At 34.8% G+C, this 72089-nt stretch overlaps 1 protein-coding gene and 1 pseudogene across 1 annotated transcript; one reads left to right on the forward strand and one right to left on the reverse strand.

The window, feature by feature from the left end:
* Positions 1-14490: 14490 nt before the first annotated feature.
* On the reverse strand, positions 14491-27476 carry LOC110730432 (annotated as a pseudogene).
* Positions 27477-43672: 16196 nt separating this feature from the next.
* Positions 43673-45005, forward strand: LOC110730433. Its single transcript, XM_021910236.1, has 3 exons — positions 43673-44146; positions 44231-44462; positions 44551-45005. Exons 1-3 carry the CDS (start codon positions 43673-43675, stop codon positions 45003-45005), a joined length of 1161 nt encoding a protein of 386 aa, XP_021765928.1.
* Positions 45006-72089: the final 27084 nt, after the last annotated feature.

Below are 72089 nucleotides of genomic sequence, written 5' to 3' on the forward strand. Positions count from 1 at the left end.
GTTTATTTGATTTTTTTTGGTTAGTTATTTTTTTTAATTTTTTTTATGTTTATATATATTTTAAATTTTTTAATGGAGTTAGGTTTCGCATTTTCAACCTGGTGCAGGGAAGAGTATGGAAGTTATTAGAAGTAGAAAATACACGATGGAGAGCTCCGGGCCCAGGCACGTTAGATCCCGTGGTATTTCGGCCTCGGCTCGCAGGAAACGGGTTCACCATCCTGAGGAGGATGAAGATGATGATGGTGAGGGGGAGGAGGATGTGGACGATCATAGTGGACCATAAGATGATTACGGTCCATTCAGTAAGAGGCTTGATGATATGTATGAGACGCATAGGGTAGATGTGCGTAAGGGTAGAGATGGTAGATTTGTTAGTAGATCTGGCACATCATCTGCGTCCACTGTGTCTGTGGTAACCTGAAAATGGTAGAGGACCGTTAATGATTCTTGGGTAGTGAGGGGTGAGGTGGCTGGGGGACCTGTAGATGGGAGTGTGATTCCTAGCTTTCTAGGACACATAGCTACCCGTATTTGAAAGGACCAGGAGAGGGCTTTGGATAAGGGTATTTTGAAATGCCAAAGCTGGGAAAAGACTTGTAACTTTTTGTGTAGATGGCCTGAGGCTTGGCCGGAGGAGAGCGAGATGTTCGGCCGATTGCAGGGCACTAGAGTGAGTCACCTTCCTGCCACCATGCACGATAAGATTGACTCAACGTTGATCAAGGCTTTCGTTGAGCGATGGCAGCGCCGGATACGAACTCTTTCCACCTTCCGTTCGGTGAGATGATGATCATGTTGCATGACGTCAAGGCCATCCTTGGGATTCGTGCAGAGGGAAAACGACTTTCTGTTATGACTAATGCGGATCAAACAGATTTGCTAGCGGAGCTGTTGGCGGTGGACAGGGCTGCGCTGTACACCAGGGCGCTTGGTGTTTGGGATCACGGCGGTGTAATGATAGCATCCGTCTTGCAGCGTTGTTTGCACCCCACTGCACGTAGGACGCATGACGCACAACTGGCTGCATATGTTTTTCTTCTCCTCGGGTGCACCTTGTTTCCGGATAAAAGCGGAAACAAGCTCAGGCCATGCGACATTGTTGATCCGTGTGAGCCCGACAGAGTAGGGCCAGTTTTCTTTGAGGTCGGCTACGTTGGCGTATCTGTATCGCCAACTAAGATTTTTGAGTCGGGCTGATGCGGCAGGTATCACTGGATGTTTGACTTTATTACAGACCTGGATATACGAGTATTTTCCTACATTTCGACCACACCGCAACCCGGTTCCTATTGGGCAAGTTGTCCCTCCTCCACCAGCATGGCCTAGTAAGGCGGTCTGATCTGCGTCGTCGAAGGAGTACGTCGTCCAATGGCCGGAAAGCATGATTGCCACGTGGGAGCAGTTTTCGATGGTTGCCCGCCTATGGACTGTGGAGCTGCAGAGGCCGCCAACTAGGGTGACGGGCCATGTGTGACCAGCACTACATGGAATGGTACAACCAGTATTCGCACCCGAGGTTGATCAGAGACCTCGACCATGACGACGACGCCGATGATCATGATGTGCCACCGCCCACTGCCGTGGATGCGGTATGTCTCATAAAACATTTATTGTTGTGTTTTTTTTAGTATTATATACCGTTATTGAATTTCATGTTTTTTTGTTGTGTGTAGTGGATGGGAAAGATGATGCAGGTGGGACAAGACTCTCTCAGGAGAGGGACAACATGACGACTGCATCAGGTAGAGCTGCTATCGATGATTTGGAGCGGGCCCTTGCGCAGTGGCAGTGGGCGTTAGAGGGATTACTGATCTGTTGGTAGTTTATGTATAAAACATTTTGTACATTATCATAGTAGATTGTAAGATCTGACATTATCGTTTAATTTTGTAACATTTGACATTATCATTTTAAGTTTTTAAAATTTGACATTATCTTTGTAGTTTGTATCGCGCAAATACTAATTAGTATGCATGCAAGATATAAATTTAGTCAAAATTAGAATACAAAAAATAAATGTCTGTATAAAAATAGCATCACAAATACAAGGTTACATAGAAAAGGTATACGCATGAAATACTAAAAGGCAGCTAGGTTGTTCAATTGATGGATCTGGTCATGATACAGCACATCCCAACCCTCTACGCTTGGTGTGCGAACGGTATACTACTGAGGTATGATCGGTGACACTGGAAAATCGGATGACAAGTGCAATCGGATGAAATGTCTGTATGACGACCTTAGAAATGCAATAGCTAACTCTCATACCGGTCTAGTGACGGTCTCATGCGAAGACCAAGGGAGAACCGTGGTACATGGATAATAAGCTCGACTATGCAAACCAAGCCCGAAATGCATGACTACCCACTTGTAGATGTTTGCAACGGCAAAGAGATCAAGTTGTGCGTCGAACCAATGATTTTGACCCCAAGCTCCTCCTCCCCATCGGATATGCCGCAGAGAACTTTCCAAGTCTTAGCCGTACACATGACGATAAACCTCGGTTTGAGGCAATTTATTTATACATCAACTAACGCACTAAAGCGTAGTTGTCTTCACCGCCCTAAAACACATCAGCCACGACCCGGAATCCGCAGTTACCATCTGCAACCACATCATTCCACCCGTCCAAGTATTCCATGATGATGTTAGGAATCCTGTCCTTATATGGAAACTGATCAATATCAACTCTTCTTGTTAAACATATCAATAAACACAATTAACAAGTCAGCAGTAATCTCCACAAACATTTTAAAAAGTAAATTAAAGTAAAGTACTATACCGGTTCCGGGCATGTTCACCGACGAAGAAGATTGGCTACGACTGGATGACGATGAACGACCACGGCCACGACCACGACCACGAATGTACTCAAATGCACTCTTGTTCCGCCGTTGTCGACCTCTAGGTTGCTCGACCCCTTCAGGTTCCTCATGATCCAAGCAAGACGTGTTAAACATGTCATGAAGTACATGGGTAGCATCACGAATGATTGAAGGGTGACTGGAGGACACTTGGTCAAACATCGAACGAAAATGCTCCAACTTCTCCTGCTCACGGTCTACCGTCTGTGGAGCAGCATGATCTCCAATAATGAGCGTCCGCCAGAATGGATGAACCTGATCAACATGTAACGACGCCCTATCTGGGGTAATTACGTTTTGAATGGTGCATGCACAAGGTAATCCATGAATAGCCACTTCATCACCTAAATCCTTCATCCTATTATGCTCGCTCAGAATCAACCTCAAGCAGTAGTGTGACACACGACCATGGAGAATCTTAAATATGAAATGGCAATACATCATACCATGTCGCCATCTAGAGTCCTCAAGAGAGTTCTTGATGTCGTTCTTCTGAGTATCAATATCCTTGTTTATACTCTCGAACAGTATATCCAGAGTAGAGGTGGAAGAATCAGTCCAGTCCTTCAAAGCTCTATGAGCGCTCTCAACTCTACATGTTGTAGTGTTTCCAAAATGAATAACTTGGTTTGTCCAATATTTGACAAAATTTTCCCTGTAAGGTATCCACTGCTGCATTACATAGTTTACCACTGCCGGACAACATTGGTACGCATCCCTAAAGTTATCCCAGGCTCGATCGTACTCTGCCTCTGTGGTAGCTTGCAGGATCTTCCGCCACTTACCATTTACCAATCTCTTTGCTTAATCTAAATTCTTGTTGAAAAGGTTGTAGGCTTTGACTTTCACACAGTTGTTGATGTGCCATGTGCATAGTAAATGCTTCAATTTTGGAAACAGCTCCGCTATAGGGGCAAAGAGACTTCCCTCACAATCACTGACGATGGCTAATGGCTGAACATTAGGGCCGATGTAGTTTCTTAACTTCTCCAACACCCAATAATAACTAGCAGTCGTCTCATCCTTGATGACTGCATAACCAATCTGAAAGTTCTGGTTCGTTGGAGCCATCCCAATCATCTCAACCAGTGGGAACTTGTACTTGTTTGTCTTGTATGTTGAATCGATCAAAATCACAGATGGCCAATACTTGATCATATCAGCATAATCAGGATGCACAAGTAATAAATGAGTCACCTCCGATGTCTCTTCATCAGAATTAAACCAGAACAGGTAACCACGTGCTTGTGCCTGGTGTAGAAGCTGCTGAATAGGGTTCCTTCCCTCTGACCGTTCAAACCTCACTTTCTGTCTGACGTTGTAGATATGTCTTCGGTTTGGCTGGTCTTCAGGAAATTTCTCTAACACAGATGCTAATATTTTAGCACGCTTCATTTGAGCATCAATCATTTCTTTGACAACTAGTTTTGTAGCAGGACTTAGGCCGCTTAACTGTCGATGACCCACTTCATATATTATCATCTCATGGTTGTGATACCCCCATTTAGAGTAACCCTTCACTTCCCAATCGTCACAACTTTGGTGTTGCCGAACCTTTACTTTGAACTCACACCCACAACCTTTCCGATTTGTATCAAACCGAATCGTTGTACTGAACTTTCGTTCCTCCCTTTTGCGATAATGGTCGCATCTCAAAATGTGATCCATTCTACCTTCCCGCTGAGATTTATGAGATGTTACTACTAAACAAAAACCAAATCTAATTGCAACCTGCTTTGCCCAATCAATCGCTTGTTGAGCATCTTCGAAGGGACCATCATGTACAAAAATCTCACTGTAATTAACACCGTCTCCACCAAAATCCTACAACAATTAAATAATTTTAAATACATAGAATTATATAAAGATTAAATTAATACATTTAACACAAAATTAACACATAAGTAATTTCTAAATTTTTTATTTGTAAATTTCATTTCTATATTTAACGCATAATAAATTTAATTTCTAAATTTACACATAATTAACACAAAATTAAAAAATAATTATGTAGAAAAGTATTCATCCTCATACAAAATTAACACATATTTATGTATAAAAGTATTCATACAAATACAAAATTAAAACATAATTTTATTTTTCTATTGAAATTATTAACACATATTTAATATACACATACAAAATTAAAACATAATTTTATTAACACATATTTAAAACATAATTTCAAATTAAAACATATTTTTATGTTTTTTTGAAATCATTAACAAATATTTTAATTTCAAATTTATCAAAGTTAAAAAACAACAAAAAAAAACCAAAAACTTTAAATAAATTTTTTTTTAAAAAAAATTACGAAATGTGGCGGCATCCGGCCAGGCGCCGCCGCCATGGTGGCGGCGTTCCGGCCAGACGCCGAACAGCATTCCGTATCTTCAAACTACAAGGTACCTCGCTTTCCGGCGATGATGACGGCTCTCCGGCGTCCCTCGGCGATCCAGTCCAGCTCCACATTTTTCGAGAGAGAGAACTACGTTTTCGGTAAAAATTAGAAAATGGGCAAAAGTGTCAAAGTAAAAATAATTGTGGGCTTTATGTAGAAATTTGTGGGCGATGTTTAACAAATCCCCAACTTTGACCTATTAAGGTACTTGGTATAAATTATCATTCAAAAAGTATATTTAAAATATTTTGTTAAACTAGTTTTGTGCCCGTGCGATGCCGGGATTATTTATTGAATTTTAAAATAAACTTATAATCTAAAATATATACTTGTATGTTATTTAAATTTTCTACTCATGCATTAATAATCACTTGACAATTATACTTGTTCGTTTATGGGTGTTTTATGGACTGATAATCACTTGAACAATCTAAAAAAATTAAAAGTAATAATGTACAACCAAAAAGAACGGTTTTTTAAAGTTGTGATCTCTTTTCATTTTCTTTGAACATTTAGGGAAAGACTGGTTGCATGTTAAGACTTAAGAAAATGATTACATATAATAACAGGTCTCTTAATTTGATTTTTATTTTTTCCTTTTGTACCTCTCTGGATCATTCATTTGTATAGAAATATTGGTATTTTATTGAAATTAAAATTCTAAACCAAAAGTTTAATTGAAAACAAATCTCTAGAATAATTTTTTTATTCTACTAAATCTATCCAAATTTTATTGAAAATAAAACTCTAAAATAAATTTTTAATCCTACTGAATCTATACAACTTTTTTATATATCTTACTCTACCAAAATATATTCAAATAAATCCTATGTGTCATATTAATAATTAATTGTCGCCTACGTGGCGCGACACTTGGCAAAAAGTTGGAATGTCATCGCTGTCTCTTTGTTTTTTTTATTTTTTTTCCTTTTGTACTTCTCTACATTTGTCATTTGTATAGAAATGTTGATATTTTATTGAAAATAAAGTTCTAAACCAAAAGTTTTATTAAAAATAAAACTCTAAAATAACTTTTTTATCCTACTAAATCATCCAAATTTTAATGAAAATAAAACAATAAAATAACTTTTTTTATCGAATCTATCCAACTTTTTTTATCGTATTCTACAAAAAAAATAAAAAAAATATATTCAAATAAATCTCACGTGTCATATTAATAATTAATTGTCATCTATGTGGCGCGACACTTAGCAAAAAATTAGAATGACAAGTGTCGCTGTTTCGTAGCCAGGCTAAAAATTTAGCTTTATATTTGTGTCCGTGCGATGCCCGGCCGGGTTGTTTGATGAATTTTAAGATAAACTTTTTTTTTTTATCTATATGCCATATAATTTATTTTAAAATAAAACATTGATAAGTTGTGATAATTGAAAGTTATAATTTATTTTATACATATGAAATATTGGAAGTTCTTAATTGTAATGGGTGACACTTTGTGAAAAGTTAATGAATTTGTAAACTTATGAATAGGGCAAAGTCAAACTATTGAGATTATTACGAAATGGAATGAGTATAATTTATTTTGTACATAAAGTATTAAATTAAATTAAAATAAATCGTAATTATTAGTACCATTGCAACGTATGTAGGTGCCCTTAACTCACAAATTATACCTAGATTTGCAAAAAAAAAAAAAAAAAAAAAAAAAAAAAAAAACAACATTTAATTTTTAATTTATAAACTCTCTTTGCATGAAACAACCTTTTGTCCCAAATCTCTCGTAGTCAAGCACTCCAATAAATTTATACTCCCTCTGTATTTTATTACTTACTCTACTTTCTTTTTACGGCCGTATTTTATTACTTACTCCATTTCTTTTTTGGGAAACCTTTCACAATCTTTTATAAATTTTTCTCTCCTAGTAAACCCGAACTATCATACTTTAATATTTTCATATTTTCTCTCCTCCTAACTATCTTACTTTATTCTTTCACCAACCCCACTTCCTTTATATTTTATTATTTTCTACTATTTTTCCTAAAACTTCACGCATGGAGAATTAGAGCAAGTACTAAAATACGAAGGGAGTAGCATATTTAATTTAGCCCCCAACATAGGATGACATTTTAAGAAAATTATATTTGGAAATTATAGCTTAATTGATAACCTACACCTGAAATTTTTTGTTAAAGGCAAATGGCCAATGGTTACAATTAGGCTATTTTATCATAGGAATATGCTTCATTTTAGTAGCTATCAAAAGCCTACATCTCTAATCTCTTGAGCATCATCACTTTCTACGATAAATTTTTTTTATTGCTCTAATGTTTGGTGACATCAAAATAAAAAATAATGTCTTCCAATCCCTTCGATTAATCTCGAAATTGGGCAATTTCTACAATTTACATACACACTATAGGCCTGTTTTATATTAACTAAAATTTTCCCTTTGGTCTACTCAAGGAAAGAGCCTAATCAAACTTTTGTTTTCTTTATTTTAATATTTCGTATGGCTTTATATATTATTAGTTTCCTCGTATGAATAGAATTCTTATATTATTAGTTAGACTAAAATAAATAAAATTTTCTTATATTATGTGGATTAAAATAAATAAAATTATATAGGATGGTGTAACCATAAAATTTTGCCGTGTATAAAAATAATACTGTATTTTCTTAAAACAATTTGAGTACATGAAGTTATATAGGCATATAGCAATCCAAATTTTATTTTTTTTTAAAAAAAAAACAAACTCTAAACTAGTTTTTTTAACCTACAAAATCTATCTAAATATATCCAACTTCTTATCCTAATAAAAACAATCAAAACTTTTTATTCTAAAAAATTTAATAAATTTTTTGTGTCATACTAATATCCTATTGTTGCACATGTGGCGCGACACTTAACGAAAAGTTAACACGCCAAGTGTCGCTGTCTCGTGACCTGGCTAAAAGTTTAGCTTTACATATTAGTTATATGATATTTACGTAAAATGATGTAATTATCATAGAATTATAATTTTCATCGAAATACTTTGTTTATGTTTAGGATCAATTTGTTTTAATAATCCCAAGCAACTTTAGCTCATTCGCTTTTAATTCCAACTTTGGATTATTATTGAATAATCCCAACTTTAGGGGTATTCGCTTTCATTGGTCCCAACCGGTCACACAACCTGTTATAACAAGTTGTTAGACACGTGTCATCACTCGATTAGTCCAAAAAAATTAATAAAAATTAAAAAATAATCAAATAAATAATAAAAAGAAATTTTTATTAAAAAAACAAAAAAAACCCCAATCCCCAACCCCTACCGCAACCACCAAGCGACAACCCCCCTTCTCCGGCACCCCTAACCCCAGCCCCCACCTTCTCCGGCACCCCTTAACCCCCCTAAAACCACGCCCCTGCTCATCCAACCACCCAAAACACACCTCCTCTCCTAGCCCACCAAAGCATACCCCACCATCTCCCCTTCCCTAGCCCTAAAACCCAAACCCCTCCCCATCCCCAGCCCCGAAACCCATCTTCTTCCCTTTCCCAGCTCCAAAACCCTCCAAAAGGGTTGTTTTATGGCTGGGAATGGTGGTTTTGGTGGTGGGGGAAAAAGGGGGGAGGGGTGGTTTTCAGTGGGTTGGGGTAGGGGTGGGAATTTGGTCGATTTGCATGGTGGGTTAGGGATAAGGGGTTTCAGGAGGGTGGAGGTGGGGAGAGGTTGATTTCGTGCAGTTTCTGGTCGGGGTGGGGGTGGAGAGGGTGGGTTAACTGTAGGTAGGGAGGGAAGGAGGTGGTGGCCTATTGTTTTTTTTTTTTTTTTTTTTTTTTTTTCAGTTTTCCCTTTTGTTATTTTTTTCTATTTTATTTTTGGACCATTTACATGCTTACACGTGTCAATTAAAGTAAAAAAAAAATAAAAAAATAAAAACCTATTTAACAGGTTACCAGTTACTTATGACCAATAAAAGCGAATACCCCTTAAAGTTAGGATTATTCAATAATAATCCAAAGTTGGATATTAAAAGCAAATGGCTAAAGTTGGGATTATTAAAACCAATTTTTTCTTAGGACAATTCCACTTTTGCTACCACCAAAACACATGCACCTCACTTTTGCTAGCCCTTAAAAAAAAAAATTATTTTACTACCACCTAAAATCACAGTTTTAACTTTCACTACCAGTTAACGAAATCCGTCAAGTTTATTATAGATAAAAAAATATAAAAAAAATTTAAAATGTTAAAAAAAAATAAAAAAAAAAACCCAGCCACCCTCCCCCCTCCCTTTCCTCCACCTACGCAGCCCACCACCCCTTCCGTCAGCCAGCCTCACCCCTCCCCCCTGCCGGTGACCGGCGCCGACGACCCTACCCTACTGCCCCACCAACACAGTCCACCCCCCTCCTTTTTCCCCTTCTTACTGCCCCGAACCCACCTCGAACCGGAAACCACCTCCCTCCCCATTCCCCCACGAGAATCGTCCCCCCCCCCCTTCCCCTATCCTTTTCGGCCACCAGCCACAAAATCTCCTTTACTGCCAGCGACCACAACCGTCAACCTGCTCCAGCCACCACTACCACTCAAAACTCCCTTTAAACCACCTCCCCAACTCTCGAAAACCCCCAAACAACTCAAAAACCCTTAAAACCACCTCCCTCATTCCTGAAAACCCCCAAAAACTCCCCCCCACCATCGAAAACCCTAGGCGCTAGGGTTTCGAGGTGGAGGAGGAGTTTTGGGGTTTTTTGGGAGTTGGAAAGGGGTTTTTTTTGTAGTGGTTGCGCAAGGGGGGTTGGAGGGGATTTCCGGGAAGGGGGAAAACGGCGAGGGAAAGTGGCGATCTAGCGTGGGAAGAACGGCGGTCGGCGAGGGAGAGGCAGCGGACTCGACTGTGGTGGTGGAGGTTAGGGTGGGACGGTGGAGGAGGGGAAGTTAGCTGGGTTTTTCTGATTTTTTGGTTTTTTTTTTTGTTTTTTTTTTAAAATAAACTTAACAGACTCCTAACGGATTCCGTTAAGTGGTAGTGAAAATTAAAATTGTGATTTTAGGTGGTAGTAAAATAATAAAAAATAAAAAAATTTAAGGGGTAGTAAAAGTGAGGTGCATGTGTTTTGGTGGTAGCAAAAGTGAAATTGTCCTTTTTCTTATGTTTATGTGATTTAATAAGTAAAAGATAAGATGATCTAGTCAAATTCTTGAAACAACTGAAAACTACACACGAAGGTTGAGTTCAATTTAACTTCTTCATATGCAATGGAACATTTAATATTGAAGATATGGAAGTGTCGATTCTAATGATAAGTTTCGAACGTTTTGGGTTAATCAAATTAGCGCATAATTTTGTTAATACAATTCACATGAAAATGACTTTAAAGTATTAAAAATATTAGCATTATTTGCGTATCTTATTATCGTCCTAAAAATTAGGACCATAAAAGCCAAAATTAAGTGAACTAGAAATTAACATGATTTATTACATGTAATTTATTTATTCGTAATGATTTCATGTAATTTGTTATTACACATATTTTCCACATTTTATGTGTATATTATTTGACACAGATAATTAAATAGATGGCAAAGTTCTTGAAAACTATGAAGGTGAATTTCAACCTAACTCCTTCGGTACGTAGAGGAACGTTGGAGTGTCAAATGAATCCGGATGACATTGACGAGATATCAATTGAAAAGTATAATGATAAGTATAAATTGGAGGCTATAGACAAAGGTAGCAAGATTGCCACTGCTGCCTCGAGTGTGGAGGTTGCATTCAAATCTACCGGGGGCCGCAAACTATTGGAATTAGGTGAAGAATATGTTAGGAGTTTCTGCTAGTGGTACATCAAGTGTGGACGTTGAGCATACTTTGAGGAACTTACCTAATACCCTTGGTGAGCAAAGAAAAGAGATTGAGAAGTACGAGTTTAGAGGTGGAGATGATAGTGGGGAGGATGGAGAAGACAACAAGGAAGATAATGATTCTAATTAGCTCTTATATTTGAGATTTTAAAAATTGATTATAATTAATGATATGTGTTAGCACTGGTCGTTTTTATTTACTACTATAGTTATGTTTTCTACGTATTTAGTTTGTGTACTTATATATTATAGTTTTTTGTCTAATCTGTTAACTTCACGGCTTTTAGTTTTTTATTGATTTTTTTTTTTTTTTATTATTTTGTTAAAGCAAATCCTAAAGAACTTGTACTCTTTCTAAGTTATATGTGCTTCTTCACTCCGTTAAGATTAGGTGAAGGAGTTAAATGAACTAGGTCCGTCATAATTGGCTAGCGTACTTTATTTAACTAGTTACAAAAGGCTCAATATGACTAGGATCGTATTTTTGCATTTGTATCAACAAAAAGAAAAAAAAAATCTATAATCATGTATTAGGCTTATAAGACCAACTTGTTAAGAAATTATTTTGTAACCTTTGACTCTTACCCAGTGCCTACATTCTATTTTACTATCTTAGCCATGATTTTACTGCATACTATGTAATACGAATTACTCCGTATTTCTTTAATCCTACCTGCCCATTTTTCAAATACTCTTTCTTTTTTTTTTTTTTTTTTTTCTCTCTCAATATTTCTTTATGATATTTTAGGGTGTATTGTGTATGTTCAGACTTTTTAAATACGAAATAACTTTTTCAATCATTTCACATTTTCTCTTTAAAGTTTTAAGTTATTCTCCTCAAAAGAACTTCATCCCTTCATACCCTAAAACATACTTCGTTCTTAATTATAAAGTCGGTTAACTTATGCTGTCACATGGGCATAAATGGAAATTAAATTAAAGCAAGTAAAAAATTGTCTTTAGTTCGTCTATCTTACTATAAGAAAAAATAAAAATAAAAATAAAAAAGGTGTCATTCAGAAATGGGACTGATAAATAATCAGTATTGATAATTACAAGTGAAGCCTATAGTTTTCAAAGGGTTAAAGTGAATCATTACATACAATACAGAACAATCAGTATTGTGGTGGTTGAGAAGATCTTGATAGAGTCGATATTTTGTAATTTCACCAAACTGCTTTGAATTAGTTGACTGTTTGATTTTGCAATTTCACTGCCAAAGAAGTGAACTTTAAAACTTGCTGAATGTCAATTTTGAATGTCTACAAGTGATTTTTTTTTAGAGTAAATACAAATACAAGGTACTGAACTTAGCATTTAGTTGCAGATGAGGTATATTGAAGTTTGGAGTGAAGCAAATAAGGTACTCAAACAATTTATGACCTTATATAACCAGCAATGTTTGCAAAAATAAAGGGAAATAAATTTGTTGGCATATAAATCAGAAGGTACTGAAGTTTCCATTGAATTAAAAAAAGAAAATTACAATATGACAAAAAAAAAGGAAATTAAAAAGGAAATAAAATAAGAAAAAGAAAATTAAACAGGAAACCCTCTCTCTTCTCATAGTTCTCATCTTCTCATGATTTTTCTCAATCAACACCCCCTTCTTTCTCACTCCTCTTTGCACCTGTGATCCCCTCTATCTCGTTCAATATGGATTTTTGGGTTCCTTTTTCTCGTTCATCACTTTCGTTCGTAGTTTAAGTGGTCAAATTCAACCATAAAAATTCCATATTTGGTGTTTTTATTGTCGAAATTGATCATATAAACTCATAGAAGATGAAATTTGAGATAGGTATGTTGATATTTGTGCGTTTTTTAGTTTAATTTGTTGTGATTTTTTTTTTTCCTTTTTTTTTTAATTTTGTTAATTTGTTTTTTTTTAAAAATATTTTTAGTTTATTTCGATTTTTGGTTAAGTTTCGTTTGATTTGTCTTATTTTCGTTTTTTGGGGTTATTTTGGCTATGGTGTGTTTTGTTGTATTTTTGGTGGTTTGTCGGGGCTCCGTGGCGATGGAGTTTGGGGTGGTGTGCTAGTCTGTGAATGGGTATTGGTGTAAGTGGAGATTGGTGGTGATTGGTTCGGAAATGGGTGAGTTTCTTTTTCTTCATTTTTGTTGTGTTTTTGGTTTAGTTTGTTTATTTCAGTTTGATTTCATATCTTAGGTTTGATTTTTGTTTATTTGCGTTTGATTTTTGTTTATTTGAGTTTAATTTCAGATCTTAAATTTGATTTTTGTTTAATTTACTTGAGTTTGTTTTTTGATTTGGGTTTGATTTTACCTTATTTGAACATAGAGTAAAATTTTGATTTTTATTAGATTGTTTCTATTTATGGATAAATGAACAAAAATTAGATTGTTTCTATTTATGGATAAATGTTTATTATGTGTAACCTTGAACATAGAGTGAATGTTTACACGAGCATGAATATCCTGAATTTGGATCGAGAAGTTTATTATGCCTAATATTATGTGTAAAATTGTATTGTATATTTTGATATCCAAAACTTCAATTTTTGTCATATACAATTTCACTTTCATATTATTGTAAAATTGTAAAAAAAAAAAAAAAAAAAAAAGTTTTTTATGCAAACTATATTAGAATGAACATGTTCATTATCATATAATTACTAGCTCATTAAAATCTCAACACTAAATCATCTCTTTTTTTTTTCTTTTTTTTTTTTGAAAGAAAAATCATCTCTTTTACTATATGTTTATTACCATATCATCAAAGTCAACAATTTTGAATAAACCCTAGCCTCTCTCCTCTCTCCCCTTTCTTCTTTCTAAAAACCCTAAATTCCATTATTGAATTTTATAGGCACTTCCATCGGTTTTTACCGGTGAAAAACCCTAATCTTTGTTTTTTGTGTGCCATTTCTCTTTGCTTTTGTTTATTCTTGGTTTATAATAACTCTTCCTCTTTTAGGAGGAACGTTTCTCCCTCGAAAAAAGGGTTTTTCTTCTTCTTTAGGAGGATTTTTCTCCTTCAATAAAAAAGTTTTTTCTTCTCTCTTTTGAGGGAGGATTTGTTTTTTTTTTTTTTTTTTATTTCATGGATTGTTGTAGAGTTGTTTCATAGGTAACGATTTGTACGGGATCGAAAAAGAAGTTAATCTTCCAATTACAACCATACGAATCAGGCAATTTTTTTTTTTTGCAAGACTACAACAAATTGATAGACCTCTCGTCGAAGAAGGCCATAAATCACAACGATGTAAAAGAGGGTATAAAGAATGTACGATTTACAACGATCGTAGCTTTGCTGAAAGGATGTTTTTATTTAATTCAATTGTCATGTATTTGTTTGATATAAATCTCTTTGTAGATGTCGTATGACTTTTTGTTTATGAATCAATCTTTGTTCAAAAAAAAAAAAAAAAAAAAAATTACCATATCATTAAATGTTCATGAACAATAACATAAAAGGTACAAATCATGATCATTAATGTTGCATAAGCAGCAAAAACCTAGCAATAAATATATAAATATTAGGCTAAACTAGTATGAACATAAATTCATCATTAGTGTGTAGAACAATTTACAAGCATGTTTATATGACGTTTAATACATTAGGCCTTCAGTAACAATAAATATCGCGGCATTCATAAATCAGCTAACCTTATGCAAAGACATTATGATTTGCAATTCCAAATTCTGAACAGCTCAATCCTTCTTCAAGCAGCCTTTTGACAGACCGCAAAACTACCAGGGTTAATTGTTATGCTCTTTGTGCAATTATCAGTTTTATAAATACCAACAAGCCGGTCAGCCAACTCGAACATGTTATTTCTGAGGCTGCATGATATATAAGAATGAACAGATAAGATTGTAAGGCCAGGAAAAATATAAAACAATTTGATAAAGATATTACAAATTATCAACCTTATGATTACAATCTGTGCATTTTTTGTACGATCCTTTACATAATGCCCAACGATTGAAACGTTCTTGAAATCTGCCAAGATACAGCAAACATCTCACTCAAGCAGGAATCCACAAATTTAAGGATCAGTAAAAAAAAATGAATGATTCAAGAAGATACCAAGTGCAGCATCAATCTCATCCATCCCATAAAGTGGGGTAGGTTTGTAGTGATGAAGAGCAAAAATAAGCGCTAAAGAGCAGAGAGTGTGAAAGAAAAAGGCAAACCAGCAAAGGTTGAGACCAGCATCAGGGAAATTAAGAGAGCAGTATCTGAAACGAAACTCTACAACACTAAGCAATTTACCTTTTCACCACCTGACAAATTTGCAATGTTCTTCCAGCTCTTTTTTGGTGGTCTCACGCTGAAAACAACCCCTTCAGAAGAAGGATCTAAAGAATCCACTAACTCCAGCTCTGCATCTCCGCCAAGTGTAATCATCTGCGTCTCATACATAAAATCAAGATCACTTTATGATGCACAAATACACTGGAAGAAGATGCAAAACAGGAGATGCTCGATAAAAACTTAAAATGTGCCAACTTAAAGATTTTGATTCATGTTACCATCTACAAGGTGCATTAGCATGGCAAGGTGGCTCACAATTATTAAGTATAAGAGCATTATAGCTACACAAATGTGGTATCAATGTACCATATATATAATTCAGAGAAATAAGCATACACTTTCTAAATCTAAATAAGTACATCATTTTGACTATTTACACTATAAACATGCTAACATTAACTACATATTATCATCGAGAAACAAAGGAAGCAGCACCCAAAAAGATAGATAAAACAATCAAGCTAAAAAACAAAAGGCGACTAATATATTCAATACAAAAATCATTCATAAGCAATTTCAGATACCACTCTACTTCATATGCCTATCTTAAACTATTCCAAACAAGGATAAACAAACACAAATGAAGACGAAATATTTACAACTATCAATCACAGACCTGATACATTTCCTTCAACTTCAGAGATATGGTATTAAATCCAGCCATGAACTCGTCTAACCTGAAATCAAGCGTTTCCACATTAGTTCAAAAAGCATAAAATTATGCTACAGTAAAGACAGGACAAACAAGGAAAGAATAAACTAACCTTTTCTTTCTCCATTCATCATACTGTTTCTTAATGTCATCACGCTCTTGAGTAACTTCATTAAGCTCATGTACCCGTTCATTGTATGATGCTACCTTTTTACGATATCTAAAATGTTGGACAATAAGTTAGTAACCTGTTTGCAGCAGCACAAATTTAAAGTATTTGAGTCAATAGGGAGAAAAGTACTCAGAGATTGAATCAAGATTGGGATTCATTTCTTTCAGTTGTGCTTCCAGCAAAGCTACCATCTCTAAGGCCTTTTTAAGGTTACAAGGCATGGAAAGAGTCTCATCTTCCAGGGTTGACTTTAGCTTTTCTTGATCTACAGAGTCTTTCGCAATTCTGAAAACATCAGATTATCCATAATGTAATATGTTCTGAATAAGCCTTTGCAAACAAAGAATTAAGCACAAATAGGTCAGTTCATACTGCTCCAAGTGCTTCATGATAGCATTCTGCAAATCATCAAGCTTTTTGTTGTATCCCCTCTCCTTAACTCCCATCTCTTTGTGAAGTTTCTTCATGTCTTTAAGTTTGAAATCAGCATCAACCTGTTATACCAGCATCACCTGTTACTAAGTAATGGAAGATAAAAATGAAATTTAAATTAGAAACACTTAAAACAAAAGATTCTACCTCAGTTGCCCGCAGTTCATCCATTTTCCTCTTCAAGCTCTCATAGTCGGATTTTGCTTTGTCCAGAACTTCTCTATGTTCACCAAGCAGCTGATAGTGTAAATTAGCAAGGATTAATGAATCTCAATTAGCAACACAAATTATTAACTGAAGTTGAACTCTAATTAGCAAGGTTGACTGAGAAAAAGCTTCTCAGTCTTTTTGTAATTCTCTTGCACAGCGAATGCCTTCTGTTCTATTGCCTTAAATGTTGAATGCATCTTTTCCCTCTCTTGATGAAGAAATTCCTTTTCTTTCTTTGAATCCCCTATCCCTTTAGTTAGCTTTTTTTATCATTTTTTCACCAGTCTCTATTTGAACTTTGTGGCGATTTATATCTGTCCCGTGTTTGTCAATATCCTAATGACACAATAGAGCCATCAGTGGTAAATACTTATTCAGATATCCTTTTTAAAAATGAATGCAGTCAATGCACCATGCCGGATACTTACAGACTGGAGTTTGTCGACCTTTGCCTTTTGGTTTTTAAGTATTTCACCGCCAGCATTCTCTATCTTATTTTGAAGCTCTGATGCCTGGAATTCAATGAAAAAAAAATAAAAAAATAAAAAAAAATCTGCATTTAGTACCTAAAGTACTTAGCACTCACATTTCAATTATCAGCCAGTCAATAAACTCCATGATGAAATTGAAAGTGGAAGAAATATTACTTCAAGTGCAATTATCATACCTTCTCCTTCAATTTCTTAGAACCCTGTGTAAGTTTGGCAATCTCATTCTCTTCTGCATTTATTGTATTTTGGAGCACAGCAAGCCTGGATACCTCTTCCTTCTTTGGTTGTGCAGCAGACTTTAGAGACTCAAGTTGATTCTTAAGATAATCATTTTGAGTATTCAAACTGTCAATGTGTTATGTCAAAAGTCAACCCTGTTATTAGCAGGAACAATGAATAAAAAACGATACTTTCATAAAGCTTATACAAATTTCAATCTCAGGATTCACCTCCTTCTGACTCTTGGCTAATTCCATCTCTAAGTGTTGGATAGCTTTGTCTAAAGGCTGATAACTCTGAATAGAATCGGCAAGTTTTCTCCGAATTGCATTTAATTTATCAACCAACATGGAAAGTTCCTTTTCAGCATCAGCAACAGCTTCTTTAGAAACAGTGTCAGCACGAATAGATGTTCCCATTTTCCCTCCACGTGGTTTGCTCCCCCCTCCACTCATAGTCCCGGATTTTTCAAAGAGAGCACCTTCCAATGTAACCACTTTCCTGAAGTCTCTGCTCTGACCATATGCTATGCGTGATGCCTACAAAAGGACAGTCAGATAAATCATCATAGGAGCCTCCACAAGTTAACACCAAAACAATTTCACAACAGATTGTTGTTAAGAACTTTCTTTTATCTTATTGGGAGATCCATTATATAATTGAGTCTTGATCTTATTGAACCACCATCAAGCAACTGACATAGAAACAGTGAAATGCTGTAAATTATAATAGCTCTCATCACCTCAGCCTTTTGGGTAGATATTTCCCTAGTAAAAAAGGATAAAAACAAGCACCAGCCAAACAATAATGATTAATCTCTCCCTTAGTCATTATATGGTAAGATTAAAAAAAAAAAAAAAAAAAAAAAAAAAAAAAAAAAAGATAGCATCATCCAGTGACTCATATAACCCAATGCTTCTACTGATTTGGGACAGTCTATTTTATATGTTTTAATGTTTAATAATAAATCAATAACCAAATTCCTTCTAGAAGTACACATATATTTTCCTTATTTACAATTTTCTGCCTAAATTGTTTTTCTACACCAAAATATGAAATGTACCATTTTCCTATAGAATAATGAAACAAAAAAGAATTCAACTATATTATAGGGGGATGACTTCATTCCAAAATCTAACATCTTCCATAGGTCTACAAAAACACAGATAAATAACTAAGGTTGTCGATAAAAGATATGCTCAGCAATTAAAATGTTTTTTTTTTTTTTTTTATCTTTTATACAATTTTAGAAATTATAATATGATATAGAAAGCACAAACTTATTGTAATGTTTGCCAAGTGTTACTTGCGGTTAGTTATTTATGTATTTATTTTGGTGAGAGTCACGTGCAGTTATTACTTTAGGAATATCACAGAATATAGAAAGTACAGTATATAGAAAGTACAGTATATAGAAGATAAAAATAATAGATAACAGATCGACTAATTTCTGAGATTTCTTTCAAATAGACCAATTTTGTTCAAATCTAGTTATTAGGATTTTAAACTTCAGATAAACAAATTTAAATAAAAAATATAAAAAATTTAAAGCTAATACTTATAATAAAAATAAACAATACTAGTTTTGTACCCGTACGATGCCCAGATGGTTGATAAAAGTTTAGGATAAACTTTTTGGATTGAATGTTATATACGATCCTATAATCCCTTTTGATAATGCATGATATTTAGACATACTGAATTGAAATATATTTTATTGAAATGAAATTATTTTTATTGAACTAAAAGTGTTTTTACCAAAACAAAAATTATTTTTCATGATTAAAATTTATTTTCTTTAATTCTCTATTATTTTTGTAAATAAAAACTTTTTAAAACGAATTTTATGATGGAAATAGTACCGAATTATAAGATATTTATTAAAAGTTAGGAGTAATTTTATATATATGAAATATTATAATTTTATCGATAATAAAACTCTATACAACTTTTTTTATCTGTAAAAATCTATCCAAACTTCGCTTACTTAGCATTATATGTGTCACAATAATACCTATGTGGCGTGACATTTGGCGAAAAACTGGAATGTCAAATGTCGCTGTCTTGTGGCCTAGCTGCAAGACCGGCTTTATTTATTAGTGATATATATTTCAAAGCTTACCAATAACTCAATATGTATAACCTAGTCAACACATGTCAAACATTTTTCTTGCAAAGTGCAAAATTGACAACTGATGACAATGTATAATTGGCAGATTGTCAAGTTTATTAGATAGTTCGACAAAGACTTAGGAGGCAGAACACCAGAAAACTCTTCACACCAATGAAGACATCTGTTTTGTAAAGGTCATTTCTAAATACTTCGTATCATGCAATTCAAGGGGCGTAAAATTTTCAACTGTAGTCCAACTTATAATCAAGATAGGTCCATCAAAGCTACTTGTTGTAATGTTAGGCATCACAAAGAGAAATATCTTCTTGTAGTAGCTCATTATTATTAGGTGACAAACTGGCTCACTATTAAAATTCCAGAAACAAAAGTCAGAGCATGAAGAAGAGATGCCAAAGTGAAAAATTAAAGAGCAAAAATATGGGGTCAAAGTAACATACAAAGATGCTTTTGATGAAAACGTTACCTGCTCAAGGTCTTTCGCCACAACAGTGTTTTTAAGCAACTCAAAAAATGCAAGTTTTAATCTTTCATTCTTGACTGTAATCAAGTCAAAAAGCCGAGGAACACCCTCCGGGGTATTTACTTTTCTCTTCAACTGATCACCATGTCTCTCTTGTTTCTCCTACAAAAAGGAAGAGCTAAATTCAATGTTTGTCTACGTAAAACTTGCCTAATGGAATTCAAACAGCATATCTTGTGGAAACACAGGACTAAAGCTGTTAAGATATAAACCTGGATGCTGTACCACAGATCCAGAAAATGCTAATACAAAAGGAAAGCAAGAAATGTGTTCAACAAAATCCATTTCTTTCAAGAATCAAGAGTCTGCTATGCAGTCATGCCAGTCAAAACCCCAATTGAAGCAAGCATATACCTAGGTTCTGTAATGATTAAACTAAGAATAACATCATTTTCCAAAGAAGTATTCCAAAGGAAAAAGGTCATCAAGATATCTGCAAATTTAATTTCTGTGCTAATCTTTTCTAAAGATGCAGACTAATGTCAAGTTTACGCATCCTAAGTCCTAACAGAGTAACATAAACCTGCTATACAACAGGCCAACAGGCCATTGAACAGTAATAATCAATAGAGACTGCTAGTGTAGTTTCCCATTTTGAAAGTTTCCAGCTCTTCTTCCTTAAGAGCCCCTTAGCATGTTAAACATTCACAAGTTTTGACCACTCAGACAAAACTCATAAGACTGATATGTCTTATGTCAATTACTTCTTTCGATTTTTTAATAATTGCACCATTTTCTTTTTGTGGAAGTTACATATTATTTGCAAAATTTCCCTTTATGATATGCTTTCATAAACCTTTTTTTCATGCGTTCACACACCTCTTTTATATTGCAAGCCTAATGGTCCCATTAGATATTATTACTATCACATGTCGTGCCCACCAATATGCTGATTTTATATATCTACCAACCCAATTTTCAAAAACAATATGAAATGGAACGAACAATCACATAGCAAATTTTTAAATATCAATACACAAGTTAAAACAATTTTCTATGGAAAAGCTTAATTTGCTAAAGCTATTCCTAATTTAAGGAATCAACATCAATGACAAAGTTGATAACCTCAAATTTCTTTTATAGTCTGAAACCTCAATTTGTTACTTTAAATTAGTATTTTGTTTCTTTAAAGAGATGAGATATATAACTTAGATGTGCTAGCAATCATCATCCTTGGAAATTTTGGACTACTGAGATATAACCACATCAACAATAGAACTAGTGACTTCAACGAAACAATATTTAAAGTGTACCGGTATCATGAAGGTCGCAACACCAAGGTTTTTCTCACGTAGCAAATCTACACATTTTTGGGCTGCTTCAGCTGTCTCAACAAGTATATAGTCAAGTCCAGGGCATGCTGTTGACACAGCAACATCATATTTAGCTGCATAGGAGACAAACAAGGAAATAAAGTCAATAAGATAGGCATATAAGGAGCCAAAAGTAGACCATGACATTACACTGATATATTTTTCTCTGATGATAAAGGATTTGACAGAATCGAACACAAAGAATAATCCCCATAACTGATTCACATATCATAAAACATTGTCATAAAAGCAATTATGATCAACTTTTTTTGCATCTACAGGCTCACCATCTATAGCACCCAAATCACCCATTCGTTCATGTATTCCCTTGATCTGATTTGTTTCCTTGGCCCTTAAGATTTCTTTTAGAACAGATCCTTGGCTCCTCTCAGATTCCATAACAGATACAAGCTCAGCAACCTTTTGTCTTGCAGCTTGCTCAAGAGGAATCAAAGATTCTTGCTCCTTGACACATTCCTGTCCAGTCACAAAAGTTCAGTCTTCTAGCTGCCTCTGATACAATTATATGCAAGTTCTGACAAAGTATCAATCCTTCACGAAAAGTAACCAATAATGCACTTACTTGCTCTGCTTTACGAGCATTAGAGGCCTCAGACTCTTTTTTCTCCAAATCGTTTTTAATGCTTGTGATGGCAGCAGATTTAGAGTTAATCTTATCACTTATATCTTCCAGCTGCTTTTGAGCATCCTCAAAAGCCTTTTGTGCACCTTCATGCTGAAGTAAACAAATAAAACACTTTTAGCATAAAGATCAAACTCATGAAAGGCAAGTACATGAGCTTAACAAAATAGAACAAAAAAGCATCATAATTCTTCCAACAATCCAACCAAATACATTAAAAACAACTTTCCAGTTGAGTTATAGCCTGTAAATATACAAATATATGAGATTTATGCACATTAAATCAAGGTTTTAGCATAAGAACCCATCAGTCTACCTATTTCAAAACCAGAATACTACCAATCTACCATACCAAGTGTTTCAAAGGCACAAGGTGTCCAAATATGACAGCAACCTTGAAGCAGATGCATAAGACAAGAACCATCTCCAAAGCAAGGCACGTATTTCTTGGGTCAATAGCTAGGCATTGATTTAAAAAAATTACGAAAAATCAAGCTAATGAGCTTTAAATATATTGCATCAAAATACATCATTGCCTCCAAAAAAAATAGTTCATTTCTCACCAAAACTTTGTTCCTAGATAAAAGTCTCATTTCACCTTTATTTATTTCATATTACACATTTAATCAACCAAACTACACTCTTATTTTATTTATTCCCTTCTAACCAACCAAACCCTACTACCATGTTTTTATTTATCATCCTAAAAACTTGTGAAAAAAGAAAATGGGACTTTAAATTGAGAACGGAGGGAGTACAAAAATCAAGGACTTTTGTAATTTATCAGGCACTAGGTAGCACATAACAACTGCAGTAAATCATCTCATGCAAAAACTTAACTACTGCAATTACATCCTTCTCTACAAGGCACACCTCACCGAATAAGTATTAGCGCATAGCACCTAGGTGCTTAGAAAGTGTATAGCATGGCACTGGTTTTCTAGTGGTACAATTCCAAGTACAAAACGTACGTACCACTTTGATTAAATGTACCAATGTGATTTCAGTGGTACATTTTCGGAGTATTAAATGTACCACTAGCACATTTAAGTGGAATATTCAAGTTTTCTAATGCCTGATAAATTACACTTCTGCCCTTCTATACACTTCGTTTGTCAATAGGTGCTATGCGCTGATATACACTCTACCTCACCTACAGTTCAATAAATCATGTTTCCCACAGCCATGTAGCCAGTGCATTTGGTACGCTGATCACATAAGGGATATAGCAATTCAACAATTTAGTTCAAAAAGTAGAGTACTTTGTATCAAATGCCTGCATAGCTGAGTGACACCGACATCATAGTTGCTTTTGTTTTTTAAATCACCTTATCATTTAAAAACTTCCGTTCTGTAGATGCAACTTCCAGTTTTCCTTTATGGTCCATCAATTGATTCTCCCAAGGTTCCAACTCAGCGCGAACCTTGGCCAACTCAGAACGATGAATCTCAGTTTCACCTAATTTCATTTTCAAGGGACAAAGATTCATCAAGATTGACATGTTTCACAAAAGATGTATAAAATCTGAGATCAAGTTTAGGTTCCAATTGAAAAATAGTTTCAACTGAATTTTCAAATTTAATGAGGAAGACAATACATCCATTGTCCATCACAAAAAGTACTCTCAGTATTTTATAACAATAAAAGTTAGCATTAAAAAAAAAAAAAAAAAAAAAAAAAAAAACAGATTACGCTGTAGAATAATAACAATTTATCAAAGATATAAGTACATTCAACAATTTAGTACGAAGAATTAAGCATGCAGATTTACCAAAAACCAGCTAACACGGTTTGTAAAATTTGAACAAGAAAATTTTAAAAGAAACAAACTCTAATGATTCAATGCACCTTGCTATATTTGGAATAGTGACTGCTCAAAGATTTCAACATATTTATAGACGTTAAAACTTGAAATCTTCAATTGCCAAAGTAAGATCTATCGAAGCATTTATGTAATAAAATAAATTAGAAAAAAAAAAAAAGAAAAGAAAAGAAAGCTTGGGAAATTCAAACTACAAAACTTGCACAAGAATCCCAGGCAACAAAGACGAACAGTAAATTCTGACATAAACAATTTTCTTAAACTATATTGACTTCAGAAGGTCTGGCAGTCCTTCGAGAAATTAATACATATAGTATTAAAAAGTACAACATGAACATTAATAAATCATTCAGGCAGCAGAAAATGACAATGCATCATAAACTTATATAAAAGTGAAAATCCACCTTTAGATTTCTCTTTTATTTCTTCCAAAACCTTCTCTTCTTCCCCCAAGCGCTTTTGCAGCTTAGGAATATCTTCCTCCAGTTTTGGAATTGCTTGTGTGGCATTTTCACAATCCTTTGTAAAGTCATTGATCTTCGACGAATCCTATTTTGAGACCAATAATTAGAAATTTGCCTAAGGAGTCGTATGTTCAATCAATGACATTAATCCAACCTTTTCAATTTTATCTTCAAGCTTCTTTATCTTTTGCTTCATGTGCTTATAATCTTCGCGATATTTAACATCTTGCCTTTCAAACTCTTTAAACTCCTCTTTGCAACTCCTGAGGTCATTATCAAGTTCCTGGGATTTCCAACATGCGTAACACACAATTGACAAAGCAATCAAGATTTAGCTGAAGTGCTAATGTCAGCTTCAACACCTAAGATGTGCAACTATATACAAGATATAAATGGTTGGAATCAAATGATGCAAACCTCTTGTCTCTTGAGATATTTATTGTGCAAAGTCTCAAGCTCCTTCAAAGTAGATTTATTTCCCTGGATCTCCTCTCTACGACAAGTGTTTAAAATGACATTAGCAAATACACTCATGTAAGAGAAAAATTATATTAATCACATATGACCAAGAACACCTTTTCAACTTCAAACTTTCTTCCAAGCTGGACAAGTTATTTTGCAGCTCAGCCATTTTAGCATTGTTGTCTTCAGCAGCAAGTTTTGTAGCTTTCTCTTGCCATTTAAACAGTGATAGTTCCTTCAGCATATAAGATTCTGCCTCATTCTTCACATCCTGTTGATCATGAGAATACAGATTCAGTAAAAGACTTTCATTTGCCTCTTCAAAGTCCTTAACACGCACAATTGCAAAGGCTATAATGATATAATATAATAGTGAATACCTCTAAGCTGTCTCTTTCTTTCTCGGCCAACTTGACCATCTGCACAACTCCAGATCTCTTCTCATTTAGAGCTTCTAATCTGATGATGCAGATTTTATTAAACAAAGTTAAAATAGATCACTATAATCCTTAACCTGACATGAGTACAGCACGGTGCAAAAGCAGCTCGCAGCTAATACACTTCTGCAAGAATACAGCCATGAATGGGGCAACTACTCTTTGTAAGTGGAATAGAAGTGTTTGTGTTTTAAGCGCTTAAATCTATTCAGTTTCTCCATGTTATACAACTTCAAAGGTTCCTACCAGATTGATTTGCTAATGAGATCGAGTACCAGAAAACTAAAAAGTTTGAACAAACAACTTCACCAACATTAAATAGCATTACCATAAATACAAAGAATATGACTTATTATCTTGCAATACTAAAAGCTGAATAGAGAAAACTCACTGCTTAGAAGACTCATCTATCTTCTCCACATATTTATTAGTCCCTATTATATCCTCAAAGTATTCAAGAAACACTTCATCATGAGGTCCTTGAGCTTTCGGCTTCATTAGTGAAATTTGTTCAACCTCGCCCTACAACCCAACAACAGCCAACCAACATGAGTTACTTTGTATGAAATACTCTGAAATAAACAGAAAAGAAAATTGAACCAAAAATTTAAATTACAATAAATCTAATAGACCTGAAGGATCAAAAATCGATTATTATCCAAGTCGACTCCTTTTGCCTTCAATTTAGTGGTAACTTCAGTGAAGTTACTTGTTCTATCATTAATGTAATACTTCGAAGAGTTGTCTCGAAATGCAACCCTTGTTATGACAAATTCACTGCCTTCAACAACTTCATATTCTCCATCATCCTACAAGACACAAGACATCATAAACCATAAAACCCCCATCATCTAGACCCTACTCAGAAACAAATGCAACAATAAATCGGCGAAAAATTAAATTACCAGATCAATAATGTTGTGCGAATGCAGAAGCAAAGATCGAGAACAATAAAAAAAACAATAAAGAAATTCAATGCAAACAATAAGAACGCACCAAGAATTAACGTGGTTCACTATCAATGTGATAGCTACGTCAATGGGCACCGAGATCAAAGATTTCACTATAAACTGCAAAGATTACAAAAATGAATAAAGTCTCTCTCAAGAACGGCTCTCACTCTGTCTCTCATAACCCTAATACTGATATTAGGAAGTTTTAATATTAAACCCTAATTAAAAGATACTTGGGCAAAAAGATAATAAATAAAAGATAACTTAAAACCACGAAAAACGCGTCTCTGTACTTTTCCTTCTTCGTCCGGTCAGACCGGGCAAGGTCTGCCCGAAACACTAACCAAGAACTTTGACGTAGCCTACCCCCACCGTCCGGTTAGACCGGGCACGGGCTGCCCGATCGGGCGCGTGGGGAAAACCTTGAGTTGCCAACGTACTCAACTCCTACCCCCTCACCGCCCGGTCAAACTAGGCAAGGGCTGCCCGATCGGGCAGTGAGGGTTCTTCGTGGCTGCTTCTTCAGACTTCCAATCCTCACCGCCCGGTCCGACCGGGCACGAGCTGCCCGATCGGGCAGTGAGAATTGCTACGATTCGAGTCATCTTCATTCATCAACAAATAATCTCTTGAAAATGGACTGATACACCTACACTATCTAAATTCTGATGATTTGTGGAGTTGTGGATAAGCTCAGAAACTTTGTTCAATCTCATCTGCGAAGTTCAAAATCAAAATCATTTCACTTAGACTAATCTGAATTCAATTTTTAGCCAAAATGAACAACAAATTTTGTACAAACATCATTAAATTATTGTCTTTTTTATCAAATTAAGTAATTAAGATAAAAATTTCGAAATTAAAATCACCTGTTTTGCCTTTTTTCCAAAAACAAAGAGCATAGCATCAATCACATTACTTTTCCTACTTCCATTTGGTCCAACAACAGCCAAAAAACTCTACAAAAATTCAACAATAAAAACTTAGCAAAATTTTGAAGAAGTAATTAATTGAACTGAATTAGATGATATAAACCCTAACCTTGTGAAAAGGGTCAACACGTTGTTCACCAGCATAAGATTTGAAATTTCTCATGACCATTTCCTTAATGAAGAGTCTCGGAGTTTGAGACCCGGACTGGGTTGTTGTCGCCAAGTCGGCGCCGGAGTCCATCTCTTTCCCCATTTTAAAAGAGATGGAATTTGTAATTTGAATTATTGTGATTGAAATGAAAAGTGAGATTTGAAGATGGAATGAGAGTGAGTCACGAGTTGCGACTCGGTATGGTATGATTTCAGTGGCGTTTGGTTATCGTTCTGGAGTTTGAAATTAAGAGTGAGTAGTGGAAACTTTTCGTAAAAGGAAGAAATGGAAAATGAGTAAAAAAATTTACCGGTGAGCATTTTGGCGGGAAAATCTAAAAATTGAATCGTTTTGGGCCTTGTAGTGATGATTAGGGAGGGTTTTGAGCTTGTTTTCTTGGGCCGAACTAATTAGGATATGATGTTGTTGTGGACTATTTTTGCAATTGGTCTAATCTACACCCTTGTGCAGCTAACCGGCCCACAAGCCCAATTTCAAATGCGCCCCATTAAAAAAAGCCTCAAACCAAAATGAACTCACCCAAAAAACTTAACATATCTTTAAATGCAACCCACCCAACCGTCATTTATACAAAACCGTCACTTTCAACAGCTATGTTTAAATATAATTTTTTTTAAAAAACCATCACTCTTAAACTTAAATTTCTAAAATATATTACTCCTCTCTTTAATTTTCTCTCTCTAACAATCAAACAAAATTCACTCTCTCTCTTCAAAAACAACCATGGATATTTGAGATGAGATGAAAAATCAAACGGATTCTCCCAAAAAAAAGGCAAATTTATGTATTTTATTTAATTTTGTATGAATATTGTTCGATACTCTGTTGTTCGAAATTTTTATTGGAAGTGTTACAAAAATTAGTGAAATCAAACGGATACCTTATGTTCATAAAATGTTTTGAAATGTTCATAGTATTAATATTTGTTGTTCATATGATAAATATTCTTAATGTTCATAAGATGTTCTCATTTTGCTATTTATGCTTATGTTCATATTTTGAATGCTTATGTTCACTTTCTGAAATGCATATGTTTATATTTTTATGCATATGTTCACTTTCTTAGATGCTTATGTTCATATTTTGAATTCTTATGTAAACTTTCTTAAATGCTTATGTAAACTTTACGAAATGTATATGTTCAATTTCTAAAATCCATATATTCATATTTCTTATTTATATGTTCACCTTCTGAAATGGTTATGTTCATAAGCATTCAAAAATTGAATCAATGCATATGTTCATATTTTGAATGCGTATATTCATTTTCTAAAATGCATATATTCATAATTTTAGTGCATGTTCATATTTTTAATACTTATAATGCGTATATTTCATAATCATTTTATTTTTAATTTCTTCAATTTTCTTATGTTCATAATTAAAGGCTGTAAATTCAATTCATATGAATTACATGTTCACAAACCTAATCAAATTGATCAAAATTCATTACAAAATCACCATATAATAAATCAAAATTCATACATAGATGGAATTGATTGAAATTAAACAAAATACAATTTCATATCACCGCATATAATAAACCCACAGATCATATTAGTCCAACCAACAACATTTCTCAATGGTATTTCCTCAAACACCTTAAACGCTCGTCGAACCTCACCAGAACCCGAGTACATCTCAATGAACTTATAATGCGTATATTTCATAATCATTTTTCAACCCGAGTAAATTCAATTCATATGTATTACCCATAAAAGGGTTCCTCTTAAACCCATTTTTCAACATAACATAATGAACTTGCTCACCCTCACACAAAGCATACAACTTTCCGCAAGACTTCAAAATCATAGGAAAAGTATAACAACTTGGCTTAACACAAGAACCCATCATTTTCCCAAACAAAGAAATCACTTCATAGTGCATCCCATTTTGAATGTACCCTTTAAACATAACATTATAAATAACATCGTCTGGTTCGGGCATTTTATAAAACATTTAGCGTGCATAACTAACATGCTTCAACACCGCACTCTGAGCAATGATTTTAGGGACTACATAGTAACTATGATCTAACCCATGAACAAAAATTTGAGCTTCAACTTGATAAAGGTGACAAACGGTTTTAAATGATTGTAATAAAGAAATAAGTTTCCGTTCTAAAAGAATGTGTAGTTGTTTTGAATTACCACCAGTGCAATTCTTTAAATGAATAAAAATTAAAGGAAGAAAGTTTTCCGGTGGTGGTGCAAAGAAGATGAGCGGCGGACGGTGGTAATGGTGGCGGTTCCCGGAGGTGGTGGTGGAGGAGATTTCAAAGGAACGCTAAATATGTTGTGAAAAAATGATTTTTTTTTTTTGAGAAAGGTAAAAAAGTGATTTCAAATAATAAATACTTTGATGAGAGAGGCCCAATAGAAAAAGTCCAATTTATTAGGCCTTCTTACTATTTGGGCCTGATTTTCATGCTGTTGTAGCTAGAATAGCTACACAAGGATGCATGTAAGAATATGTGCTATTTTTGAGCTTGAATGCTAAGAGTTAGGAACAATTGAACAAGTCCAGTGACAAACAGATTTTAAACAGTTGGCAATTTCTGTGTCTTATTTTTAAAAATTTGAGATAACTCTTATAAATAATATTTATATAATTATATTCTCTAAAATGTTTATTGACATATTTGTCTGCATTAACGTTAATTACCTCTCTTTTTAATTCTTAAAATAATGTGGATACATTCATATACATAAAGATTTTATTTTACATAATTTTCCTTATTAAAAATGTTGTCAACAATTAACGTTGTGACATAAGGTCAAACCTAAAGGTGGGCACGGGTCGGGTTGGCCCGGTACGGTACGGTCTTCGACGCGACAAGGCACGGCCCGACACTTGGCCCGGCCTGACACGGTGGTCACCGGGCGTGCCGTGGGCCGTACCACGGACAGCAGATACAAATTTCTAGCACGGCCCGGCACGAACCCGCCCTTGGCCCGTCGTGCTGGCCCGCTGGCATGGCCCGCGTGCCAACAGTAACAAACGGCTATAATGTCGTTGCTCCAACGACCATAAACGGCCATCTTTCCCCCAATTTCTTTCCCAAGTTCCCTATAAATACCCAATTCCATTCACTTTCAAAATCACAAATTCACAATCTTCTTCTCTTAATCGCTTATATTCTCTAATAATCCTTAATCTCTTATATTCTCTAATAATTCTCTTAAATTCTCTAAATATTATTTCTTAATATCGAAAAAATTAAAACTTCGTAATCGTAATTAGTGGAAAGCGTTGAAGCACGGTTAAAAGATCTAAACTAATCTTTAATTTATTATTGTTATTATTGTTATTATTATAATTATTGTTATTAATTATTATTGTTGTTATTGTTATTGTTATAATTGTTGTTATTAATTATTATTATTGTTATTATTATTGTTGAAATTGTTGTTATTAATTATTATTATTGTTAATTAGTTATTATTAAAATTATTATTATTAATTATGACATTAAACAACCCATTATCACCTAATCCAACGAGTCCCCAAATTCCGAGTCCGACCATTCCAACCAATGACCCCGGTAACGTCCCCCTAGGCTTTGAGATGGTACTTCTAGTTTTCAACCCTACAATATGCCCGGATTTCCACCACTAAACCAATTTCCACCACCAAACCAATTTCCACAATTTGGTCAATTCCCACCAAATTACTTTGACCCACAAAATTTTTATTATAGCCAAGGTAGCCAACAAACCCTAAATGCCTCCGGCTCTACTACTAACCAACAAATCCCCGATTCTACAAACACCCAATTCCCAAACACACATGAGGAATGGTTAACCGAAAGTGAGATGGTACATATCAAAATCCGCAAAAGTGAGGTATGACGTTATTTCCTCCTAAGTAGAGACCAAACAAGAGAAAAATGTAAAACATGTGGTCATCCATTTTCGGCAAAATCCAAATCGGGGACGGGACACTTAAGTAGACACATGAGAAGTTGTGCAAAACCATCTAGTGATCCAACCCAGCCAAAAATTTCCCAATTCCATCCACACGACTTTTCCTACAACTATGAGAGGGATAGGGATGAACTAGGGAAAATGATAGTACACGCCGAACAACCTTTTCTTATCTCCGAAAGTGACCCATTTAACACTTACATTAACAAAGAATTACAACCCCAACATAAAAGAATCTCTAGGAAAACCGTTCGTTCCGCCGCCATGAAAAACTTCCTAGAGTACAAAATGTGGTTACAAGACGAATTGAGTAACCTTAACTGTAGAGTATCTTTGACTGTCGATTCTTGGGATAGTGGTTATAAATATCACTATTTATGTGTGACTTGCCATTGGGTAGATGATCAATGGTTGTTACAAAAACGAATAATCCATTTCAAAATCCTGGAATACCCCCACACCGGTATTAACATTGCTCACCATTTAATGGAAGCAATAAATGAATAAAACATTCGAGATAAAATCATGTCTATGACATTTGACAATGCAAGCGCATTGACATATACTGCTAATTATGTCAAACAAAACTTGACCGATGTAATATTAGATGGTGACGCACTTCATACTAGATGTGTTTGCCATGTTCTTAACTTGTGTGTACAAGATGGACTTAGAGCAATGAGTCCATACTATAAAAAAATTAGAAAAGCTATTATGTCTATTAATAGCTCAAACATGAGATACCAAGAATGGAAGAGTTTTCTAAGACAACAAAAGATAAAGGCTGTAAAAATCAAAATCGATTACCCAACTAGGTGGAATTCCACCTATGACATGTTAACCAACGCAATTGAGTACAAGAATCCGTTGACAATTTTTTACAACAAAAAATTTCCAAACAATGCTATATATGAGGATGATTGGGATAAATGTGAACGATATATGCAATTTTTACAATTATATAACATGACATATTGTTTTTCTTCTGTTTATAATCCTTGTGCTCAAAACTTTCTTTCAAATGCATGTTTACTCGCCCAACTTTTCGCTGATCATCGCAGCCAAAGTGATTATGATCAGTATCTTCCAGCAATGGAAACAAAGTGGCGTAAATATTATACTGAAATTCCTTTGATTTATATTTTTGCTTCCATATTAGATCCTAGGAAAAAGTATGAAAATACATTTATGTTAGTTGACATTTATTTTCAATGCATGCTTCTTGACGATAATGTAGAAACCTATAAGACTCATGTGAAGGATCAGTTTTTTGCTTTATATAGAGTCTATGAAGCCAAATATGGAACCGTTCCTCGCTCAGGCCCTTCCCAACCATCCAAAAACGTAGGTAAGAAGGCCAAAAATTTATTTTCACTAGCTACTAACTTGATTTCAAGGTTTTCAGGTGATTCATCAATAAGGAGAACACAAAGCGATGTCTCGGAGTTGCAAATGTACCTGAGTTACGACTTCACCAAAGGCATGGACGACGATGAGATAAACAGGTTCGACCTCCTTGCATGGTGGAAACAACAAAGCACGAATCATCCAACTTTGGCGGCAATGTCACGAGACATTCTTGGTATCCAATTCTCCTCCGTTGCCTCCGAACGAGCTTTCAGCGCATCCGGGAGGGTTTTAGACGATAGAAGAACAAGTCTAAAACCCGAAACACTTGAAATGTGCGTGTGTTTCAAAGATTGGTTGGATGCGGAAAATCGCTCACAAGACCGTTCTTACGACGACAACGACCTTGAAGCCGAAGCCGAACAATTTGTAAATTGATTGGTATGCATTATTCACATCCAAAGTCCAATTTGCCTTTTTTTTCCGTTAAGTTATAATTTGTAAATTAATATACTACAAATAAAATTATAATAATTAATAATTAATAATACAGAAATATATGTAATAAATTATAAACATAAAACTATAAAGTAATAGTATAAACTAAATATAAAAATTTAAATATTAAATATAAAAAATAATAAAACATAAATATTAAACTTAATTTATTTTAGAAAAATAATAATATAAGATTATAAGTTATAAACTATTAATAAATAAATAAATAAATAAATAAAAAAGGAAGGAAAAGGCAGCAGCCCGCCACGCCAGCAGCGTGCCAGCCAGCTGGCCAGCCCACTAGGCCAGCATGGCACGGGCCCTCTTGGCACGTGGGCCGTGTCGTGCTGTGGGCTGGCCTGCGACTTTGGGCGGCACGATACGGCATGCCTACTCCGGCACGGTGGCACAGCACGGCACGGCCCGCCGGAGACCGTGGCCCGCCTGGCACGGCACGACACGGCACGATGCACACCTTTAGTCAAACCAAAAGAGCTCCCCAAATATGGTTATCCCTTCCCTGTTTTCAAGAATTCCTACTCTTGGGTTATTTGGTTACTACAATTTGGTTATTCTAGTATATATGCATTGCCTTTTTGAGCTTGCTTGCTCATTAGTGGGTAAATGGTTGATATATGTTAAGATCAATAAGAGCATGTTTGGTAAGAGTGTTTTGAGTTGGAAACAGATTCAATAACATCATTATTGTTACGAAGTGTTTGGGTAACAATTACCATTATTTAAGGTTAGTATTTTCCACCTATTTTTTACCTCTCTAAAACTTAAGGTAACAATTACTCTTCCCTCCTCAAACGAAAAAAGGGAATTCTGTTTAAGTGCATCCTTTCCATGGTTAAACCATATATATGAAAAGGTAAGGAATAAATGATTCTTTTCTTCTCTCTTATTAGTTTCCTTTCCACTCCATTTCTAATATTCATACCAAGCGCCCCCTAAGAGTTTATTGCATTAATAGTTCTAACTATCATATTATATTATATTAACTGTTTGTATAAAAGTGTTAGGTAGAATTATTAGATGATAAATTGTGGCCTGATTAGATTTGTATAATTGATTGATTGAAGGAGGAATTTGTCTTGCGTCAAATGCATTAGTAGGGATACTAATGTTTAAATATTCTTATTCTTCCATTTTCCTTTCTTTTGTATTTAAGTCATTTATCTATTAATATTTAATTTATATTGCGTGGCTAGTTATAATTCATAACAACTCAATTATTAAACCAATTTGTATATGACTAGATAGTTCCCATGCGATGTCTGTAGTTTTAACTTAATACATCTATTTTTTTTTTAAGAAAAAAAATTGTATTAAAGAAACAAATTGTAGGCAATTTTTTTATTTGATAAATTTTAGTTGGCTTGGAGATGTTGTCATGTCATAATTTCTATACATTAGAGAAGGAAGATCAAAGGGAATATAAATGGTAGAATAGTAAAAAAACCCCAATAGCTTAATTACCTAAGTCTCTATATTGCAATTTTCGGCTCAATATTAAATATCTCTTATGACCATTAGAAATTAGTTGTTCTATGGACAAATACATTGCCTAAAATAATCTTTGTAATACTTTGTAAATGAAGTAATTAATAGGACTTTTGAATTAGTTTTATTATCATACTACTTTTGTATCACTTTTCAAGAGTGATAAAATGTTATTATGCACAATATTAAGCATGAGAGAGAAAATATTTCCAATAAAAAAAATTATAAATTCATAAGTCACTTGTGAAATTTGGGCAGGATTTGTAGGGGGTTAGAGAGGGAAAAAAAACTTTCATTTAATATAGCAATAATTTAAATAAATTTAATCAACTTCCTAGACAATTATGCTTCCAAAAAAAAAAAGTTTAGGAGAGAAAACTCCCTCCAAAATAGATTTCACTTTTGTATAGAGTAATAGATTGACAGCAACTTACCCTAAAACTGTTAGGAAGATTACTTAAATTTAAATTTTAGAAAAGTGTGTAATCGTTAATCAATATACTACGTATATTTTTATAGGAAAAATACACTTTAATAATCCCAATTTTGCCCAATTTACTTTAAATTATCCCAACTTTCGATTATTCTGCAATAATCTTAATTTTCACCTGTGTTTTCTTTCTTCACTCCCGATTATCAGTAACCTAGAGAAGGGTTAAATTTTTTGTTAGAAAATATAATTGCCACATGGCACTGTTTATTGGTTCAAAAAAATTAATAATTTTTTTTAAAAAGATAATCAAAGCCCAAGCCTTCCATGACCACCTCTGGTGGCCACGGCCTCCCCAGCTTTGCCCTTTTTCCAACCTTGATTTCCGATTTTAGGCGCCCACCACCAATTTCCGACACCTCCCTTCCCCCCACCCCAACCTAGCCCCAAAGCCGTAGTCGTTGGGAGCTTGGGACCGATTTCGAAGGTGGGGAAGGAAGGGTGTCGGGGGAAGGGAGGGGGCGGTTTTGGTGGTATAGGAAGGGAGAGGTGGCGCTGGTTTCAGCGGTATGGGAAGGGAGAGGGTCCATTTTGAGGGGAGGTTTGGGTTGGGGAGGGGAATGGTATCGTGGCGGCATTGTGATATGATGGCGGTTATCGTGGTGGGATCAGGGTGGGGGACCGATTTCTGGTGTTAGTGGAGGTTCGTCGGCGAAAATCGGTGGCGGGGGGATGAGAAGGGGTGGTTTAGGGGTAGGCTGGGGAGAAGGGCCACCATTGGTGGCTGGTGGTTTGAATTTTTAATATTTTTTTTTGTTTTTTTTTTGTTTCTTTTTTAATTTTTTATTTATTTTTGGACCAATCACGTGTTGACATGTATTAGGTAACCTAAAATAAAAGGTTGTTGACTTTTGTTGATCGGTTAGGGATTGATGAAACAAAACGCAGGTGAAAATTGGGAGTATTGTGGAATAATCAAAAGTTGGATTATTTAAAGTAAATTGAGCAAAGTTGAGATTATTAAAGTATATTTTTCTTATTGTACATACAAAGAAATGGTAGAATAGTGCTAAAGAAGATGTAATTGGTGAGAAATGCACCTTGTGATCCTGAGATCACAAGGTAAAATCCTCTTAGTTGCAGTACTTGGGGATGAGTACCCCTTCCCCCTCAATTTCATGTACCAGGCCTACAAATACTAATTCAAAAAAATGGATTGAGGTATGGTAAACCATAAAAGAAAAGAAGGGGTAAAATTGATTGTTTACAAAATATTTGCCAAGTGTCCTTAAGATGGCAATTGACATAATGGCGAAGGTATATATTTAGGTCCCCTCTGTTATCAGTTACTCCAATCGGTCCCCCATACTTTGATAAAGAGCGTGGGTACTCATACTTATTCACTGTTACTAATTAATGATTTTCTTCCTCCATTTTTTGGGGCATAACATATCTGATTTCATCCCCCACTTTAAGCCATTTTTCAACCTTTGTGCACACTGCAATGCACTTATTGTTGCTTGTTAAAGAGCCTACTCATTAGTAGTAACATTAGCATATTCTACAAGAACATATGTCAAGTGTCAATGGCAAATTACATTAGTTATTGAATCACAAAAGATGTCAAATGAACTATACTTTTGTCCATCATTGTTGTTAGATTAATAGATATATATGAGAAATTCCAAGTTTCTCAACATGAGAAACAAACTATGTTTCTCAAATGGCAAAGACGTAAATAAAAGCACTTTTTTTTACTGTCATTAGCAAAAAACCGCTATTTGAAGTAGTGGTTTTACCTGTAATTTTACAAATATAATCTCTTGAGAAACAAATTTTGTTTCTCATGTTGACTAACTGGGGCGGCCTCATTATATATGTACGTCCATAAAATTCGCAATCTTTATACTCTAAGTATGTTTTTGTTGATGGGAGTATGGCACTATATTGTCCAAGTTGTTTACTCTGGTGTATATTTGACTAAATAAAATTATTAAAGTACTACCCCTATTTCATAATAAAATATCTTTAACATTTACTTTTGCACAAGAATTAAAATAAAATAATAAACGAGAGAGTATTCGTGAAAAAATGGATGATTGTAAGAAAAATTTGAGCAAAGGAAGAGATGGGAGTGTTTTAAATTAGGTGAGTCATGAACGAAAGAAAAGGAGAATCATTGGTGCATATTGACAGATGTATTAGGTATAATTAGATAGGTAAATAATATCATTAAATGATGTAATGGGATAAATAATTTCTAACGGTAGAAATAAATATGTGAATAGTATATCAAATATTATATTGATGTTAGATATAACAGTAGTAACAATACCAATAAGACAACTTACAAAGTATATTCTAATGATAGAAATTATATACTTCGTACATGCATAATAGTATATTAGTATGCAAAAAAAGATCATTTTTATCCGAAAAACCACCTTTTTATAGACATCAAATTATCATTGTGCCCTCATATATAGAGTATTTGTTATCCAAAACCCATAGGGGCAATAGGGCCTAGCTATGTGCTAAGTGCGTGCATAAATTAAAATCAAGTGAGTGTCACAAAGTACTCCTATGAATATTGTGGGGTAAAAAAGATAAGATAATATAAGGAAATAAAGTATTCATCAAATATGAAATGATGCATATTGTATATCTTAATAACATTATATACAGACAAAAACATAGTGTGTATTAATAACATTATAAAAGAAAGGTAGTACTCGTAAATGTGGAAGAATAATTTGTCTAGATTGATGGTTGAAACGCAGCTATTAGTAATCGAGACAAATCAAAAGGCGTTAGATGAGAAAGGGAAAGGGGGAGCGAAAACATATCAAACCTAGTACTTGATCTAGGTTTAGCACATTCCATGTTTTGAGTTTATAGATGGTGTGGGCACACTCAGCTACTTTCATTTTATTGAGCTTCAACTCTAAGTTTCCTTGATGATCTGCTTCCTAACTACCTGTCACCAAGCAAGTGTCGTTTCACTCCTTTGAACTTAGTTTTCTACTTCTATTTTATGGATTTGAATGTATTTCTTTGACTATGCGAAATAAATATTACTAGCTAATACCCTAGTGCCTAGTCATGTTTGGTTTTAAAATTAATACATTATTAAAATGAATTGAAATTTAGTATCATATATTGGTCATCAATTTGAAAAGGAAAAAATTTACAACAATAATCCCACCTTTTGCAAGTCTTCTCAAAATAGTCTCACCTTTTAAAAATCTGGGAATAATCCCACCTTTTAGTGCTATCTTCTCAAGATGGCCCTTAACTTGTTTGTAGGTATATAACAGGTTAATAAATAAATAAAAACTCAACCACTCCCTCCCACCATAACCAAGCCTCCACCCCAACGCCGGCGTCAGCAAACGTCTGTCCACCCCCGGCCAACACCCAAACCAGACCACCTTCCGTCTGTGAGCCCCCTCACTTTCCCCAACCACCTGCGATTACCCTTAAACCTCCCCAAAACAACCACTCCGACCAGCAACCCAACCCAAAACCGACCGCCCTCCCTTTAACCACCACAAAACAGCCACTCCTCCTTTTCCCCACCCCAAAACGACCCCCTCACCATTTTGGAGTATGGGAAAGGGAGGTAGGGTTGTTTCAGGTGGGGGAAGGAAGGAGGAGGCTGTGGGGGGGGGGGGTCGTCCGATGGTGGGGCTTGGTCGCCGGGGTTATTAAGGGGTAAGGGGGGGGTCGTCCGATGGTGGGGCTTGGTCGCCGGGGGTGGGTGGTATCAAGTGGCGGGTTAGAAGGGGGAGGGGGGCTGCTGGCTGGCTGGTGGTAAGGTGGTTTTTGTTTATTTATTTATTTTTTAATTTATAATTTAATTTAATTGTTATTTTTGATAATTTAGTGTTTAAAAAAACTTATCAATTCTTTTGGTTGTAAATCACTTGGACCATTTTGAGAAAATATCCCTACAAGGTGGGATTATTCCAAGATTTTTAAAAGATGGGACTATTTTGAGAAGACTTGCAAACGGTGGATTTTTGTTGTAAATCATACAATACAATATATATTCTCAAACAAAGTGTAATTATGAGTAATACAATTGAAAAAGTGCAATAACAATAAAGTGTTGGCTTACTTTAGTAAGAGATTTACCTTAGACCCTAGAACTCTAAGTTTCGAATCCTACCAAGTGAGGGTACTTAAGATATTTTTTTACCCTAAAAATTAAGATATTTTTTTTACCCTAGAACTCTAAGGTTTGAATTCTACCAAGTAAGAGTTTTACCTTTTTTACCCTCAAAATTTGGATTAAAAAAATCTTGAGGGTTGATATTTGATCAGAATTTGATGGATTTAATAAATAAGATATACTAGAGAAAAACAAAATAAAATAAAAATTATTGTAATACATTGTTAAATAAAATGAAATTTAGTCAATATATATTGGTCTTTAGTTGTTTTATTTTAATCCAACTTAAATACATACTATGTAATTCAAATAATAAATTATATACTCTCAGAGCCAAAAAAAAAATAAAAAAAAAAAGCAATATAATTTAAAAATGTACAATAAGGAGTTTACATTGACTGCACATGATGATAATAACATGTTTTTGCTTCTAAAAGTAGATGAAAAACAAGTTAATTTTTCAATTAAGAAAATACGATAGAAAAATTGAAAAGGTATAATCCCACCTTTACTCGGTCTTCTGAAAATAATCTCATATTTGGTTAATTCATAAATAATCTCACTTTTGACATAAATCTTCTGTTACAAGTTCTTTTGACGACCTACAACTTGTTATATATGCTGGTTAAAATGTATTTTATTTTTTATTATTTTTTTATTTTTTATTCTCTCTCTTCCAACCTCCTCACCCCCTTTCATGGCAACCACCATAATCCACCACCCAAAATATACAACTCTTTGCAGGACATTAAAGAATTGAACAAATATACAACTCTTTTTTCAAAGCTACACAAAGTTCAAAGAAGTGAAACAAAGATCATCGACTTATAGTGAATCTCCAATAGCTATTCAAACCTAGAAACTCCTGTCTAACCCTTAAGTACAATCATCATTGGATGAAGTTGTATCAATATATCAGTCTTTGAAAGAATATTTCTTTTGTAATTGTGTCGTCATGGGAAAAAGAAAGTGGAAAAGATGGTGTTGATGGTGAAAAGTCAATCTCCTATACAAACCAGAATGATCAAAATAACGGTGATGATGAGAAAAATAAAAATAATGATAATGATCAGAATAATGGTGTTGATGTTTAAGAAAATAATTGGAACAACATATGATTAAGGGAATAATGAGATTTTGGAGGGTTCGTTTTGAAAATTATTTTGGACTAAGAATTAAGACTTGTTTTTGGTTTTGAAGGAGGATACAATTTAGCAACATTTTAGTTCATGTACTCAGGCCCTGTTCACTTCACCTTAAAAAAATAATATTAAGTAAAAATAATTTCAGTTCAGTAAAAATCAGTTTTAATCAGTAAAAATAATTTAACTTCAGTAAAAATAATTTAAGTTCAATAAAAATAAGTTCAGTAAAAATAATTTCAGTTCAGCAAAAATAATTTCAGTTCAGTAAAAATAATTTAAGCTCAGCAATAATAATTTCAGCAAAATTAATTTAAGTTCATGTACTTTGATGCTTTTTTTTTACTTGGCTTTTTTATGTAAATTATTTTTTCCATATATTGCAAAATATTGTCGTACAAGGTTTTTTAATACTTCCCATATATTTTTTTTATACATCACTTTTGTCTATACTTTTATCACATATTGTATAGTTATAAAATATAATATCTTTTTTTTTGTCAAGTATAAAATATTATGTCTTATTGATAATATTGTAGTCGGTGATATTTGGTAAATACAAGTACTATATTTTATAAAAGGGTAACAAAATTCATCGTAATAGCATACCTAATCAATTACAATAAATTCAATAAGATATTGAAATATGATATTCATATATGATTATATATGCATGATCTATACAATACTACCAATATGTCATTATATTTTTTTTTTGCTTAAATATCACATGCCTTGATATGATCAATCAATCTACCAATATTTGCTATAATTATTTGTAAATTACATGCAGTTAACCAACATATACGTAGTAAAAAATTGACTGACAATTCAAACAAAAAATTTAATTAACAATATTTTTTTCATGCATGTCATAAATTGTGCTAAAGTCTTTTGGTTTGAGATCGTTAACTCCAACTTCCTGCTTTAGAAACTATTTTAATGATCAACTATATAGTTTAATATATATATATATATATATATATATATATATATATATATATATATATATATCATAATTGTGTCAGTGTGTTTGACTCTTATTTAATAAATTGTAGAATGTTTTATTTTATTTTCAACAAATGTAATTAATTATTTGCATAAAAAAATGTAATTAACTATTAAACAGAAATATAAATTTTTGTTTAAAAAGGATTGTTTAAGATATTTATTTTATTTTGAAAGTAAATTCCTAAATTGAGTACATATATATGGTTAGCACGCATATTGTGTGTAAGATTTCACAATATTGTACAATTTTTTTTTTTGGAAAAATAAAGATCATAAATTATATGTCAAAGTATCTTTATAGTACACTATAGTGCCTATAAAAATCTCTTTTTCATAGCTCTAGTTCATCCAAGTCGAGCTTATAGCTTTCAAATCTTCATGGGTTCGAGAACCAAATTCACCAATGACACTACTAAATTTTTTTTGGAGATTCTTCTCCAACACAAATTAGATGGAAACTCAAAGTTAGATTGGGAAAAAATTGTGCGTAATTTGAATGCGCAAACTGGACAAATTTTTTTCTGAGAAATCTCTGCAAAATCATTTTGCAGATTTGAAAGGAAAATATATAGCTTGGTATGAATTGAAGACGGGTGCTGGTTGGACGGGTCTTGCTTTTGATGCAGTTAGTGGCTGCCCTCTCATCAAACAAGATGATAGGTGGGCTGCATTTGTTAAGGTATTAAACTTTGTTTTCTGTCATCTATTATTCAAATTATGTTAATTATGTATGGTAGTAATTTTAGTTACCGTAATTATTTTGTTATACAAAAACATAAAGGAAGACCCATACAATTCTTGAAGAGGCCATTAGCTAATGAAGATCTGCTGCATGCTTATTTTAAGGGCACTTTTGCAACCAATAAATTGGCTATCTCCCCATCAATGGCAAAAAATGCATCACTATTTTCCGATTATGAAGATCAAGAACCCACAGGAGACAATGATGATGAGCAAGATGATCCTTTAAATTTAACCCCCGAGGATAATAATGTAGATCATGAGAATGATTCTTCTAGAATATCACCTCCTCTAGGAAAGCGTAAGAGTTTGGGGGAAACTAGTAAAATTAATAAAAAGAGGATGAGTGACATTGATAAGTGTATAGAGCTTGTGAAGTCAACTATTCAGGCTGAGTCATCAAAGGTACAAAGTAATCCAGTACAAGAAAAGTTCAATCTTCTTGCTGCAACTCTTAAAGAGATTCCTCAAATGAAAGATTACAGTGATTCTTTTTATATCCATGTTTTGGAGTACTTAACTAAAGATCACAATGGGGAATTTTTCATGGCACTTACTACTAATCATCAGAAATTGCTTTGGTTAAAGTCAAGGGGTATAGCTTTTCCTAGAGACTATTATACTCCCCAATTAGATGATGAAATAAATGACTTGGACTTGTCATAAGTAGTAAAAACTAATGTGGTGGAGATTATTACGATGAAATAAATGAGTGTTTATTTTAATAAAAACTTTGGTCCTTTGTTATAATATGAATAAAATAATTTCATTTTATTTCTTTTGACGTTGTATGTTTATTATTATTATTATTATTTTTTTTTACTATTATAGATTTGGTATGGTGTAAATCATGCATGCTCCGGTTTATGTACAAGCTCCTTTGATTATAAAAGGAATAGGTAACAACAGAATGAAATTACACGTTTTTGAAGATTCACGGTTTATTACAGATCGAATTCCTCATTAAAGTAGTATCAGCATTCGGCTAGTTTGTACAGAGTCATCAATTGATGAGATGATACTGACTTTGTAATTAAATTTTCATGAAACATCCCTTTGTAATGAATTGATGAGATAATACATGCACCTAAAGGCTGTAATAACTTAAGTGGTTATGATTATCAATGATTAGAGCTAAATTGTATGCTGGTGGGGATGCATTTCCTTGTACGTTGAAATATGAAAATCCATGCAAAATTGCACACAAATGTCATTATACCTGAGATGACCTTATACAAAACAAGCCTTAAGGGTTTAATTTTACAATAAAAATAACAATCATTGTATTGCATGTACTTTTAATTACTTATATATATATATATATATATATATATATATATACTACTTGGGTGGGATGAATTGGACAATCATAAAAATATACAATACTTTTTGTAACCATCTACATATTGAAGGTTATACGTTAATATTTTTTTTATATTTTTTTTTATATTTTTTGTTTAAATTTGAGATCTCACTTCTTGTTGTTGCTTTTATATTGTAGAATGGACAATGAGTTGCTTCAGAAATGCATACTGTTTTTGGTACTATATAAATTGTCGAGACTCCTTACCCCAATTCATCGCTTACCTTTAAGGATCGGGGGTGAAAGTGGATCAGCATATATAACAAGGTTGTTAACAGTTCATCCTAGTTTGTTTAAAGAGCAACTAAGATTGGATAGGGATATGTTTGTGCGACTAGTCCAATTGATGATAGAAAAAACTTCATTATCGGACGGAAGGTTTGTAAAAGTGGCCGAACAAGTAGGAATTGTTCTATTTATATTGGCAAGAGGGGCATCTCAACGCCAAGCTGCTGACACATTTAAGCACTCAATATCCACAATTAGCAAATATTTCAGAAGGGTGTTGCAAGCATTGACAAGATTGTCATGTGATTTAATTTGTCCTTATCAAGGTTTGGCCGATATACCACTAGAAGTACAAGAAAACTCATTATATTGGCCTTTTTTTAAGGTTAGTATGTTATTTAATTTTCATATAAATGCATTTATAAAAGCATAATTTAATAATAAAAAAATTAATTTTTTCATGTGTTAGGATTGTGTTGGGGCTTTAGATGGAACTCATATTAGTGCAGTTGTGTCCGATGGTGATGGTCAACCGTTTCGAGGACGTAAAGGAACTAAAACTTGGAATGTACTAGCCTCATGTTCTTTTAATAGGTTATTCACATTTGTCAATGTTGGATATCAAGGAAGTGCTCATGATATAACGGTGTGGAGAAATTGCTTAACTGATCCTAAATTCGAATTTCCACACCCTCCTCTAGGTAGGTAATTCTTTAATATTATTTTCTTTTAGCATGATAATTTATTCTAATATAAATTTTATTTTCTTATCAAGAAAATATTATTTAGTGGATTCTGGTTATCCTAACACACTCGGTTATTTGAGTCCAATTAAAGACAAGCAGACAAGGTATCATATGCCGGAATTTCACAATGGTCCTCCACCTCGAGGAATGCTAGAACATTACAATTATCGTCATTCTTCATTGCGTACTACAATTGAAAGGTGTTTTGGCAACGTTAAGGGGCAATGGAAAATTTTGAAAAACATGCCACAAATGTCTCAAACATATCAATTATCAATCATCTTATCAACGTTTACTCTTAATAATTTTATCCGATTGTACACTTTAGGGATACCAATTTCAGAAAGATGTGCAAATGTTGATCCTAGAGCGGAATACTCCATATTTGATGAAGGTAGGAAAGCTCAGATGGATATAGTACAAAATCAGATAGCAGAACATATTTGGCAATCAGTTAGGGACATCGAGGAAGAAGATCATCATATGGACGTTGAATAATAAACTTAAATAGTCATATGCAATAAGAAGCAATCCTTGTAATAATTTATGATTATAATAAAGTTATGATTTTATTCTTATTATTATTAGTTTTATTGTTTTGGTATGTTTGGTTGTAAAGTTAGGCAATGAAATTAAAGGCAGTATCTCTAAACCTAATATCATATACAAGTATATCAAATACATATTCCCATAATATATAGGCCAACCATTTTTATATACGATATTATGTAAATTTAAATGGTTGGCATAATATATTATCGTTATATATACCAACTATATAAATTACAAAAATAGATTATTTTACCTAATATATATATATATATATATATATATATATATATATGTTAAATCAGTAAAAATAATATCTAAATCAGTAAAAATAAGTTCATTTCAGTAAAAATAATTTCAGTTTAGTAAAAATAAATTCAATTCAATAAAATAAGTTCAGTTCAGTAAAAATAATTTCAGTTCAGTAAAAATAAGTTCAGTTCAGTAAAAATAATTTCAGTAAAAATAAGTTCAGTAAAATTCAGTTTTAATCAGTAAAATTCAGTTTTAATCAGTAAAAATAATTTCAGTTTAGTAAAAATAATTTCAGTTCAGCAAAATTAAGGTGAAGTGAACGGGGCCTTAGTGGGCTTCGTTGAGCATGCAACTAATTAGTCATCACGTGCTAGTTTGACACTACAAAAAAAACGCGTTTTTAGCGACCAATTTTACCGACCGGCATCAAATCAATTAGTGAAATGACAAATTAGCCACCAAATTAAAATCGGTCACTAATTACTGACCGTTTTTAAAACTAGTCGCCAATTACCAACCGTTTTGAAAATCAGTCTCTAACTACTAACCGTTTTTAAAATATGTCGTTAATTACTGACCAAACTAAGACGGACGCAAATTAGCGACCGCTTAAAGAATGTTAGCGCCTGCTTACGCGGTCTCTAATTTGTATTCATTTTCTACAAAGATGGTGCTATCTAAGACAGGGTAGAAAGAAACCCTACACCCTTATTTCCCACCAGCTGCCCCTTCCCCTAATTCTCTCCGTCTTCACTTTTTACTGACGGATTTTCCAGTTTTAGCGACAGATTTTAACGGTCAGTAATAAAAGGCAGATTTCTTGTTGTGTGTGCAGACACTATTTTTGTGTATATAAAGAGTTATTTGAATTAAATAGGATCGTAAGCTAGAGAAGATTTATTGGACAATATCAGCATCTCTTTCCTTAGATGTCCAATTCCATGGAGGAGCGAGAAACATTATACTCACAAATGGTTTCAATTTAAGAAATTAAAAAAAAAAAATTAAATCTTTGAGTGCCAAATCAAATTATAATGCTTAATCTAATTGTATTTATTTTTATACACCATGAATTGTTTCATATAATTTTTTAGTTTATAAATAATCTCACGTATGAATTGTTTCATATAATTTTTTTTAATAATTTTATGTAAATAACTAGTTTTAAATGATTTCATGTATTGTTTTACTTATTATATAAATAAAGCATTACCTCTCAAAATATGAAATAATTTTACAAGAAATTTTTTGATAGTATCGAAGTCATATGAAAAGAGGATTAGTGTTAAGAGTGATCTGTGAAAATTTTAATTTACACATCATTTGTATGCGCTTAGGAATTAGATTTTGTTCAAACATATGATTGGAAATAAACAGTTGTATCAAATCAATTGTTTGCTATGAATCATGGTCTTGCTTCCTTATCTTATTGCATGATCTAAATATAACATATATTTATCTAGTGCGACCATTTTTAACCCAAGATTTAAGGTTAGTTCTGTAAAGTATTGTTTTGACAAGTAGTTTGGAGTACATAAAGCTATGTTAAGAGTTGAAAAGATGTAGAATATTTTGAGATCCTTGCATAATATTATGGATATAAGTTTGCGGTTTTTAACATAAACAATTATTGCCTTCAGTATTCAAGCAAGTAGTATGATTGATGATGAGAATTTATTTAATGACTATTAAAGTTATAATTTAAGAAATACAAGAGCCCAAATAAAAAAAAAAGTCACAACTTGCATCATATTTGGAGGAATTGGAGATTAACTACAATATGGAGTTATATATTTAATTCTTGAATAATGGCAATAAAATGTTTCAAGATTTCTAGAGTTTGCATTGTTGGCATAAGATCTTCTAAATATTTTTATTCTGGTTGTATTGTGGCATCTAAGTTAGTTTTTTTTTTGTGCTATACCTCCTAAGCGTAGCTCCTTCAAATCCATTCAAATCCAAAATGGTTCAAACTCTAATGTGTGTTTAGAGATTGACGTTGTGATGACGATGATAAGGAAGATAATACGGAGTACTACATTTTCAAGGTAATATATGACATAATTACATACGTTTCTATGAACTTCATTTTCAACTAGGTTTATTCAGAAAAAAAAAACACTTCATTTTCTTTGTATTACCTCATCTTATGTATAACAAATTAAAGCAGATGACCTTAAAGCGAGCTGATGTAGCACCACTTGCTTTATTCCAAGCTCGTAAGTCAATAACTTAGCTTAACTTCAATGGTTTTGAGGTCACTTCAAAAGTGGAACACTCAAGCAGTATTTAATACTTATGAAGATAAGTTGCTAAGTTAATTATGATAACATGAACTCTTCGGTAGAATTGGAATCTCGAATTCCTTTCCTTTGTTCCTTAGCTTATTTCCTATATTTCTTATCATACATCATCTCATAACTTTAAAAACCACTTTTTTAAGTGTTTTGACTTTTATACTTTGTTGGGCATAATTACGCATCTAATGCGCCGTAAATTAAAGTTCTTTTGTTTTAATTCGTACTTGAATTACTACATCAATGAGTCCTACTCATTAGTGTATGAAGCGAAAAGATGTGTTGGATGTCAACTATTGACAAATTGAGTTTTCAACTTAATTCTTCATGTTGATCAAAACTACCTAGTATTTTGGATGTCCAACTGTCCTTTCAGACTTAGCCATAAAAGTCATTTATGAGAATTTTTATTTTAGAAATGCCTTTTCTTTCTTTGAGAACCATTCTCAAAATATTTCCTTATACCAATCGTTGGAAACATTATAATTCTAGAGAGTTTTACACAATATACGTGCAAAGTATAACCATTTATCAAGATAACATAATAAGTTTTGAAATACATGCAAACTAGAAACTTCAATCAACTTAGTAACGCTTTATTCAAATTTAATTTTTCCCATATGCTTGTATAAAATGATTCCAAAATCCCTAAAATCAATAAGTAATTAAGCATGCTTTTGCTTGTCTTAATACTCATTATTCTAAGGTAAGCAATCTAATTTCTAATAGTTCCATACTAATCTTGGTTGATAAGCCGTTGCATGTAATGCCTTCTTGACGCTTATCCCGTTTGCCACAACATCTAAGGACTCCTTACCGATATTGTTGAGTTTAGCCAAAAACGTACAACGTGTAATGTGATGCCTTGCTTTAGCATAACCCATCAACATACCTTACTTCCCCAAGTAAATGATGATGCCTCGCTTTAGCATAGTGCATCAATCTAATTTCGAGGTTTTCATAAGTGTCAATTTGGAATGGCAATTTTAACTCAATATCCTTTGGGACTTAGGGTTTCTATGTTGGTTTGATTTAAGTGAACTTAGCTAATCATTCAACATTAGAAATCCTATAGGCATGCATCTAAATACCAAGATATAAACAAATAAATAGATATATAAATTCATAGTGAACTAGCATGACCCCTTGAAAATTATCTTGAAGCATCCAATCTCCAATCTTCAAGCACACTTTGGAACCTTTTAGCTCTGTCTTCAAAGAAACGTCGTCTTTTGACTTTACCATCAAGCATGTAAGTACTAGAACTAGGATTTAATCTAAATTAACTAAGTACAAAAATAATTAACAGCACGCAGTCTGTATTTAGATTTAAAAAAATACATGACGGATCGCAATCCGTATTTTCTATCCTAGTCGGGCTATAATAGCCACTTTTGTAAAACCTGCATAAGAACATTTCTAATATTCCATTCACCCATTCACTTCTAAAGTGAATAGCCCATGCAAATATTTACAAATAATACAAGCAATAACACAACCATGTATTAACAAGGCGCGCACTAGTTACTAACTTTGGTCGTTAATCCAATTAACACGCCTAATTAAAACTAGTCGAGTTATTAACCAATAATTATGTCAACTAACGCACTCATTAAGCATAAAAAAAACACTTTTGACGCTCAAAATCGATTAGTGACGCTCCCACTAAAACCCGCATCTATCTTAATTGAATTATCTAATTAAATTTAATTAAGCGAACTAAGTCAATTTTTTCAAAATTACGCAATTTCTAGAAAAATCGAGTTCCTACCTCGTTTTAATAAAAAATCGTAAGTCCTAGTGCTTGAGTGGCCTCGAGCCACTCGCACTAGCTTAGGCTAGTGTTGGGCGCATTAGGTAGCCCTAGCCAAGCTGGCGCACTGCTGCTTGGTGCTGGTCTTCCAGCTGTAGTAGCCTGCGTGCTGGCTTGCTAGGTGCTGCCTAGCAGCCCTCGTATGTCGCATGCATTGCACGCCTAGCATGTGTGTTTCTGGCACTTCTTGGCAGCCCATCCATCCATGTGTGCCGGCGCTGGGTAATGCTTAGCAGCCCCAACATACGTACAAGCATGCTGCTGGCATTTAGCATTGCCTAGCAACCTAAGGCCCAGCAGCTATGCACGCAGGCCCCTCGCACACACCATCGCACACCCAGCCCCTTGTTGCCTTGCTCTCCTTCGGACACAGCCACACACACACACACATAATGCCCTCGGTCAGCAAGATTAATGTGGATGCGCGAGCTGCCCCTGCTGGCCAGGGTTTGCACTAAGGCTCCAAGCCTCGATTTTTTTTGGTGTGTACCTCGGGATTCTAATTCTGAGAAATTCATGTGATTTTATTTAATTCCAAATCAAATTTTGAATTAAATTTTGAGCAATTTTGAATTAATTTCAAGTTCAACTAAATTAATCCAAATTAGGTGCAACAACCAAAATTATTTCCAAGAACCATTTTTTAATAATTTTAGGTTGTTTTGAATCAATCAAAATTTTAGGGCATGCAACATAATTAATTTAACTCATCCAATGATTATAATAATTATGACTTTGACAAACAAACCAAATAAATTAATTAACCATCCAATGAAAATTAATTTATATCTTCGTCGAGTGCAATTACTAGATATATCAAGAATCACTATTATGGAGATAATTTGTTCATTCTTTTGGGTCGTCATTGTCTGTTGCATGATATGATAAATCATCTTTAAGCAGTCAAATAGTCCAAATCCCAATAAAATGGATCCTATGAGGTCATACACAAAGGTATTGAATTGAACGAGTATGAAGCCCATTAAATGGCCTCATGAGGTAATGACAAGCCATGTGAGTAGGAAGGCTAGAGTAAATTGGATTAGATTAGGAGTTTGTGCTTCACATGGACTCTAGTTATGTATGGGATATATAAATAGAGTCCTTGCCTAGGTTTTGATGACAAGTCATAATTCACCCATACAGTGAATTGTAAAGTAGACAACCAAACTCCCTAACCCTAATCTCTCTCACTCTCTCCTCCTCCCTGTCTAAAAGTACGGACGCCGGCCAAAGGTGGTGCACAGTGGTTGTGTGGTGGTTCATGGCTTGTTCATTCCTCTCCTCTCTCTGTAGAAAGTTGATTGTAGATTTCAATCACAGCTAACTAGCATTAGTGGAGGTTTTATTCTTGCCCGTGTACCAAGTAGAGGAATCACATTTGGGGTTCTAGTTCTCCTTATTGTTCTTGCTCGATCACTCGTGGAATCACGCTTTAAAGGTATAATTATATGTTATTTGTGTGTTATGCATAGATCTTGGTTATTAGATTCTTATGAATATAATTCATGCAATTCTGCTTATGGTATCTTAAGTCTTACAGTGGGATCAGTTTGCCTAATGCATGTACACATATTGATTATAATTCTTTGTTGTCCACAAATTTTAATTCAATTAAGAGGGAGAATAATTTAATTATGGGTCAATTATTATTTTAAATGTGATTTAACATACGGAATCATTTAATTTGATTTATTTTGCTCGATTTTAGCCTAGAATTGGACCGAATTTTCCCCCCTTTTTGTTCGAAAATTTCGACCCCGCAAAACCCTAATTCGAAAAATTTCGAAACCCTAACCCTAAAATTTTGATTTTTTGTTGTGGTTTTTGAAATATTTCGATTGTGTTATGTTTCATGAATTTAATTTATTTGATTTCATGTATAAATTATGAATTTTGCATGATCAATTATTTATTTTACGTGTTAAATTGAATTGGGAATTAATTTCATGATGAACCCTAATTTTGAGATTGAATGTGATTTGATTTAAAAATTAATTAAACCAATTTAATTTAATTATAACAAGTGTTGTTTAATTAAATTAAATCTCAAAAAAAAAATTGTTTTTGAAGTTGTTTTGGGCGCCAATAGCGGCTGGGTGGCGCAACTAAGGTGGTTGCCGCCAGTGGTGGTCCAAGAGGGAAGGGTGGGGGCGGGGAGCAGGTTCGGTCAGTGGTGGCAGCAACAGCAACACCGTGCAACAGTTGCGTGGCACTGCTGCTGCTGTTGCACATCGCTACTTGCAACGTACACCTGACGATGCACGGCCACCGTGGCTGGCTTCGGCTAGCCACACCACGGTGGCTGGCGCAGATTTCAAAAAAATAATCTTATTATTTTATTATAAAAATTCAGATTTAAAAAAAACACAGTTTTTATTTTTGAAAGATAATTGTCAAAATTAAAGTTGTTAGTTTTGATATGTTTTTAGGATATTTAGAGCAAAAGATTCTATATGGATAATAATTGATTAAATAATGAGGCTATCCCATAGTTATTTTAGGAAATCATTGATTTAAAATTATGTGATTGGCTAAGTAATTAGGATAGAATCTCCTAAATTAGTTAGGATGATCATGGAGAATAAATATGATTTATCGTTCCAGATTAAAATAAGATTTGATTCTATCTCATACCTAAATTAAAATATATGATATTTTATAATTGTTCATGAATAATATATGATATTATCTAATTATAGTTTTAAAATTTGAGATATCTAGATACCACATTTCCTTAATTATCTAATTCGATGTTGTAGTTTAGAAAAGCATGATGATTGATGAGTGATTTGTTATATGGAAATTTTTATAATATATGATATTATTTTTTTCTATATATAGACTAGTATGACCCATAGATTCTAAATACGATCTTCGCATCGTGATGTATTTTTGTAATCTAAATACGGTCTACGTACCGTTAAGTATTTGTAATTTATTTTATTTTATTTAAGTAGTAGATAGAATAGAATAGTATTACAGGTTGCAGTTAATCCAAAAGCCAATGGTGTAAAGGCCCAAAGGAGCAAGGTGGATGAGATCCATGAAGGTTTAAGTGGGAGCCTTTTTCTTTATTATTTTTTTAGGATTAAGGGGTCATACTATGTCATGTTTTATTTATGCATTAGTAGATTATGCATGTTAGATTTTATTGATGCTTGTGATGATGCGCTAGAGTTCACTAAATAATCACAACATAATAAATCTAGGTCCCGATAATATTGAGATTACTTTTCCAATTAGATACCCAATAACCCTTCGATTGTGAGTGGTGGGTCTGCCTCCGCAGGGTGTCACTAATTATCTTAGGTAATTTGGGATAAATCACGTTTTACACATTTAATTGGTTGTGCTCAACAAGGTTACCTAAAGCGTTTAGAACCTTGAAGCAAAGGGTAATAATTAAGCATGTGTTGGTAATTATTCAACCAAGAGTTACAATAGTTGTAATTAGTAAAGAGTTTACTTACCTTGAAAATGTAATGCTTGATGGCAGGGCCTCAGTCCGGTAAACTATTACACAAATAAAGAATCTTGGAATCAATTAATTCAATTGAGATCATTTAATATTGAATAAAGTGTCTTAAAGTAACCTATTTAATTCGCTTATGGTGCTTTAAATTTTATTAAACATAATTATTGAACTTTGCCTCGTTTTTGTTTGTAGATGTATAGCTTTAACGACAATACTAACTTGCCAACCAAATTGAAAACAAGGCTAAATCTCAGAAATTTCAAGGATTGGGAAAATGAGCTAAGAAATGTTCATAAGAGCCACAAGCTTGAAGCTCTTATGCATTCCCATTGAAAGAGGATTCACAGTGGGGTTAACTCCTGAAAGGCATGCAAAAGATGGTTCAAATGTAGAGAAAGTAAGGAATCTCATGTTAGCCTCTATTCCAACTTGTTGGAAGAGAAGGATTAAGGATTATGAGCCAACCTTACTGCGAGAATGCCTACATGCTATTTGTAGAGGTGGCATAGGGGCATTAGGAAGTGGAGGCATCATTGATAAGAATGTCAAGGAAATTGTTGATTCGATTCCCATGGTATATTACTCCTGGACTGACAGTGTAAGGTTTGAGACTTATAATATTCATTGTAAGATAATGGCTAGGAAACTCATACATGGTCAGTTAGTTAGGACCCATGTCAAGGAACTGATTGAGTTACTCAATTGGATGGATATCCTAGGGAGACCGTTTGATGATGACTTTGCTCATGACACTATTCTGTTTTCACTCCATGTTGGATTTGATCTCGTTAAGCTAATTCATGATGATGAAGGCTCTACAGTCACGCTTGTCGATTTATTGCTCAACCACACAAAGGAGTACTTGAAGAAAGAAGGAAGCTAGTGCTTCTATTGTGGTAGGTGGTCTTACCACTTACTAGGATGTCCCCATAACATGCCGTTGAAAACAAAAGGTAAGGAGTTACCTAATGTTTATGTTGTAGAAATTAACCTTACTTCCTCTTCCACTTGGGTATTTGATACCGATTGTGGTGCTGATATTGTTAATGACATGCAGGGGGCTTAAGAGTGACTAAAAGGCTAGCAAAGGGAGAGATGATGCTTCGAGTAGGAAATGGAGCAAATGTTGCTGCACTTGCTATTGGAAGCTATGAACTCAAGCTCCCATCTAGACTTGTTAATAACTGTTATTATGTTCCTGCGATTACTAAAAACATTGTTTCAGTTCCTGTTTTTGATACTGAAGGTTTTTCTTTTGAAATTAAAAAAAATGTTGTTTTATTTCAAGGAATAATTTGTTATAATCTAGCGCAAAATTGGTTAATGGTTTATATGTATTAGATTATACAACCCATGTCTATATTTCTATTGTTGCTCCTACCCTACGTAGGTCTAGCAGAATCAGAAACAAATAGTTTGTTGATATTTTATTAACTGAGGATTCCGAAATCTTCCTGTTGGAGAATGAGGAACCCACAACCTACAAGCAAGTTTTGGCGAGCCTCAACTCAGAAAAATGGCTTGAGGCTATGAAATCCGAAATGGACTCCATGCCTGAAAATGACGTGTCGGCCATAGTATACTTACCTAATGGGGTCAAACCCATGGGTTGCAAGTGGGTCTACAAGATCAAAACAGACAAAGATGGAAATGCCTACATCTATAAAGCAAGACTGGTTGCAAAAGGGTTCAGACAAATTCATGGTATAGACTATGATGAAACCTTTTCCCTAGTAGCAATGCTTAAGTCTATTTGGATTCTTCTAGCGATTGCTGCATTTTTCGTTCACGAAATTTGGCAGATGGATGCCGCCTTCTTGAATGGGTTCTTCACGGAGGATGTGTATATGACACAACCTAAGGGTTTTGAAGATCCAGAAAATCCTAGAAAGGTATGCAAACTTCAGAAATCCATTTATGGATTGAAGCAAGCATCTAGGAGTTGGAACATTCGTTTTTCTCAAGAGTGAAGAAAAACCTTGTGTATACAAGAAGTCTAATGGGAGCAACCTAGTTTTCTTAGTCTTGTATGTAGATGACATACTGCTCATGGGGAACGATATACCAATGCTTGAGTCAGTCAAGGAATGGTTAAAGAGTTGTTTCTGCATAAAAGACTTAGGTGACGCCGAATACATTTTGGGAATCAAGATCCATATAGATAGGTGTCAAAGGATGATTGGACTTAGACAAGAGACTTATATTGATAAGATCCTTGACAGGTTTGACATGAAAGACTCTAAGAGAGGATTTCTTCCCATGTATCATGGTATTATGCTTAGTAAAACTTAGTGCCCTTAAAAGTCAGATGAGTTGAAGCGTATGGCTAGTGTACCTTACGCTTCTGCAATAGGGTCCATTATGTATGCCATGATATGCACAAGGCTGGATGTTGCATATGCTCTAAGCGCGTGTAGCAGGTTTCAGGCAAATCTAGGGGAAGCACACTGGACAGCTGCCAAGAACATCCTTAAGTACTTGAGAAGGACTAAAGGATGTTGCATATCCTAAAGGAATGTTGGTTGTCAAGGGCTATACGGATGCAAATTTCTAAATAGACAGAGATGATTTCAAATCCCAGTCTGGGTACATTTTCTGTCTGAATGGAGGAGCAGTGAGCTAGAAGAGTTTGAAGCAAAGCACTATCGCAGACTCTACGACAGAATCTAAGTATTAGGGTGCGGTTGATGCAGCTAAAGAAGCAGTTTGGATTAAGAAGTTCCTTACAGAGATAGACATTGTTCCTAGTGCTCAAGAAAAAATTTGAGTTTTTACGTGACAACAATGGCACCATTGCTCAATCAAAGGAGCCAAGGTCACATATCAAATCCAACCATGTTGAGAGGAAGTATCACCTCATTCGAGAGATCGTTGGCAGGCGAGATGTCAAGATGAGCAAAGTTCATACTGATGAGAATATCGCTGATCCACTTACTAAACCCCTTCCACAGCCCAAGAATGAGGCTCATACTAGGGCAGTTGGATTGAAGCAAGTGATGTAATTTAAGTTGTATTTGTTTTGAGAAAACTTATTACATATGTAATACATTTACTTGCAGAATTATGTTTAATCAGAAATTTATTATTTCTCTTATTTAATTATGGTTTTTTATGTTAAATAAAATGTCCAAAATAATTATGAATTGATGGGTTCATCAAATCGATGATTTGGTAAATGAAACTTCACAAGTGAACTGAATTCATAAATTATTTAAGTTCCTAGTTGGAAATCATTAAATTGGACATAAATGATTTTAATAACTAGACTAGCTTGTAAGATTGATTGGATATCACAGTTTCATGGGTTGTAGGGGAATAGAGATGCTCGGTCAATCACATGGGTATCCATGAATGATGCATGATCGAACTATTGACCTACTTTGAAGTTCAAGTATAAAGCTTCCGCATATATTAGTGGATTCCTTTGACATGAGTGGAACATTGATTTCATTCAATGATTGATTTAACTATGGTACATCCAAACATCAATTCGTAAAAGGGGACTATAAAAGGTGTTTCCAGGTTACTTCAAAAGTTGAGTGGGAGCTTTGGTTGCCACAAGATTGGATTGAGTCTACCTATTTAATTAGGAATGTGTCATGGCCCCTTAAAGAGGGAGAATACAGAAAATGCATGGCCGTGCTCAAACGAATTACATAGTAATAATTTGTTTTGTAATTCTAACTTAGTTTTCAAGAAAATATTTGTAGATTAATATGAACTCGAGATGAGATGCAATCATATTAATAAATCAACACACATTGACTTAAGGAATTTGAATGATGCACACTTTTCTCAGACAAGTGGGAAATTGAAGGATTTATGTCTTTATCAAGTCCAATTACTAGATATATTAAGGATCACTATTATGGAGATAATTAGTTCATTCTTTTGGGTCGTCATTGTCTGTTGCTAGATATGATAAATGATCTTTGGGCTAGTCAAATAGTCCAAAGCTCAATAGAATGGATCCTATGAATCACACACAAGGGTATTGGATTGAACAAGTATGAAGCCCATTAATTGGCCTCATGAGGTAATGACAAGCCATGTGAGTAGGAAGGCTAGAATAAATTGGATTGGATTAAGAGTTCGTGGCTTGTTTGTTCCTCTCCTCTCCGTAGAATGTTGATTGTAGATTTCAATCACAGCTAACTAGCATTAGCGGAGGTTTAATTAATTCTTGCTCGTGGAACAAGTAGAGGAATCACGTTTGGGGTTCTAGTTCTCCTTATTGTTCTTGCTTGATCACTTGTGGAATTACGCTTCAAAGGTATAATTAAATGTTCTTTATGTGTTATGCATAGATCTTGGTTATTAGATACTTATGAATATGATTCATGCAATTCCTCTTATAGTATCTAAAGTCTTACATCAACATGTATGAATATTTCAATCATCCAATGAAGAACATCGTTCAAACATAAACATGAACAACATGAATCTCAAATCAATTTCCAAAATCATTAAAATTCAAAGTTTGTTCATTTAAGGTTTTAGTAGTTAAGATCTAAATAAATTATCCAATAAAGATCCAATATCTAAACATTTTGGAGGTCATTTATCACAATCTAACATAAACCAAGTCACTTAGAGCAATCAAATTGCAAATTTAAGCAAGTTCAAGTTTATGTGAAATTTTGAGCACTCCAAATCAATCATCCAAAAATTAGCAATTTCATGCAATAAAAGGAGGATAAGAGTAGTAGATCAAATACATAATCAACCATTATATGCCATAATTAATTAAGGTCCAAAGATTTTAAATTTTCTCGTTCCAAACGAAAAAATCCTTGAAAAACATGTTTCTGGGTGGATTTTTTGCTTCTAGAAGCCATTTTTTAAACATAATATGGGTAATGCCTGATTTAGAATGTAGTTTTCACCCAAAATTCACTAGTTTTTTGTCGAAATCTGGGTTCGTTAGCATAATCAAGCATTAGTCCGAATTTATTTAATTAAACCAAAACCCTAATCTAATTAGGTGTTAATCCAGATTTTTAAATCCATTTTAAATCTCCTTAATTAATTTTAGTCGTAAAAATTAAATACAAGAGGCTCGTGATACAACTTTTGGGTTTTACGGTGTTCCAAACACCATGTAGAAACCAAACCCCGCCCTGGACCACATGTACAATAATTACGACTAACTAGCACAATAAACATAAATCATAAACATGCATTAAAACATAAGAGAAATAGGAATTTCCCTTGAAGCGTGCTTCGCCACAAACTCGAACACGATCTTTGAAAGCCAGAAGCTTAGAACCACACATGCACGTTCCTCCTACTTCGCAGACCTACGCACTCGAACTTGGTCGGATTTTGTAGCTTAAACGAAATCACGACCCAACTCAAGAATATTACAAACTCCAAAGGTTTTCTCATGTTTTTTTTGGAGATGCCTTTTTGGAGTCCAACTATTGTAATTCATTCCCAAGGCTTGGTTGGGTATTTATAAACTTGACATCTTCAATCCCCTTGGTAATCTTTCCATGTGGGATTTTCATAAAAGTGAAATTCTAGCATTTAATTTAATTTATAAAATAAATTAAATTAAACAAACAAATAAACAAGCAACACATGTCAAACAACAATAGAGAGGTAGGTGAGGACCACAAGGGGAGAACCATTTCCTCCCTTGTGCCTAAAGTATGGCTAGACCCAATCCACGCGCTCCACTTGGCCGCGGGTAGTCTGCGGCCCCACAAGGCAGCATCGCGCACTTATAGGCTACTAGTGTGCACTGCCTATTGGGCTCGTGCTAGGAGCAGCTAGCGAGCGGCGCTTGGCTGCTCATGCTAGCAGCAGCTAGTAAGGCCAAGCACGCTGGCGTGCGAATGGCCTTGCTAGCACTGCTAGCATGCGGACTCGACCAGCTCACCCAGCCAGCACACACACGTGGCTGCTAGTCTTGTGGCCAAGCATGTGACGGGCTAACAACCCCTCCTTACCTAGCCCTTGCATGGCTAAGTTCTTACTAGACCATGACAAGGCTACGACTAGGTTTGTTTGACATACTAAATGTTGCTTGATTTAATTTCTCGTCTTGTTGGTTCCTTGAATCCAACGTGTGAGTACGTAATATCTTTATTGACGTATTTAACCCTTCGTGTTAATTCGTCGTCTTAGTTTGGTTACGCGATTGGGTGTGAACCGTTGAGTTCAGTCAAGAGCAAGTTGTAAGATTAATTATATCAATTTAACTGTTCGGAAGCAGCCTCTAACCAGACATTTTGATCACTTTACTTCACTGAATAATTAGCTTCCTTAATTCATTTCGAACCCTCTATCGGGATAATACACTTGTTTGATGGACATTGTAGACACCCGATTGTGTCTCCCCAAAAACCGAACCTAGTGACGAGTACCTTTCACGCCTTTAATTAACGAGTTCGGTGAAGAGTTAAAGAGTCTCGTGAAATTCCCTTAAGCCTTGACCATACCCCGACCTTAATCTTAAATTTACCTAAAACATTTTAATCCAAAATCATTTATCCCAAAATCATTCATTTCGTGCCCCTAAAATCATTCATTTTGTGTCCAAATCATAAAAACGTCCAATCCAGTCCATTTTGGTGCATAATCATGGTCCAATTGTTGCTTATTTGGATGGGGCTTGAAAAGATCTTTCTAATGACATATTATAAGCCCAAATCCGACTTATAACGAATAAATTATTGCCGAAATACTAAATCGGGCCTGAACCAAGTCTTACCGAAGACCCAATGATCAGGTGGAGGGTCCAATACCTTATTCCCAATCCTAAACCAATTAGAATTTATTATGATCTTCTAGAATCCTCTAGAAGGTTCTAATTTATCCTTTCTCTAAAAGATAAAGATTAAAGAATTTGATACTGAATAAAACATCTCTTTTTGATAATCCTAATCCCGGTCAAAACTTAATTATGTGCCGCATAATTTTTATCCAAATCTTAGATGGTTGGATATCCCTTGAAATTATCTTTCCAATGATATATCATAATCCCCATTCGATTACAAACGAAAAAGATATGATTAAAATACCAAACTCTATCCAAAACTGACATTGTTCCACTATTTTGATCGTATATCAAATTATAAAAAATACATCAATTTGATTCTAATTGGGTTAGAAATAATAGTTTCATAGCTTTCAAACGATATATTATTTATCTTTTTCCAATTTCTGGATTAAAAGTTATGATAAAAACAAAATTCGCAAAACTGCAACACCATCGCACCGCGACAGCACCATCGCGCCGTAATGGACCTGGGCGCCGCGATAAAAGGAGTTTTATTCCGATTTGAATTCGGATCTATTTTGATCACTTCGACCCTATTTTTTTCCCTATAAATAGAGGTCGTATCACCCCATTTTCAATCACCAACAATCATCATCAATACCCTCTCTAATACTTTCTCTCTCTCTCTCTCTCTCTCTCTCTCTTGATCCTTCATGCACTAGCTTAGCCTAAACATATCCTTGATATTCTCCCCAAACAGTCACAATACCTCATTCACGAGATTCGAATACTCCTTGCTTTTCTCGACATTGCCTTCGACCTCAAAGGGAAAGGTTGATAGTTCTGAGGGTTTGGTCCCAAATCTATATTTCAATTATTATTTGATTTATTTACTTTGTTGATTTAATCTTTCTTGAAGTTACTAACGTGTTTATTGTTTTAATAGCAAGAAGGGAGGAACATCAACGTAAGTAATTCAATTACTTAATCATTGATTTTCGAAGTAGAAATCATGTTTAGAATATTATTTTAATTCCTAGTATCATGTTAGGATGTCCATATGATTCCTAGTATCATGTTTAGGATGCTTATTATGATTTCTAGTATCATGTTTAGGTTAAAGCTTTAATTATGATTTTTATTAGTGACGTGCTAGGATTTGTTATTAATCCGTTTAGTATCATGCCTAGGATCTTACTATTAATGATGTTTTGATGATATAATTATGATGATGATTGTTGTGTCAATTAATTATATGTTGCTTGATTGATTATTATTGCTTGATCACGCCCCTTTTTGCAAGTTTAAAGGGAATTTGTACTTGAAATCACGCCTAATAAAATAATTTATAATTTGATTTAGGCTTAATATGACTTTAATTCAAGTGATCACCAATTATAGATTTGATTGTGCATTAATAATCAACCGACGTAGATTAAATATACTTAGGATTAATTTGATGTATGTATGTTGATCGAAAAGCGCACATGAATATCGTAAGAATTAAGTAGAGGCAAATTTAAGGCGGGGAAATCTCTTTTAGGTTGGATTCGTAACATCATCCCCGAATATCCAGTCATGGTTTTGGACTACTATGGACTTAGCGATCTCCATGATCGTGAATGGGGTGTAACCTTCGCACCTGTGAACGGTTTACAAGTTCCTAAATCTTGTTGGCGACTCTTCTATCTCTAGCTTCCTTTCCTTGGAGCGCCGCCATGCCTAAAAGCATGAACACAGTGGGGCTCAAAAGGTTGAGTTTGAAAGATTCCCTGCCTACAGACACCATTCCTTTCAAAATCAGAGAGAGTTAGTTTCATTAGGTCATTAGACTAGCTATTCCGAGTACTTAAAGAGAGAACAATCTATTTTGACAATCTGATAATCTGAGACACGATCATTCTATTCAACTTGTTGATTATTCTAAATTTGTTGATTGATTGTATTCTATTTATGTAATCTATAATATGTTTATCTTGAAGAACAATGAAATGCTACTCTCACCAGCATGTGGACGTACCTAACGTGTTGTTGGTGAACCATGTGATTTCAGTCAGTTTCATTTTTGTTATTTTGCATACAAAGGCAAAACTCAGGCGGATAGGCCTCTTAGTAAGGGAAGCTTGACCATACAAGATTGGGAATTTCCTCCTATTAACAATAGGAAATACGTCTTTGTTGTTTACATGGCCTCTCAAAGAGCAAGACTGTGAAAATGTATGGCCATGCTCAGATGGATTTTAGAAATCATCTGTACTTGACACTCGAACTCGGAATTTTGGGAAACACTTCTAGACGTAAAAAGGATGACAGTGAATCTTACCTTATAGTTATGAAAAGGCATTAAGTGACATAGGTAAAGGGTAATACACATACAACACACTTGTCCGGAAGGACAAGTGGGAGATTGAATGGAATATTGTCCTTCAAACAAGTGTATTACTCCGATAAAGGGTTTAGAATTAATTAGGGAAGTTAATTGTTTAGTGAAGTCAAGTGATCAAAATGCCTAGGTGGAGGCCGCTTCTGATCAGCAAGATTAATATATAATTAAGCTTACAGCTTGCTCTTGACTGAACTTTGCGGGTCACACCCAATCGTGTAACCTAACTAAGGTGACAAATTAATCCCAAGGGTTAAATAAGTCAATAAAGATATTACGAACTCAGATGTTGGATTCCGAGCTTAGAGCGTCGAACCCGAGCGTTGCACGTCGAGTTAATTCTAGGAATTCACGAGACGAGAAAGCGATCAAACGACATGACATGCTAGGCTCGCAAGCCTAGCACGAGACCTTGCCACACCATGCTAGTGGGGGCAAGGCTAAACCGCACCCTAAGCCCTCGCATAGGCCTAACATGGTGCTGACCGGGCATGCGGGGTCGGACGTGGCATCGCAGCACAAGCCCTCGCATAGGCCGAGCAGCATGCTGGCCGAGGCATGCGAGGCTGTGCGTGTTGGTTGAGCTAGCTGCTGCCAGCGCTAGTCGCAAGGCTAGCCCGCAAGCTAGAAGCGCCAGCAGCAAGCATGCGGGCATGCTGTGCTTACTGGCCTAGCCAAGAGCACAAGGACAACCCACAAGGCACCGTTGTTGCCCAAGGCATAGGCTGGCCAGATGGCACGCGCTTATTGGGGGAGTGCTTTCCTTGGGGTGCAAGGGGGCATGTAGTCCTCCCTTGTGGTCCTCACCTAACCCCTCTCATGTGGATGTCAAGTGTTGATTGATTATTTGTCTTGGTATTTAATTTAATTTAGAATTAAATTAAATGCTTGTTTTCTCATTTACCACTTCTCTCACATGGAAAGACTATTATGGGAATTGAGATGCTTTACCTATAAATACCAACCTTAGGAGTTGGTAATTTATACTTTGAGTAAAACTCAAAAAGGCATCTCCATAAGCGTGAGAAAACCTTAAAGTTTGTAAAACTCCAACGTTTGGTTCGGTCTTGTCTAAGCTATGAAATAGGAACCTTGTTTGGGCACTTGGGTGTGCGACGTAGGAGCATCTTGTGCTTGCAGATCTAAGTCTTTTTTAGGGTCCCTTTTCTCTCAATCTCTCTTATATGTTTATTGGTTTATTAATTGCATGTTTATTTGTGTATTAATTTGTGCATGTGGTCTAGGGCGGGTTTTGGTTCTGTACGGTGCTCGGGCACCGTAAAACCCAACAAACAATTACTCTTGCCTATTTATGGACGTACCCAACATTTTGTTGGTGAGCACATAAATTCAGTATGTGTTTCTTGTTTATTTTGCATTCATATTTATTCTTTCTTGAATCCATTATAACATAGCTCAACACCAGCTCAAAACATGTTGGGATGGATACATGTTTTGTTTGTGAAAAGGTTACATTGGGAAAAATTCGGGTGCCACATGTTCCTTTCTAATATCAATTCGCATTAACTTTTCACAAGAGATCATTATCGGGGGGTTATTTTTGGAATCTAGATCCAGTATTGGCGCACGAATTCGTGTTGCTATGACTGTAAAGGTGTAATAGACAATGTTCTCCTAAAGTCTTTTCTTTGTAGCTGTAGGTGTCATTCGAAGCGCGTTTACTTAAGCATGTGTGAATATGCTTGGAACTCATAAGAAAGTGGAAATTGACATTATACGATTAGGGACAAATCAAAGTAAGGAGCCGCCAACAAGCTTTTTAAAGAACTTGTAACCCGTTCACGGATCATTAAAAGGCAACCACGAATAAGGGACAACAAAAGGCAACAATGATTGACCCGTGAAGGTTATACCCTATTCATAATCCATGAGATTACTAACTCCATATAGTTTGGAACCATGAAAGGAAGATCAGGGATTATGGTACGAAGTGAGTTATAGAGTCACATTCGCCCGTATTGGCCTCTACTCGATTCTTAGAGGGAAAAGTATTTCCTGTGATCTCAAAGGCATCCAAACAAAGATTCAATTTGCTCCAAACTAAATTAGGCTACATTAATTGAATATTAATACAACACGTAATTCTAAATATTATTGATCACTTGATTAAACAACAAGATTAAAAAGGAACCTAAACCGGTTGTTCAAATTATCTTATTGGTTATTTCAATTACATATTCCCTTTAGCATGCAATATGGTGATCAATCAATACAATAGAATACCATTAATATTGGAAGCAATTTAACCATAACAATGATTAATGTATGACAAACATAATAAAAAATCGTTAGAAATATAATGGGAACAAAACGAACATGATTCCTTACTTTGATTGCGTATGCTTGCAACTATACAAGAATAAACAGGTTAGTAACTTAAAGGAAAATAATAAACAACGATGATTATTAATTCAAATGTAAGTAAAGTTGATTTAGGGCCAAACCCTAAAATATTTCTACCTTTCGCGCCTTGGTTTAAGTATATAACTTCGGGTAAAGTACGGACTCCATGGAGTGCTTAAGGGATGAATTGTGAAATAGGGAAGGCAAGTATTTGGGCTAGAGTATAAGAGAGAAAGAGAGAATCTGAATTAGTGCCCCCGAGACTGTAAATCAGCCTCGTATTTAAAGAGGGGAAATGAGGGATGACGTCTGGAACCCTAAAAATGAAGCACCGTAGAATAAATGTGCATCGCACCACGACATTAATCACCATGGCACGGTACAGACTGTCGTGGCCCGGCACATGTACCGTGTTCATGTACCGTAGCGCGATACTCAATTTTATCCTCTCTAAACATAAAAACGCGTGAAAAAAGATAAAGACGGGTAAAAAGACTTCCAAGGCATGGTAGTGTGTACCATGACACGGTACTTCTGTTGTGGCACGACATTTGGAATTCTTGGAAACTTCTTCAAAATTCGTTCTTATCTTGTTTTTAAATAAAACCGAGGTAATTATGCACCGTTTTTGTCATTCCAGACTCATTTTCAGGTTTAGGGTTTTGATATTTTTTTTAATCGGGCTTAATTAATAAATAAATTAAATGGATTAAATATGGTTTGGTCTAAAATGAGGATTGGACATGGTTTGACTAAATACTTGGTTTGAAATGTGGACTGATTTGTAAAATATATTGAATAAAATATGGATTTTAAGCACTCTCGAGATTAAATACTTGACCCCACCAATAATAACGGTGAAAGGTTGTTCATTATCTCGGTTGGTTTTGGGGAGACATTTTTAGATGCCTACAGAAGCCCCCACTTTCACGGAGAATGATTTAAGACGTTCTGCAATCCTAAATCACTCTGTATACGCCGACACCTGTTGAAAAGTGTTGGTTCCACATATACAAGAGTAAAGGGATTGAATGCGTATCTGATACCAGTGCATCGGCAGCGAACACGTTTGGTAGCTTTCTACACCTCAAGAAATCTACCGGATGTTGAATGATAGTCTTTCGTACCTCGGGAATCCTATTATGAATCACTGCACCTCAAGTATCACTAAATGAAAGGGATGACAACTCTCTGTGCCTCGAGAAACATGTCATAGACTGATGCGCCTCGAGCAGTCTACTGAATGAATAATAATCTTCCGTGCCTCGGGAAGAATATCGGATGATGAATGATAGTATTCCGCGCCTCGGGAATCCTATCTCAAATTCCTACGCCTCGAGTAGTTCACAACATCATAAGTGCAATTCCACGCCTCAAAAATCACACCAAGAAAAGGTGATCGTGCCTGGGGAAAAAATTGCAAACCTTTACGCCTTGAGAAGTATGCAATAGTTGACAATTCTCCTCGCATCGGGAAAAAGTGGCTGAAAGATTACAAGTCTCTGCGCCTCGAGAAACATGCAATGAATATATATGAATAGTAGTCCTCCACGCCTCGGGATGATCACTGAATGTTGATAAATGTGCCTGCGATTACCTCCGAAGAGAAGATATGTTCGATTGTCTCCTAATACAAGTTGTGAATGATGATAATATCGCCCTCAAGTCATGTGCATCTGACTGTATAGGCGTTGATGATGATGATGAAATGTCGATGGTTGCACCTTCAAGTCATGTGTATCTGACTGTATAGGCGTTGCTTGAGACCTTCAAGCCATGTGCATCCGACTGTATAGTTATTGGTGGAAAAGAAGGTACGACATTGTTCGATTGTCCTTAAACAGAGGTTGTTGATATGATTGCTCGATTGTCCTTGAACAGAGGCTGCTTGCTCGATTGTCCCCCGAATAAAAGAGGATGAAATAGTTGTTCAATTGTCCCCAAACAGAGTCTGATGAAATAGTTGTTCGATAGTCCCTGAAACGAGGCCAAGGTGATTGTTCGATTATCCCCGAACAAAGGGTGATGATATGATTGCTCGATTGTCCCCGAATAGAGGCCGCTTGCTCGATTGTCCCCAAACAAAGTTTGATAATATGATTGCTCGATTGTCCCCGAACAAAGGTTGTTTGCTCGATTGTCCCCGAATAAGTGAGTGTGTGCTTGCAAACACAAACAACTGAAAATGCTAAAAATTTCCATCATTTTTTGTCATGAGTGGAGGGTATTGTAGGCGTCATTCAAAACAGGCCTACTTAAGCATGTTGTGAATATACATAGAAATCATAGGAAGTGGGATGACGTATACGATTACGGACAACGATTAGGGACAAATAAAGTAGGGAGCTGCAAACAAGTTTTTTAGGAACTTGTAAACTGTTCACGGATCATTTTAAGGCAACCATGATAAAGGGACAACGATAGACAACAACGATTGATCCGTGAAGGTTACACCCCATTCATAATCTATGAGATTACTAACTCCATATGGTTCAAAACCACAAAAGGAGGGTCGGGGATAATGGTACAAAGTGAGTCATGGAGTCACTTTCGCCCGTATTGGCCTCTACTTGATTCTTATAACGAAAAGTATTCCTGCAATCTCAAAGGCACACAGTATAAAGATTCAATTTGCTCCAAACTAATATTAGGCTAAATTGGTTGAATGTTAATGCAACATATAATTTTAATTATCGTGATCACTTCAATTAACAACAAGATTAAAAAGATTCTTAACCGGTCGTCCAAATTATCTTATTAGTTGTGATTTGCAATTACATATTCCCTTTGAAGATGCAATATGGTGATCAATCAACATTGGAAACAATTTAACCATTATAAATCTAACAACTAATATATTACAAACATAATAAAAGTCGTTAGAAATATAATAGAAACAAAAGAAACGAGATTCCTTACTTTGATTGCGTTTGCTTGCAACTATAAAACAATAAACACGTTAGTAACTTCAAAGAAAATAAATAATAAATGGAAATTAATTCAAATGAAAGTAAAGTTGATTTGGGGCAAAACCCTCAAACAATTCTACCTTTCACGACTTGGCTTAATTATGGAATTTCGCGTAAAGTGCGGACTCCAGGGAGTTCTTAGGGGATAAATTGTGAAATAGGTAAGGCAAGTATTTATGCTAGAGTATAAGAAAGAAAGAGAGTATGAATTGGTGCCCCAAAATTGTGAAATCAGCTTCATTTTAATAGAGAAAATGTGAGGGATGTAGTCTGGAACCCTAGAAATGAGGCACCACAGAAAAATAGAGAACCGTGGCCCGACAACGGTAGTTGTGGCACAGTATAAATTGTCGTGGCATGGTATAAATGCCGTGGCACGGTAAAGGTGACATAGCGCGATATCTAATTCTATCTATTCAAAAGTTAAAAAAGCGTAAAAAGATAAAAGGGTGAAGCAAAACAGTCATGGCACGGAAATGTTGAAAGGAATGGTGTCCTTCCAACAAGTGTATTATTCTCATAAAGGGTTCGGAATATTAGAGAGCTAATTCTTCAGTAAGGTCAAGTGATCAGAATGCCTAAGTGGAGGCCGCTTCCGATCAATAATATTAATGAACAATTAATGTTACAACTTAATTTTAACTGAACCCTTCGGGTCGAACCCAATCGAACAACCAGCCAGCCAAGTGATGGATGAGTGGTCCGGTTTTTGTGTGGGGACCAGTGGTTGGTATTTTTCCTTGGGGAGCAAGATGGGTTGGTCCCCTCCCTTGGTGGTCCTCACCTTCTCCCTCTCCTCGCATTGCCACTTGTAGCTTGTTGATTGATTTAGCATTTTATTTTGTTTTTGATTAAAATAAAATAGGGGAAAATGCAAAGCTCCCACATTGATTGAGAATGGGAAATCAAGGTTCATTTCCCTATAAATATCCAAGTTTTGGGATTTGGGAAGAACACTTGAGTGGAACTAAAAAGGCATCTCATTAGTAAAGTGAGAAAACCTTAAGTTCGTAATATTCTAGTTTTTATTTGTCAAGTCCCGACTAACCTTCGGGACTAAGACCGTTCGGGTCGGGTTCGTGGGTACAAGCTGTTGGTGTCCGTCGCGCTTGCGAGGTTTAGCTTTTGAAGTAAGAGCTCGGGTTCGAGCGTAGCACGCGTCAAGGGTAAGAACGTCTTTTCTCTTTTTCTCTTTTATGTTGTTAATTACGTGATTTAATATTTAGTTGCTTTAATTAGTGAGCGGGTCTTGGGCGCATTTCTCTTCGGTGTAGAGTCGGACTCTACGAAACCCAACAGCGGTATTGGAGCCGCGCTCATTTTAATTGTTGTAACTAATAACTGATTGAGGTGTTTTAAAATGGATTTAAATTCTGGTTTTGCTTTCTAATTAGATTCGAAGCTCATTTTAATTAGTTTTAATCTCGTATTTTTCTAATTTTGGCCTACGAACCCAGATTTCGACTCAAAAATAGTGATTTTTGGGTGGAATCGATGTTCTAAATTGTTTTTTACTCTCTTTGAGGACTGTCCATAAGCCAAAATCCACACAAAAATATATTTTTCGAGGGGTTTTTTGTTTTTGACGAAAATTTTTAAATCTTTAAACCTTGATTAATTATGGGTTGTTAAAGGTAGATTAAATGTATGGTTGCATCACTAATCTACTGCAATTATAAACCTTATTTATTTGTTTATGAAGTCATAATTGGTGCTTAATTTGGTGAGTTCATTCTTCACATAAACTTGAAGCTTTCACATTTTTGCAAATAAATTGCTTCAAGTGTGAATGTTTATGGTGAACTTGTAATTTTGAAGTCCCTAATATTTCAAAGATCCAATCTTTAATTGTTTATTTGGTTGGAACTTTTGATTGCTAAATTCTATGTTGAACTAATTTTTGGATTTAATAATTTTAAGTTGATTAAAGTCCCAAAAGTTCAAATCTTGTTATTGAAATTTACTTAATCTTCATATTCGAAGATGTAAAATTTCAATTATACACAAGTTATTGTTGAAAACTTTTCATTGGATGAAAGGGTTTATTTTTCCAACTCCTTAATTTTGTCAAATCTCATTATTAATTTATATTTGATTAAATTAATTATGAGAGTAGCCTTTCAATTTTGTACCATCAAGATAGACCTAAATTGTTTTAAAGAATGGTTCTTGAATAATTCAGGCTTGTGCACTATTAAAATTGAATCTAATTAAGTTGGACTTATCTTATTTTTCATTTTGCTTTGAATTGATTCTAAAATAAATTTAGAATTAATTTTATGTCACACATATATCGGGATTAATCCCGAAATATTAGCACGCAAATTGAGGTAAAATCACCCAAACACCACCAAGGCTAGCCACATGTGGCAGCCTTGGTGCGCATGGAGGTGCTCTCATCTTGAAATGGATGCGGCTGTGTGGCGGGCTAGGAGTGCACAGGGGGCGTGCTTGATGCTTGTGGTGCGTGGCTGCTGGAGATAACCGCAAGTGCTGTTGGGCAACAAGGCAGCGAGCCCCAGCAGGCCTAGACACACCTGCCAGCACGCATGCTAGCATATGATTCGTGTTGGTGCCATCAGGCTTGGCGTGCCTTGCTAGGCAGGCTGCCTGCGCCCAAGCACACCCTAGCCACAGCTATAGTGCCTAACAAGACTAGCCCCATGGCTAGGATGCTAGGCACTCGGTTGAGAGTAGGCTGATTTTATGATACATAGGCTATGTGTTTTGCGAAATTTTGCCGTTTTAATTATTTTACTTTTTTTTAACGAGGCTAGGCCTCGATTCCTCCGGCACTTGCAAAAATAATTTTGACAAAATTTGGGTTGACCGGCTTAATTAATTGGATTAATTAATTTGGATGCGGATTTAGTGGGAGCTTCGTTAATTGCATGAACTAATTGCGTCTTAATCACATAAAATATTTAACAACTTTGATTAGTTTTAATTAGGCACGTTAATTGGATTAACCACCTAAGTTAGTTACTAGTTTGCGCGTGTTATGCATTGTTACTTGTTTATCGTTGTAAAATGCATGGGTCATTCACATATAGTGAATGGATGAATGGAATGTATATTGTTTCACAGGTATTGTGAAAATGGCAACTAATGGGGCCCGACTAGGATAGTAAATACGGACTGCGATCCGTTATGTATTTTTGTAAATCTAAATACGGTCTGCGTACCGTTGCGTATTTTTGTACCTAAATATTTAGAATATTCCTAATCGTAGTAGCTAGTAGATGCTTTGTTGGCGGAGATGTCTCGAAGACGGCATTTCTATGAAGACGAGCCAAGATGGTGCATCGAAGACCCTTGAAAATTTAATGATTTCAAGGGGTAATGCTAGTTGCCAATGCATCTTATGCTTATGATTTATATATATATTGTGTTTATATATGATTGAATTATATGATAGATGCATGTTTGGGATTTCAAATGTTGCGATGATTAATTAGCTTCACTTAAATCAACCAACATTGAAACCCTGGGTCCCTAAAAATATTGAGCCAAATTTGCCATTCCAAGAAGGATACTTACCGAACTAATGCATGTGGTGATGGGCTACGCCAAAGTGAGGCATCACCGCTTCCCTAGGAACCTAAGGCATACTAGGTATACAAGTCGTCTTCGTTAATCTCAACGATATCGGTAAGGAGTCCTTAGATGTCGTGGCAATGGAGATAAAATGTCAAGGAAGCATTAGATGCGACATTTTATTGAACCAAGAATAGCTTGGAGCTATTAGAAATTTGACTGCTTACCCTAAAATATTAAGTTTTAAGAAGAGCCAAAGCATGCTTAATCACTTTTTAATTTTTTGGGATCTTGGAATCGTTTTATTCTCGCCTAAAAGGGACTAATGTTGATGCGTGGATAAAATGCTCAATAAGATTGAAAATTTGCATGAACGCTTTAAATTTCAAACTTATTGGTTCATGAAAGGTTTTTCATTTCAAATTCTTTCAATTGTAGAAACATGTCTCCAAGTAACTCAACCAACAAATCTATGTGCCCGAAACTCCCCGACAAGTTGGCTTTTAGCCTTTACTTGGTCAACTTCAAGGAATGGGAGGAGGAACTCAGTAAAACTCTTCGGAATTGTTCCTTGGAGTAGACTCTTGATAATCCCATTCCAAGCTTCTTCTCTAAGGGAATCATGAGCGATGAGGCTCATGATAAATGGTCTTCCGATTGCAAGAAGGTCACACATCTAATGGCTAATTCCATCCCGGGAGATTGGAAGGAAAAGCTCTCATTCTATTTTCCGGACATTTTCCTGAAAGCACTTGAGGATGTTGTCAATGTAAGAGTCACCAAGAGTGACAATGGCAACTATGATGGACTCGTGTTTGATCTGACTAGGTCACTATCAAACATGAAGATAAAGCCACCGGATGTGGGTTGTCTTGCTAAGGAAAGGCGGCGACTTTGGTCTAAGGTTTACAATACCAAATTGAGACCCGGTATGCCCCTCCGACCTCATGTGCTTGGAATGACTAGGCTCTTCAAGCACATGTAGCTTCTCGAAATCTCATTGGAGGATGAGATGGCGGGACATATCTTGCTTGCTTCACTCCACTCGGGCTATGATGCACTTAGAGTGCATATAGCTGCGGGTAAGGAGACACGTTCTTTAAGAGAGGTGGTGCAATTGCTTAGCTAAGCCACTTCCTATGGAGCGACCGAGAGGCCCTTGAGAGCAAGGAAAAGGGAGTTCAAGAACAAGGCGAAGATGCGATGCTTA

This window comes from Chenopodium quinoa, unplaced genomic scaffold (genome assembly GCF_001683475.1).
Source record: "Chenopodium quinoa cultivar QQ74 unplaced genomic scaffold, ASM168347v1, whole genome shotgun sequence".
Taxonomy (NCBI): domain Eukaryota; kingdom Viridiplantae; phylum Streptophyta; class Magnoliopsida; order Caryophyllales; family Amaranthaceae; genus Chenopodium; species Chenopodium quinoa.

Excerpts from the sequence above, each read along its gene's own strand:
- LOC110730433 (XM_021910236.1), top strand. The coding sequence starts at position 43,673 with ATGGACAATGAGTTGCTTCAGAAATGCATACTGTTTTTGGTACTATAT. Across the intron at positions 44,147-44,230 it reads TATATTGGCCTTTTTTTAAG|GATTGTGTTGGGGCTTTAGA; the intron begins GTTAGTATGTTA and ends TTCATGTGTTAG. Across the intron at positions 44,463-44,550 it reads ATTTCCACACCCTCCTCTAG|TGGATTCTGGTTATCCTAAC; the intron begins GTAGGTAATTCT and ends AATATTATTTAG.